The sequence below is a fragment of the Phalangium opilio genome, unplaced genomic scaffold (assembly GCF_054372755.1).
Source record: "Phalangium opilio isolate 3A_F unplaced genomic scaffold, DU_Popi_V2 ptg000060l_1, whole genome shotgun sequence".
NCBI lineage: Eukaryota > Metazoa > Arthropoda > Arachnida > Opiliones > Phalangiidae > Phalangium > Phalangium opilio.
In genome coordinates this window covers 6,302,720-6,374,808 of record NW_028324177.1, presented here as the reverse complement: position 1 = coordinate 6,374,808, position 72,089 = coordinate 6,302,720, and the positions used below count along the sequence as shown (strand labels likewise).

The following is a 72,089-nucleotide window of genomic DNA, read 5'->3' as shown; positions in this document are numbered from 1 at the left end:
AATTATGTTGTTTGACAAAATCTAGGAGAGCGGTCGCTCTCTTAGATAAGACTTGATACTGTCTCTAATGCTAAAGGAGGGTTCTTTGATTGGCCGTGACTTTTTTCGTATTGTGTTTGCTGCTTTGACATTTTGCCAGTGAACTACAATTTGGGCCCTAATTTTGTGGTTAAAATTTCAAAGAGATCTAACTAATAGTTAATTCTATAAAAAATAAAGTTGTTAAGGGTTGTTTTAGAATCCATAAAATGAATCAGATATTTGGTGAAAAATACTATATTCTTCCATAGAGATAACATGGGATTTTTTTGAAATACGACCTTAATTGGGATAGTGTATAAAGAAAACTATTCATTCGTTACGTTTGGGAACCATCTTAAATGAAAGATAGCAGTTCAGTGATGTGCTTTCCTATAGTTTCATTATGAAAAATTAAGTTTAAGTATTGATTTTTATCATTAAAAACACTTACTGTGACTTACGTTGTTTTGGGTATTGAAGTTACGGCGTTTTAGCACTGTTAGAGACACGCATTTTAGCCCTAATTTTTTATATTGGACTTACGACGTTTTTGTCGTGATTCACGCCGTTAGAGGGACTTTAGCTAGATAAACATGGCGTTTGAGCTGTCGGTTGAAACCAAAATTTTGGAATTGGAATTAAAGTGGTGGGTAATTAGGTATGATTTTTATTGTTTTCACAACAAAAAACGTCAATGAAATTAACTAAAATTAATTTTAAATTTAAAAGCCAACAGAATATTTTATTTTTAACCAATTTCGCTAAGCCTCAGTCAAGGTAGCGTTATGACTACGTCTTTTTCTAGTCAACATAAACTTCGGTTATTAGGGATAAAAGAATACGGTCGGTAGGTTCAAATAAATTATAAACAAATTAATTATTAATCTTACTAATAGGTAAATCAATTACTACATTTGTGTTAATAAGCTTTTCTACACTAGTGATAAACTTTACACCTTAATGATGAAAGCCCCACTGAGGTAAGCGATAACTTTTCAAGGTAAATAATGACGAACAGAATTGAATAGATTCTTTCTTTTAATAACGTTTAAAATTGTATTACTTAAATTCTACAATAAAGGTGAAAACACTTGTGATTAATTTTACATCTTAATGATGAAATCACCGCTAAGGTAAGCTATAACTTTACAAGGTAAATAATGACGAACAAAATTGAATAGATTCATTCTTTTAATAACGTTTTAAATTGCATTATTTAAATTCAAATTCTACATTAAAGGTGAAAACTATTGCTGATCATTGGATCTCTAACTTGTTTCTTAATTTACGGTATACCAACGTAGCTCATAGCATGATGGTTAATTAAATTATATATTAATTTTGGTTTATGTTAAATATGTAACACACTGTTCAGTGGTTCTGCTTCTAATCCTTCTCAAAGAAGTCACAGTTTCTGTTGGGAATAAATGTTTCTTAGACCCAAGTCTACGTTACCAAAAATTGTTTCAAACTTACGATTATGGGTCATGGTTTTGGTTTTTAGAGGATCCCATTTATAACGCTTTATTTGTTTAATTAATATCAATTCTGGTTATTGGTTTAATTGATATCAATTTTGGTTTAATAAGTAACACACTTTTTTTTATTAAATTTCTGAAGTTAACGTAGCTAAGGGCAATTTTGAAGAATAGCACCTGCTCTTCCAAACATAATAAACCATATACCAAAAGAAAGCTTACGCCTACCTCTACTCATTGCACACCATTATAATAAGCGCAAACCATAATTAACTTAGAAAAACTAATTAAATGTATAGCAGTGCCAAAGGCTTTGCCGAGACTCACTGTGATAATATCGGCGAGATAGAGCTAACTATCGAAGAGATTTGTCAAATTGGGTATGTTTTTACCTCAAAGTAAGATGTTTCATCATAGCCAACACGAGCAAAATAAAAGACTTAAAATGTACAGTTAAAAAATACGATGCCCAATAGAACTTCCCGAACTATCATTATGGAAAAAAAACCCAACAAGACCTACGACAGAGACGACATATCAAGAAATATCCATATTATATATCTCTACTAATATTCAGACGCTTTGGATTGGCAAGTTCAAAGAGTGAAAGTGACTTTGGATTAAGAACAACAAAGATGTACAAAGAAACAACCTTTGTGTTGGCTTCAACTATACCAATTCCAAAAAATACATCTCAATTCTTCAACTTCGCTACTTAACTCCTTTACGACTTGACAAGCGGTCCACAAACAAAATAGAAGCTCGTAAAAGGATTCGCAAAATAACTTCTTCAAACAAAGGTTGCCTAATATCGGCTGTATGTACTGTCGGAAGTTTGGCTCACTTCAGTAAGCCTAGCTTCTGGGCTTGAGGGAATAAGGGACTTGCATTATATTTAGAACACACGGTGTTGAAAACTTCCCGAGGTCGTTTTTATTATCATCTTGTTGCATAGTCGTCAAATATTGGCGTTTCCAAGGCAGCACGAATGTATTGAAAGCGCTAGCACTTTTTAGGTCGCTTAATTCGACAAATAGCGTCGTTTGAATTGTAAATACCAAACCCGCGGTTGGGCTAAGTTCATTAGAAACTTTGGCGGGATTCGGTCTAATGGAATTCTGCGCAATGGGAATATACCTATTTAAACAAATCTAGACGACCCGTTGGAAATGTTGTTCTAGTATTAAAGCCAAGAAAGCTTATTTATTCTTCATGTCGAACCATCACTTTAAACATATATTTTGCTCAAAATTTGAGTAAAGGAAGTCCTTTTCTCAATATAAAATGAGTCATTGTGACTTACATTATTAATATAGCCACAAGATGTTAGATTATTCATCTTGTGGTAAAATATACCTCCACGTTTTAGTTGTTTTTCTAAAATATAATAATTCTTCTTAAAATAAAGATTTAAAAAAATTTAAGCTATATACCAGCGTTTTAAAATCATGTTACGTTAAATAACACTTGGTAAGCGTTGATGTTTAGCTTAGTATGAAGATTATTCTGTGTTTACCTCTTAAACGTGATAAAATAAGAAGTGTTCCTATTTGGAACACATTTTAAGGATCCTTAGAGTAACAGAGATGTAATTAGACATCAACATTGAAGAAATAAACATTACCTCACACCAGTGTTTAACTTTATAACATGTTCAGATGTTGCAAACCTAAACACTCTTTTTTCTGTGTAGGACATTTCGACTCCAAAAAGAGTGGTAGACCGACACTGTTGGCCAACTTATGCCCAACGGTTGCCCGCCCAACACTTATTTGCTACTAGGGTAGCATTGAACTTGTAATTGGAAAACATGCTTACAACAGCCGAGCCAATCAGTTGATTTGGCATGAGATAGTATCCTAGATACTTTGCTGTAAAATATTTGACCAGTCGTTTTGCTGTAAAATATTTGACCAGTCGTTTAAAATCGAACTCCATAATTCGTAGAAGGTCCGAGGTCTTATAAAAATATTTAATGGTTAACTGTAAAAAAATATTTTTTATTAACTGCCCTGAAAGAAATTCCTTTCCAGGATAAATACAATTAAATTTTGCATCCCCACCTAGAAAACCAAGAAATTTAATTACACCTTTAATATTAACATTGACGGTTAGCGCAGACACAATTGAGAAACACTTTTACTTACTTCTTAAGTCAAGGAACCACTTTTTAAAGTGTTCAAACCCATCTTCAATGTTCTACATAACTAAGTCAATTGGCGAGTGGACTTTTAATTTTGATTGCATGCCATTCTCAAATATCCAGCGGCCGTATTCTGCTGAAAATTATTCTCCTCCTACTTTTCTTAAGCTCGCTCATTGGTCAATCCAGATCAAACTTAAGGATTTTCATTGGCAGTGGCGGTTATGACCACATTGAACTTAAGGGTTGTGATTGGATGTAGATAAGAGTTGATAGGAGGAAGAAAACGCATTCTAGTTAAGTTCAGTTTATTTTTTCGTGAACAGTGAACTGTGGGTGTAAGGTCAGTGCAATAACCTTTACACTTAATGTTTAAGTGCTTTACGCCATCTAGTTTATGAACCTTAACTTCACCATACATGTTTTCCCATGGGTTTGGGGACCTTGTGTACTGTGTTTAATCGGACAAACATGACATTGGAAAAGCTATATATAAGGGTATTGAAATGTAAATTCCTGTATTTTTGGTAGGTGTAATGCAATTAAATTTTATTATAAATAACGTGCTTGACATGAACCCGAATGGGAACTATTTTTGACCTCTATAGTAGGAATTTATCTTCATTTTCTTCTGTTACTAACAGGTTTATTTTAGCAAATTGAATTTAGCAATACATGGACAGTGTACTTTAATAACTTTAATGACTGTCAAAACACCACATAGCAGAAGAAGGAAACTCGATAAAACATCAGGGATCGCAGATAGGTTAAATGATGTCAATGAGCAAGATTGATGGTTGGAAGAGATCAAGAAGATATTAAGCGTCTTGAAAGGCGATATATGAAAGAAGAAAACTGGAGGATAAATGGAGGTGGAATCACTTACGTCCATGAACTCCTGAAATGTACATTTATTCCCAGGTTTGAAGTTGACATTTGTCAGTATGCCGTAAATTGTTATCTAGATCTTTATATTATACTCGATTTCAGATATTCTCCAGTAATGTATGTAAATATGTAGTTGGTAAATGCCCAACTTTTATGGAACTCTTGGAGAAATAATAATTAAACACTAGAATATGTTGGCTCCCTATTTCCTGTCCATTCAAATGTTTAAGCTTCATTGTCTTAATTCATTTTTGCGTGGCATCTTCCCTTAAGTACACTGGGGCGCACGAAACTTTAAAGACGGATCCCTTAGATCAAAAAAGTAGCCAATGTGAGATGAAAATATAACCATAGAATCATCAATAGGCTTACAGGTTCCTAGAGTGGCACATTTTTTAATTGACTTTTCAGTTTAGAATTGAAACTTGGCTGAGGAAGGACCGCGGTCCAAAACCTCCCATAGTAATAATTTTTAATTGTAAATAAACGTAAAACCTTTAAAATTCCATGAAGTAGCAGCACTTATTAAAAACAACAAAATTAGAAATATAAAACACCATGGATTTAAAACTTAATATCTACGATGACTCTTCGTTAAATGAGGCGAAGGAATAACACTTTTTACTTAGTTTAATTGTGATTTAACAATAAAGGGGTAGTAACCAATAAATCAATAATTAAAGTTTAAATTTAAACAAGATTTTAGAATAGAACATGGAAAATGAAAGTCATATTAAATATTTTCGAATTCGGTAATGCTTCGTGACTTGTTGAAATGTGCAATTGGATATATGGAGAATCTTCATACAAAACTGCAACAAAGATGATCAATAAAAGCCTTTTTTAATACATAGGATTTTAAGTTGAATACATAATTTCAATAGGTCCTTTTTGAAATGAATATTAATACATTCTTATAATGATAATTTATAAACAAAAATTCTCAAGAACATATCCACATGAATGCCAGTCCTGCTTCAGCCTAATACCATTCCAACAGACACATCAGATAATAATACCATATGCATTTAATGGTGGTCAAATACAATGGTCTTATAGATATTGAAAATAAGAACCTAATTTACATCGAGAATCCTACGTGATAAAGTTAAAATAAACTCAGTTTTATTTAAATAATTTTACTAAACTGTTTTTGAGTAACAGCTCATTGTTCAGTCTCGACATTGGTTCCTCTCCGCTACTTATTTTCCATAATATTAATTAGTAAAGTTTGATTAGTTTATCTTATACATACCTTTAAGGAACTCACCTCATATTTGTATCGGCTCAAACCACATACTCGTTGGTAGTTTATGGTTGCAACAACAACGACAGCCTTTTGTATTAAAGGGATACCTTAGAGTAAAGCATGCTCGACTAATAAAAGTGTTAATACCTTAATATATAAGTTTATTATAACATTTCAAAGTTGGCAGATATCCTTAGAGGAATTGCCCTAGATAATTCTCCATTGTTAGTGTCAATAATAGAAGTGTCATTACCACAAATCTATAATAAAATAAAAGCATATGAATATTTATATTTGTTAGACATGTCTGCAACTTTATTTACCAGTTGAACATTTAAGCAATAGTTGCTTTATAAAAGGTAGAAGAATTTGTTTCGCTGTTGATGCTTTGATTTTAAAATAGGTATAGTTCATGGTGCCAAGCGCAAGGGAAGATGGCTGTGACAGTCTTGCAATATATATATATATACGAACGAATCAGGATTTCATGACCCATAGCAAGTAGGCAGTCATATTTGTATAAAAACATAATTATCTTGGTCATGGCCTATGAGTGACCAAATATCTTCGCTATGGGATGGTGCCTCATTTCATGTTCCTATCATTAACTAACGTGCCTCTGTTGCTTGAAACTTATCTAACAGAACCAAAATCTAAGTCAATAACAGAAACAAAAAAACCTTTCTTTAATACTTAATACAGAGGACTTTCGTCGTCATAAGCCTCGGTCGAAATCCTTTTCGAGCTCAGGCAGAGTTCGACTTCAATTTCCCACAAAACAAAGGCATACTTTTTAAATTATAACAACGCAAACCCTAATATTTTGTAAACTAACAGTATTTAAAACAATAATTTAGTTTTTTTTCTTTCTAAAGTCAACAAGACCAAGAAAAATATGGTACATAACCGCCATTAGCAACGACGAAGTGTAGTCTGCTAAGTTCCGCTGGAAAAAGAAAGCAAAAAAAAAACCCGGTCAATTAACCGATTCATGATGTTGAACGGTTTGCCGAGTTCTAAAATTATTACTTTGAATTTGGTGTATGTTTTGACACGTGTCAATGGCGTCTGCAGGAAAATTTGAACCTCTCACAAGCCTTTAGTGAGTTTTGCCCCAAAACCACCACCGGCAATGAAAAGCCCTAAGTTCGATCCTGACCGACCAATCAGCGAGCTTAAGTCTGGAGGAGGAGCATACTTTTTCTGCAGAATACGGCCCCTGCAGAATATGGGCCCAGTTTTTGGCCTATGACGCTATTAGGCCTATTTTTCTTTGTCCCCTGCCGGCCGATTCCTACACCCCCTTACAAATACGTTTTTGAAATTTAGTCTCTCTCGTGTCAGCTGTTGGTAAGTGTAAGCTTTCGTTCTTCCAATATTTCATAATCGTAATTTGGGTAGTTTTAGTACGTAATTAGTATTTAAACCATGATTTGAGTGAACTTGATTGGTTTATTAGTTGATAAAATACGGAATTCCAATGGTATTATCTGTACTTTTTATGGGAAGGGTACTTCCATCGTGGTTATACGAATGGCTCAAGTTTGATTTGGATTGACAAATGAGAGAGCATAGGAAAGGTAGGAAGAGAGTAATTTTTCAGCAGAATACGGCTACAAAATTCAAAAAATTCCTAATGATTTTGAAAGATTTGAAAAATTTCAGAGATTTCAAAATTTCCATAGAAGTTTTATGATTTTAACAGATTTCAAAATATTTCTACCAAGATTTTATAAAATTTCCGAATTTCGACTAAAATCCTCGATGATTTTAAGTCACATTTCCAAAAATTTTAAATCAAGTTTCTAAAGATTCCAAAGATTTCAAGATTTTAAGTCACATTTCCAAAGATTTTAAGTCACATTTCCAAAGATTTTAAGTCACATTTCAACTAAGATTTTCAATAATTTCTAGATTTCAAAATATTGAAAATCTGTTTTCGTGGGCGTTTGTACACTCGATTTCGCAAGTGATCAGCCCCTCGTTCAAAACGAAGATAATCCCAGTACCCAAAAACATCAGTATTCAAAAGGCAGATGTTCCCAGTAAAACCAAAAAAAAATCAGGTTTCAAAATGCAGATATTCCCAGTACCCTAAAAAAAGCATGTTTCAAACCGTGATATAAACCGTACCCAAAAGAATAAGTTTTCAAAACGCAGATATTCACAGTACCCCTCCCCCCAAATTGGCATGTGAACTTCCTTTAGACCAAGGCTTATCTCTAAACGGCTCATTTCTACCCCTTAAAAACAACTCCAACTTTGAATGTAGATTATTTGTCAAATAACGGAAGGAAAATAAATAAAATATAAATTAGACCTTACTTGACTTCTCATTTAAAATTTAGCCACAAAGAAAATCAGTACATATATTAAAAACCTCCAAAACAGAGTCCACTTCGGATTCTTTTTCCCCATAGAAAAAACATTACGAGGAAAACTGGGTTGCTAGCGCACCTAACGGCGAAAGTTGGAACTAGAGGTGCTTTTGCTAGTCGTTTTTGGATCTTTCCTATTTACGAGGCCGCCTTCGATAGTGGAATTTTTTTTATTAGAATAGTAGTAAAAATAGTATTTTTCCTAGATCAAAAAGCTTGAAGGATGACGGAAAAAATGCTATGGACAGCTACATTTTGAATACTCATTAGGCATATTCAGAAGCAACGTAATCACGTTTTCGTATGATTTTACTGTTTTAACAATTTTTGATTATTCATTATTACTAGCTAATACTGCTATATTCACAGCTAGGTTCCACCTTGAGGAAACTATATCCCCGAATGCAAGGGCAGTTCTTTCATGCGAACCATACCCCTTTATTCGAGGATAGTTTTCGCATGCAATGTGAAACTGCATTTAAAGTCGGTCATTTAATCGAATAAAAACGCTGTGTGGAACTGCATTTATTGTCAGTCATTTGAAAATGTAAAATTGTATGAGGGTACTAAAAGGGTTTTGGGGGGCAATAATATTCAAGCAGTAGATAGAGACTTGTTAAATTTAATAATTGCTATTCACTAAGTGGGGTTTCGATCAGAAAAACCACATTCAATCCAATGTTTTCAACAATATTGCCAAAAAATTCAATTTGGACTATTAATGCGCTAAAAATAACGAAACATATGTCTCCAAAGGGATTTCCGCACATCTTGGCCTCTCAACCAGGTGTCTATAGTCGCCCTATTGTGGAGCCACTCCTAGTCTCGTCTGTCTCTACACGTAAATCAGTAAACCACAACAATATCATTCTAGCCTTAGATACTGACCTTGTCACTAATTATTGAAACGTAAGCTCTGCCAGGATTTGAAATATAATGGAAGTTCAATGATCACGATAGCCGTAAGCTTATTTTATGCTGAAACGATAAGACTTATAAGGTATTCATTCTATAATCTGTACAGTACTGGCCTAGGCGACTATAGACGCCTAATTAAGAGGCCGTATGGCATTATCATGATTAGACTAAAAGATGATTTGATCAAGAAGACAAAAATTACGTTTTTACGCACATTAATGATATATTTATTATTTGATTATTACGAAAATAGCGTTAATATGAATCAGAAAGCGATTCTACTTTACTAGGATTATATAAATTTACAATATGCGTAAGAATTTCACCAAAATATATTTCTTTATCCCTTTTAGCTTTCTAATTTAACATATTCAAGGCTAAATAGCCTTGAACATACCTTTTCTTAAAACCAAATCTTGGCAGATATTTCTTAGCAGCATTCCATTTGCCTTCTAATTTGTCCGTATGTACACCCGTTTCTTAATCCTTAAAAGCAATAGAGTGATTCACCTTCATATGCACAAACTCCGGCACTTTGTCTAACGAGTCATATGCTTTAGAGCAATCACTATACATCGTTTGATTATTGGAAATAAGGTGGCAGCGCTTTGGTCTTCCACAGGGACCATGAAAAAGGCTCCCTAGTCGCGCTGCACACCACCGAACACCCAGGTACCTTGCACCCTGTGGCCCCGAACTTGCTTTCATCGATCTCAACGACTTTGCCCTCCCCTCCAATAGGTTCACTGGTCGTAATGGCAGCATGCTCCGCAACATCCAGTAGCATGGTAACCCAAAAGTATGAACAATTATTAGAAAAGTATGAACAATAATTGGAAAGGTATGAACAATAATTGGAAAAGTATGAACAATAATTGGCAAATTATGAACAATGATAGGAAAAGTATGAATAATAATTGGAAAGGTATGAGCAATAATAGGAATAGTAAGAACAATAATAGGAATAGTATGAACAATAATAGGAATAGTATGAACAATAATAGGAATAGTATGAACAATAATAGGAATAGTATGAACAATAATAGGAATAGTATGAACAATAATAGGAAAGTCTGAACAATAATAGGAAAAGTATGAACAATAATAGGAAAAGTATGAACAATAATAGGAAAAGTATGAACAATAATAGGAAAAGTATGAACAATAATAGGAAAAGTATGAACAATAATAGGGAAAGTATGAACAATGATAGGAAAATTATGAACAATGATGGGAAAATTATGAACAATTATTGGAAAAGTATGAAAAATAATAGGGAAGGTTTGAACAATAATAGGAAAGTTTGCTCTAATGATGTTGACTTTAGAAATGAATTAAACGCATGGACTAAAGCGTGGGTAGTTCGAAAAACGACCCGCCATATTTCTAAAATTCGTTCACTTCTGTACTTATCAATTTAACCTTTGCTTGCTCACGCTCGGAGGAAATTTACCGATGATTAGGAAATGAATTTTACCCTTTTATCATTGTTTAATATGGTTTGAATTTGATTTTGTTTAGAAAATACAATTGCCATCTTTTCTATTTACTTTTAGGAAGATCAAATATTTGTTCATTTCCTTGACATGTATGTGAAAGAATGGATAAATCGAGGGATATGCTTTTATCATTTCAAAATCATTATTGGTTCTCTTATCAGATCGAAAGTTCACTTTACTGTTGGCAATGTGAGACAGAGTTTTGGACATAGAGTTTATTTCCCTTATCAGTTCAAATAATAATATATTATGATAAGAGAAATCTTATGTTTTTAATAATAAAAATTAGTAAAATTAATATTTTATGGGTGTTATAAGATTTAAGATAAGCCAACCAAAAAATGAGAAACACATTAAGTCAATTCAATTATTTGTATTAATCACATTTCATAGATGCTTTTTTTCATTCAAAATATTTAACGTAAGCATCTGCCTTCAGAACGCAGAATTTAAAAATGTTTATTATTAAACGAGTTAAACTTCTTCACGTATTTACCCAGCCACGCCATGGTATTTCTCCTACAAATTTCTAAGCCATTAACAAAGTCAACATGGTGTCAAGGGGTTAAAGCTTTCCCCGGGTTTTTCCACGCCGAAAAATCTGGCGTGAGGATGCCATCTTGGTATCAGGCGCCAACTGGGTGTCGGGCGTCAAGCGGGTGTCGGGCGTCAAGTGGGTGTCGGGCGTCAACTGGATGTCGGGCGTCAACTGGATGTCAGGCGTCAACTGGGCGCCATAAGAAGATTGTCCAAAAAAATGTGGTGGACGCCATGTCTGATTCATTGACGCCATATTTGCTGGTGCCATCTGACACGATGCTAGCACTGACTGACGCCATGGTCCAAAGGCAACACTTTCCTACTACTTAAATCAGTATTAGTATCAATGGTCACAAAATTAGAGAGAAATCAGTCATACCCGACAGTAGCTGCCGTAATTAACCCCGCATGCAGCATGGGAAGTCCCTCCGTCTTTGCGTCAGTGCCGGATGCTCCCTGCCAATCTTCCAAGCGTCCAGTCAGCATAGAAGTATATTTATGTAAATAAGTGTACTTCAATGGATGCAACAGTTTCAGCACTTCCAGTTATGACCAACTAATTGTGTTTCTACATACAAAATTTAAAGGGATAAGACGGCAAGCTGACCCCACTTTGTAGGGCCAAAAGATTTCTAGAGGGATCTAGGCGCGTCTGGACGGGGCCGGGAGAGTCAAGATAGGCCAGTTGTTCTTGAATGGTCAGAGGACGTTTGTAAATACTTGGTTATGCTTCGAAAGACCAGCCAGGATTGGCGTAGAGAATAAAAAGGTTTTCCTGAATGGCCTGTTTGAAAATATTCTTTAAGTCTTCCCTAATCGGAAACTTCGCTCGTGAGGTTGGTGGAACGAGATCATTCAAAATGCATCTAAATTTCTTGTACCGATTATTTTCATCTGATTGAAAATTAAAACCTTATTCTATATATCAAGTGAGAAATAATCAAGCCGTATAATGAAGTAGCTAATCGTTTAATTCGCGTGTGTAAGAATTTATTTAATTCTAAATACCTTTGGCTGTACTTGAGGAATTTATGTTTGAAATATCGGTTGGTATTATATCTGAATAGAATTCGGGTTCTCGTTCCGGCGAATGGTTTGGCTTAGAAGAGATGGAGGGAGTGCTTGTTCTGGTACTGGTGCTAACATTGCAATCAGATTCTGTAAAAATATCAGAAGTGAGTATATTTAAATATATATGAAATAAGTATAATAATTGACAATACCTTTCTGTACACTGCGCAATTTGTTTACTCTGTCCGAAATGTGTTTTGTGGTCAATACGCGATATTGCTTCGCCGCGGTCGACTCGGAATGCGCCATCGCTCCAAACACCATCTACCGCTCCAAAACGTCTTTATTGGTCATGGCAGTTTAGATGGCTTATCGGGATTGCGTTGCTGTGGTTTTCGGTATATTGGCTTGTTCTTCAAATCTATAGTATAGTAATTAGTTTTTAGTATGCTTAAAATAAAATAAGAGATACATTAACAATATAAAAAGGTCTTCCAAATATTTTTGATTGCTAAAATCTAATTTCTTAAGACAAAAATATTTTTATTATTACCTTGTTATTTCGTTAGCCTTTGATGTTAATAAATAAAATTGTAGAATTCGGACAGAATGGAATTTATTCTCTAAACTTGAGGTATATATAAGTTAAATTGTATTATAATCTCAACAAAGAATCGTTATAGTCGTTAAAATATAAATTTGATTAACAACAAAATATCTTACCAGTCAAAAAAGGTTTCATAACCTTATATATCGCCAGGTTTCCTAATGTTGTTTTGCACGTTTTGTGCTTCTGTACCATAACTATGAAAATATTTTCGGCTTCGTCTCACTCTCCTTTTTGGAATTCGTTGGTGGTTAAATTGTCTGGAATGGCGACTCGTTGAGCGTTTGATAGTGCTGAGTAAGCTACTAGATATCTATATCTATATCTATATAAATCAAAATCCTGACTGACTATCTGACAGACTGACTGATAACCAACGCCCAGCCCAAACCGCTTGCCCTAGAAGGCTGAAAATTTGCAGGAGCGTTACCCATACGTAGTAGGCGCGTACTATAAAAGATTTTTCCAATCCGCCACCATCTTAAAAAATGGCGCCCAGAAATGTAAAAAAAATCTCTACGCAACAAAGCCCGCGCGTTTCAACCGATTTCATAAATATTTAGTACACTGGTTTCCTTTAACCTATAGACGGGCTCAATGGTCCTTCGGGCTCGATTTTTGCCATCTTTTTAAATGGCGGCCAAAACCTAAAAACCCTTCTTTATGGAATAATGTCCGCGTGAAAAGTAATAAAAAATGTCCCGACGGGCTGACGGGTAACGCCGAGTGCCTTCGCTCCTAGGGTGCTACAAAAATATTAGTCATCAGTAAAATCTACCCTTTCTTTATAACTTTTTGATGGAAGTTCTTATTACACGCGAGCGACCCCGCGGGTAACAGCTAGTTATCTAAATAAATAAAATCCTTCCTTCTCCTTTTTCGTGATTTTTAGATTTTTTTGGCCGCGTTTTACAAAATCTTTTAATTGGCTCACGCTTTTGAGAATTTTTACGTGGGACCACAAACATGTTTGCTAAATAGTGTTTTTTCATTGACGTTGATATCTTCATTAATTATTTAATTAATATTACCCTTTACAGGCGCGTTTAAGCGTATTAAAGCTCATTGTCTCACCAAAAACCATAAGAGCTAGCTTACAAATAGAGGACTGTACATGGGCGAATTCTCTCGAGCGGTATTTGTAAGAATAGTAGATAATTTTGTGAACAGACGATAACTCTATAGCTATTACTTTTTGGCTTTACCCGAGTCGAGTGTTGTCTATTTCCGCGGACTTCTTTTCTCTAAAATGGCACTATTTGTCTAAAGCCTGATTCCCACTTGGCGAATTTTTGTGAATGTTATTTTCGCCGTGAATAATTTCAGTCACTTTTTCGCCAAGTGGGATCTAGGCTAAATGTGAAAAGAGAGAGGTATAGTCTGCTTCTCTGGCGTTGCGCAATGGGACAAGGTTGCACTGCCTATTTCGCCAAGCTGGATACTTCCCCTCCGTAATAGGGTTTATCATTAATCTCTAATCTCATTGATAAATACAGAAATAGGGGTTCAGAAAAATAAATAAACATGTACAGAAAGAATTCAGTATTTATTTTTAAAATTACGTGAGTGGATACACTAATGAATTGATGAGTGGATACGCTAATGAATTGATGAGTTTATACGCTAAAGAATTGATGAGTTTATACGCTAAAGAATTGATGAGTTTATACACTAAAGAATTGATGAGTTTATACACTAAAGAATTGATGAGTTTATACACTAAAGAATTGATGAGTTTATACACTTAAGAATTGATGAGTTTATACACTAATGACCTGATGAGTTTATACACTAATGACCTGATGAGTTGATACTTAAATTTATTGAAGACGGGTTTTCATCAAGCAAAGTGCAAATTTTCGTCATCATTGCGACCCTAAGTTTGTGCTCAATATCGAAAGCAGCAGCTTTTTTTTAAAAAAATCTATTTTTAATTGTGCGTGCTCCGTTAATTCTTGGGCCGCTAAAAACTTGGGGTGATGTTCTTCCTCTCTTCGATTGGTAGGTCTTGACGGAGGTGCCATCCCACGGCGTCTTCCACTCCACGCTTGTCGAAATCCAATTTTTCCAGTAAATACACTGGCTCCTACATCAGTTGATTTACCAGGTGCTGAATCATTTGATGCACCAGCCACTACATTGTTTGATGCCCCAGCCACTACATTATTTGATACACCAGCCACTGCATTATTTGATACACCAGCCACTGCATTATTTGATACACCAGCCACTGCATTATTTGATACACCAGCTACTGCATTATTTGATACACCAGCCACTGCATTCGTTGATACACCAACCACTACACTAGTTGATACACCAGCCACTGCATACGTTGATACACCAACCACTACACTAGTTGATACACCGACCACTACACTAGTTGATACACCGACCACTACACTAGTTGATACACCAACCACTACACTAGTTGATACACCGACCACTACACTAGTTGATACACCGACCACTACACTAGTTGATACACCGACCACTACACTAGTTGATACACCAACCACTACACTAGTTGATACACCAACCACTACACTAGTTGATACACCAACCACTACACTAGTTGATACACCAACCACTACACTGGTTGATACACCAACCACTACACTAGTTGATACACCAACCACTACTCTGGTTGATACACCAACCACTACACTAGTTGATACACCAACCACTACACTAGTTGATACACCAACCACTACACTAGTTGATACACCAACCACTACACTAGTTGATTTACCAGGAGCTACATCAGTTGATTCATCGGGCACTGCATAAGCTAATGTTCCAGCTATTGAATCTGTTGATGTACTAGCCACTGCGTCAATTGATTCGCTAGCCGCTGAAATCTCAACGTCGGTTTTTCTTTTCTTTTTTGGTGTTTCAGTTACCTTTATAAATTATTGTTCAATTATAGAAATGCACATCAGATTTCCAATATCAACTCTTCAAAACTTAAGGTTGTTTCTTCTTCCTCACGTGTATTTTCATTACATAAATTTTAAATGTCAACTGCAACAGTAATAAAATTCGTTACATTCGCCTAATAAAAGTTAAAATACACATTTAACTCACAATGATATCCAGAATCTGAATAAGTGGCATTAGCCAAAAGGTTTAGCTGTAAAACCTAGCTCTAGAATCTTTTCTCCAATGGCATCTAGTTGTTTTGGAGATTATGGACTTCCTCCAGTTTTAAATCTTTCAATTTTGTCTTTACTTCTAGCCTGTGCCGCTCTTTTTTTTAAGTTCCGATACAATTCCGTTAATTGTTTAGATGTTCTATTTCTTTCAGCTCCAGCTACTGCATTGAACCTTGATGCTATTTGAACCCAAGCCTGGGCTTTTTGTTGGGAACAAACAGCATTTGTTTTTCTGTTTTCAATAACAGACTTAAAATATTCAACAAATGGAATAACAAGTTCTTTTTAAAACGATGTGAACGTTTTACTAGTTGATGAATTACCACTCAGTTTTAATATCAATAACCGGTCGAGAAAATTCAAAGCTATAAACTAGAACAAACGTACATTCAAAATGCCAAATTAAGAAATGAAATGGGAGCAGACGATAAACTAGCAACCAATGAAACAGTACCTTATAGACAGTCTCGATCGCAACCTGGGTTTGAAAAGTACCCACCAGAGGTCGACAAACCCCTAATCTTATATTGACGGTTACTACGAAATTCAAAAGAGGTTGACCCAAACCAAACCAAACCTGCGGTCATGGGTTAGCGAACCTTAGGTTGAACTCTGGGTTGAATATTTTTGGTTACTACGGACGTTAGAGAACTTTGGCGACTAGAAAATACAAAGGCAAAGGGATCAGGCATACCATTCGATGGTAAACAGGAATCTGAACCGCAAAAACTATTAGAGTTAATTTGGGACCCAAGGGCAGACACATTCTCTTTAGAAGTCACAAAAATCATTGAGACCTTATCCAACATTAGGCAAACAAAAAAAGGTGTGCTTAGTATTGTGGCACAAGTTTTCGACCCCATGGGGATTTTAGCGCCCTATACATTTAGAGCAAAAATGTTACTACAGACACTTTGAATTGAGAAAGTAAGTTGGGATGAAGAGCTATCTGAAAAACGGCCAAATGGTAGTATAGGGCCTCCACGGATTTTGCAAAAGCTTATAGTCGTTTCCTATAGTAAACGAGGTGGAGAACACGATGCCGTCAAAATTTTTCACCGCAAATGATTTTTTTTAAAGGTAGCACATATTACTTATGGTTGTTTTTATATTTGATATTTGGGACGCATACACTTGTTTAGATTATGTTTGGGATATTTTAGGTTCAGGTTAGGTTAGGTTAGTTTTAGGTTAGGTTAGGTTAGGTTAGTTTTAGGTTAGGTTCAGTTTCTATTAGATTTGTCCTTTTCCAAAATATTGCAATTTTCATAAAACAAAATTCAAAATCATTTGCGGTGGAAATTTTTAACGGCATCGCGCGTGTTCCTCACCTCATTTACTATCAGAAATAAGAACACACTTTTAAAAATCCGTGGAGGCCTTATACTACTATTTTACCAACTTTCACATACATACTGCGGACGGTTTTATTGTTAAGCCCTTCAACACAAAGACGTGGTTACTAACGTCAGCGATTAGAGTTGGGTCTGTTGTTTGTAATGGCGTTGATACCATAGCTGCCGGTACTCGCTCAACCGTTCAACTTATGTGTGTGAATTAAGTTGGTTCAGAACGCATTTGGAATCGCGGTAGTCTTTCGTTCCATCATAGTAGTTTTCGTACGTTTTGCTTAGGCTATGTTGAACCACTGGTACTTGTAAAGAGGGAGGAAAATTTGTTCTTGTACTTGTAGAAAATATATCATTGCTTGAACGGTTTGGAAATGCAAACATGGGGTTTAGTTTAGTCGGGACCAGAGTCTCGATAAGGTAAGGTGAGGCTTCTTTTTGGGTTGCAGTTTCCAAGGGCCGGAAAAGTAATTGAGTGGGTTAATTAGCTACCATTATGAGTGTACCGCAACATACTGTTCGTTAGATAAAAGAGAAGGATCTTCCTCAAGCGTTGGCCATTTGAGAAGAAACTGGGATGTACCAGGGTAGTGATAGTCTTTGGTTTCAAATTGATCCGAACGGAATGTGCGTAGCCGCTACTGACGATGGTAATTGTAAGACAATTCTCGCTTGCATGTTGTTCAGAGATAAATATTGACAAGTTCCTACTTTGAATGTTGTCTCGTAACGTTGGATGTACCAGCTGTATATGCAATCGGACCAACTCGGCTACGTGCTTTGACGCAGGTCAAATACTTGGTACTTGCGCCGCCGTTTTTTCTCGCGAAGAACTGGCCTTCTTGAGTCTATACGTCGTTTGACCCGAGTACCGTGGACGAGGTGTTGGTGGAGGGATCATGAAGGCCGCCCTGGACTACGTCGGTGACCGTAATTGCGCCCTCAATACCAGCGAGAGTCATTTGGCGACGTACCGGGATCGCGCTGGGTTGGGTTTGTTTACCGAATGGATTTTCATCGCCTACGAGAAAGATAGGGCCGATGTCGATTGCATGAGGGAACGAGTACCCGGAGTTAATGTTGTCGATTTCAACAAAAGCCCTCTTTTCGAAGTTCATTCGGACCTTCCCAGCGGCCAGAAACTTCGGGGTTATATCAGGAGCTAATAATAACCCCCCTTCGGGTGGGGGAAGTACGAAACTTGCCATAAGCTAATGGTAATAATCGCGAACAACAAGATTTTGTCGTTGCGCATATAAAGGACTATCCTGTTAATGGACATACAACTTTACAGTAGATTGTAGTAGTATCTATACTCCTTGGTTTTCGTTCCAAAACTTCCGTTAGCTGGGATCTCCGGCGTTAAGAAAAATGGCGAGTATGTGGAGGTAGAAACACGATGGAATTCTTATATTAAAGATACTGCGATTAAAATGTCCAAACCGTTTTAATTTACCCACGGAATTCTCACTCACACATATCACAACAAAATATTAATGACGATAGTTTAAATGTTTTGTAGAAAGCTAGGAACCATCGCAAAGCCAACTTCTTAGCCAAGGCTTAATGTACACCGTGCAGACAGACGCGACTCACGAGCCATTTTAGGTCCCAAAAATCACAAGACAAAAATAGTACTAAACCGGAAAATGGGAAATGAATGCGCGTGGGGGCTAAAAATTGGGGTAACTATTTCTTTGGGAGTTAAGCGGTGTATAAATCCGTTGAGCTTTACGGCGAAACTTTGTTGTTACGGGCATTTTAACCAGTTTCGTACTTCGGTTATTATGAACTCCTGGTTTTATATATTCCGTTGAAGAACAACGCCGAGAGCTTAACATTTATGTCTTGGACGTGGTTTCGCGTCTCTTATGGAAGGAATCGGTCCCTCTGGCCGAACCCAATAAAATATGGTCTCAACACGACCTCAACTTCTGCAACTTTTAACTAAGGATAAGTATTGAAATTATACCAACATCTGTATTTTCCTCTAACTGTATTGTAAGTAACTATGAGATGTACCGTTTTGTTGACAGTCTCAATGGACAAAGAGCGTTCAATATTTATAAGTTTAGGGAACTCGTTGTAGTGTGTTATTCATGTTGTGGTTAATAAAGTAACATAACATAAAAATGAAACCAAAACCAAATTTCTAAAAATTGCTCGCTGTGACGAAATTCTTTATCACCTTCTCGGACAATCAGACAACGTTCCGTCGCATTCCTGTCGCCAATAACTTCCTTGAGTTAAAATTAGGTAATAATATAATGAAAAAGTTAAGTTTATAAAATTAAATTGAAGTGAAAGCACGTAGTTTCGAGAGAAGTGCGGACTTCTATGAGAAGCCTCAATGCGGTCTCGGAACGTAAGTACAGCTTTATTAATTGAAATACAGAAGCCTTTGTTAGTCTAATAAAATTGTTGGAATCTTCAATAATTGAAAAATATGAGTGATTTACTAACTTCTGTAGAAGGAATAGGAGGCTGTGAAACTAGGCGTGTTTTCGTGAGAACTTAGCACATTAATATTTATTTTTATATATTTGTTGGTGCAGATCTGAAAGCCCATATGGCCTATAGAGTAATATCAGTGACGTTTTTCGTCTGCTTATACATTTATTCCTTTGACATGTTAACTCAAACATTATGTGGTGCTTGGGAATTTTCAAAGTAAATGTTTTTGATCCGCCATTTTGAAGGCAAAGTTGCCTGTAAGTTCAAGTTAATTATGGAGGGAGCTAGGAGAGGGCGAGTATCATCTCCACTACTTGAAGACTCCGGATCTTCTGTAAGCGGGTTAGCGGGATGTTGGTGTACTCCTTCTGGACTCGTTGATAAGGTATGGACCTTCGGGGTCTTGTGGACGAATTTCCCGTTTCTGGCGCTTGGACGCGCTTTCTGTTTCGTTTGATATTTACAACCTGGGCAGCGTTTTCGGAGGAGGACGAACTCAATTCGTCCCGCACTTGAGATCTTGGCCGGACTACTCGCCGACTAGATTAAATCCTGGTGGACTTCTACTAGATACTTTTCTCAATTGTTTCTTCTTTTGTCTAATGACAGAAGATGTGGTTGTCGGGATACTTCTCTTACGGAGATCGTGGACCTCGGGTTTGTCACTAGAGAGACTGCTGCTTGACAATTTTCGTACGGGTTTTCGTTTTGGTCCAGGAGCGGCTGAAGAAGTAGTCGGATGACCTCTCTTTTACTGTTCCGGTTCGGATAGAATATCGTCCTCCGTGGAGGTGCTCAATTTGCGAAGATTCTTTTTCCAGGGTTTTATTCCTTCCGTTGTCGTCGTAGTAGGGTGATTTCTCTTTTCCCTTCCAGGCGTGGGCTGTGAGATAGGAATCTCTTGAGTCGTCACAGCAGGAAGTTGAGGTCCTTGAGACAAGGGCTCGTCGGCCGGAAAAGTTACTTCCTGATGGACTATGTTTTCCTGTCCTTCCTTCTCCGGCTGGATTTCTTCTGGTTGATTTTGTTCTCGTTCTTGAGTTTTCCTTTTCGGTACTCTGTTAACAAATCGGAATGGCCCGAACATTTCTTCTACTTCCTAGAACGACTCGGAGGGTCGTTAAGGTCTTTCTTGTGATACGTTGGGGGAAGGCGTTCCTTCGGGAGGTGGTGTAATTGTTGACCTTACTGGAGCGACAGGTGTTTTCGGTATGGTGTTTTCCATTTCCTGAACTCTTCCCTCAGGGATGACTTCCTCTGGTTCCTCGGGTTCTTCTCTTGGAGATGGCGCCTCTTCATTTTCTTCCAATGTGGCTTCTGGAGTTTGGTACAATTTCAATTGGGAGATGTTAATAGGACCTGTCTTTTGTCCAGAGATTATGTCTTCAAGGACGTATACCAGAGGATTACGTTTCTCGATAATCTTAAACGGGCCGGTCCATTTCGGGCAGAGTTTGGCCATTTGGCCAAGATTGGCATTGGATAAAGGGTGAGTAAATTTCCAGACTTTAGTCCCGACATCAAATTCAATATCTTCCCTACTGAGATCGTAGTATTTCTTTTGCTTGGCTTGTGCCAGTTTTGAAAAGTTCTTGGTTAATTTTCATTGATCTTTTAAGATTTTCAATGTCTCTGAACGATCTTCAAATTCTTCGAGAGGCATGCCAACGTCTATATCCCATGGGAGTCTTGGTTCTCTTCCCATGTTAGAGTAGAATGGAGATCGTTTTGTTGTCTCGTGGGGAGCGGAATTGATCGCAAAGGCGAGAGCGTTCAACGTTTCATCCCACGTTCGATGATAATTTCTACATATTTGGAAATCGTTTCTCCAAGGACGCGATTGTTGAGGAAGTTAATTTTAAATTAAGCAATTTAGGTAATTAAACAGTTCAAGTTAAAGATTAATTTCAGTATGAACGTTTTTCTTTTGTCAAGTGTCAAATATTTGTGTTTCAATGTAATTTAAGATTTTATATCAAGGTCAAAAAGGATAGTCTAGGGCTCGGAGTTTTTATAATATAAGCCATTTGAATAATGATGACTATCATGTCATTATACATAATACGATATGCATTAATGGATTGTAACTGAAGTAGACGATGAATTTGTTCATATACAAATATCTATAAACAAACGAAAGAAGTATATATTTATTCAATTTACTGTTATAAACAGTGATAATCGAAATACTTTAACAGTTTAATTATCGTAACTTTAGACTTGATAACAACCAACAAAATATAAACAAGGCGTATCAACAAATAAATGTCGGCGTTCATTCGTATATAGCGTTTTTTATAGATGAAAGAAAATAATTTCGTCATATACTTTATAATCCATTAAAAAAATTGCAACTTATTACACATCTTTTTAATACTCATAAGAATTTTTTCAACTAATAGAAATTATAAATCAACAATATGTTATATTTTGAAAAAATATCTGCAGACCTCATTGACAGTTTAAAATCTTCATGTTTTTAGATCCTTCGTTTTGGCTACTCGTTTATGGTTTCATAACTTAGTTGCGATCCATTTTCGATTCATTATACATTGCCATCATGTTGGAGATTCCGCATACCCGCATCAGTGTTTGGCATCATTTTGATATATTATGTGAAGCATTCGGTAATAAAATAAAACGTGTTGCGAAATGAGTATATTGTTTCCGAGTAGTAAGTGTTAAATTATTTTTGTTGACCTTTACTTTAACTAAAGAAATTACTAAATAACTAAACTGATTTTGATTATTAACCCTATTTTGTTTTGTGAACTGTAAATGTGTGTCATAACTCTGTACAAAAATTTAATTAGAAATGTTTTGTTTCATATTGAAATACTAACCCTTCAAATAAAAAGTTTTATCAATAGTCTTTTTGGGTTTCTCTTGCCCATAGTTCTATTTCACTTTCGCGTGAGTCACGCTTATGGTTTAAAGTAATAATTTTGTTTGTTAAAATCAGTTCATTATTCCACCGAATTACTTCTGATAGACGTTAGTTCGACCAACCCTTTAATTTTATTCAAAGGAATAAAGTTGACTTTTAAGTTCTTTTTCAGTCTCAAATTTTAAAGTAAACTTAGCTCTCCCACTCTTGGGCAACCCTTCGGCCAAAATCCCATTGCACTACGTGGGACAGCTATAAACTTGAATTAAATACAAGCGGGATTAGGTGTCCCTGCCCAAGCGTTCTCGGTTTAGTGGCTTAGGTCAAAATGTTTCAAAGTTTCCCAGAATTCAGTCAAATACATGTGTCTAGTCCAAGCTTACTTGGTTTAGTTTCTTGTAGAGAGCTGCATTTCAGTTTCAAACGTTACCATTTTTTCCATACCAATTTTGTTTACTAATTCCACCCATATTTCTCATCAACCTCCCCATCCGTTGCCGATCCGTGGTTTCCAAATACCAACCATTCCCATTCCCAATTAAGAAACGTTATTGCAGTTCCAACCATTAACGAAATAAACAATAGCAGAAAAGCATTTCCCTACCAAAGAGTTCGAAAGATTATAACCTTTGAGCGTCTTGGTTTGGCCCAAAATTACCACTGCAATACGGGTTCTTCATCAAGAATTTTAGTAAAAATAAGGAGGATGAACAACTGTAGAAAAATTTAACTTGGCTGAGGGACTCCTGTTCGCCTGTCGCCAAGTAGCATGAGTCACTTCCTCAAAATATCTATTCCGAGAATGAGATGACTAGTAGTGGCACCTATGTTATATTGCCTTATATCGTCTAATACTGTCAAAGGCAGATATCTGCCCTTACTCAGTGGCAAAACCGTTTTTATATATTTTAAAATTTTAGGATCTTCCATAGAAAATAGATTCTATCTATTTATTAACCATTTCCAACTAAAATGTGTATCAATTTAACCACTTTCATTCCATATTGGTTTTTTCCGTCCATTCCCGATCCGTAAAACCATCCATTCCCACGGTTTTCAATGGTTACCGCGATAAATGGAAATAAACCGTTTCCATGCAGCTCTCTAGTTTCTTGGGTTGAAGTGTTTTTTTAGGTTGAAAAATACAGCCAAATATAAGCGTGAGTAGGTGTCTTTGTCAAACCATTGAGGCTTTGATTGAGAAGTATTTCATGTTTATCAGAATACAGTTAGATACAAATGTACTCCGTCTAGTGCAGCGCCCGGAACCTTTTCGCACTTTAGTTTCGTTAAGTTTACAGTTCCAAAGAACTTGAAGTAGTTACTCCTAATGTGACAATTTTGAAATGAAAATGGAAATGCACTCGTCATTTTTCTCGCACCAAACTTGAAAGATCTTAAGAAAGGTTTTCATTCGCGTTTTCAGTCAATACTTTCTGTACCGGAAAATAAATACCTCGTTAATGAAATTGCGGTTGGTTCTTCATGTATTATAACAGATGTATATAATACTTCTCTTCGAGAGAGGTGTACCACAATGCGGGGTAATTGTAACATGATTCTCTCTCAACATCAGAATAACGGTAATAGTTAGTGTAGGGCGCTGTAGGTTAGCTGTGGCATAGGGGCTAGCCACCGCCCCTCTATGCATTGTAAAGGGACCCACTTGTAAATAAGTCGCGAGTTGACTTAGTGTGGATATCCCTTCCTAGACCAAGCTTAGATTATTATATTTGGAGCAAGGTTACTAAACCTAATCACATACGCGATGTATTGTTCATTCATCATATTACTTTCTTACGGCTTAACTATTTCAAAAGCCCCGCTTGTGGATTTATGTCCCGCGTCAGGACGAGGTTTCTGAGGTGATTGCTGAGGACTTAGTGTAGGCTTATGGAATTCACTAGATTTATTATTAATAAGTCAAACCTCATTTAAAACATTTAAAATTATTTAAAAACATATTTACAAAAAGGTGCACAATTTTATGTCCCGCGTCAGGACGTGGTTTTTGAGGTGATTGCTGTGGACTTATTGTACGCTTATGGAATGCACTAGATCCATTATTAATAAGTCAAACCTCATTTAAACATTTAAAAGTATTTAAAAATATATTTACAAAAAGGTGCATAAATTTTAAAAGCATATTTCAGCTGACATCGCGTACTGCATGAAGCTATTTTACTTTAACCGAACTGACCTGGGAATTACTTAACGCTAGTGAATTTAACTAAAAGGACTCTTATGTAAACCAGATGCATTGCTGATAAGAATATCCACGTAACTAAAGCTTTATTATTATTGTTGTGGCACCGATATTTACAAGTAAACCTCAGCGTGTATAAATACTTGTCACTTTCTCAAAGTAGAGCTACCCACCGTGTTTGTAACGTTCGTCCTACGCATAGACATCCGTTGATACTCTTGTGTTAATCAAGTTCTAAGACTGAAGAGAGGATATCTCGTTGAAATCATTTTTGATACCAAACACACACGTTATTTCATTAACGTCTTGGTGTCATTTATCATTAAAACACCAGGGAATCAAGCTAAGAGTAATGAAAGTCATAAAATGATAACCCTTTCGTAGTGAAACACGAGTTTCATCGCAAACAGCTGTAACGACTGATGTCATCTTGAAGCATATTTTTAAATATTAAACAAAGCCGGAATTAAATTTAAACCTCTCATAGATATACGTTAGTAACGGTAACGTTGCTATACAATGTCTGTGAGAGACCACTATCAGAAAGAAAGCTTGTATGAATGGTTACGGAAAAGAGCCAATATAAACAAATATGTTACCTTTTTCAGTTGCCAATATTATTCGCAAATATAAATACCTAGCGCTAATATTGTATACTAACAATTTCAATTGAATAAAAAAGGTCTTCTATATACTTATGTTATTGTTTGTAAGTAACTTAGTCATTATTATTATTTGTTCTGATATATATATTAATAATATATACATCTCAATATCTATAATTTCAGATAATGTATAAGTGAGTCCAAGCCCTACAAGTTCTGATTGAACAGAACTAGCCACGTTTTGCTGTAGGTTCTGATTGGAATTACTTCCTGAAGTAGTAGCCGTTGCCATGTTACCTCCCGCTGTGGTTCCCGTTCCACTAACTTTATCCATTGTTTAGTTTAATTAGTTTAATTCACTAATTCCGTGGGATTTTATCCCAAAGTTTATTTTCACAAGTGAATTTGTTCCTTCCGAATCGCGTTTCAGATTGCAAGTGCTGGTTATTCGAGGGTCCCTCGAAAACCGTTCTATTGCCCCCTATTGGGCTAACATTTATTGAGTTTGTAGGCCTAACTGGCAGGTATAAAGGAATGGAAACGAGCTGGGTTTATCCAAATGCTGGTCATCAGCTCGCTCCACTCCCCTGCCCCTAACTAATCCATTGATAACACGTGGATGATGGAGAGATATGAACGAGTCAAGGGAACTTTACACAACCCTTGACCTCGTACCACCCCAAGCATCTCCACGTGCATCTTTCTTTAGAAATATATATAAGTAAAGAAGTAGGTTTTTAAAATCAGAAGTATATAACATAAGTAAAGTATGTTTCCAGAACTATTTTTAACAAGCTGCGGAACGAAAAATATCTTGCCGTGTTTTACCCGTTTTTCGCTGACCGTTAAAAAGTATGTTGTTTTATTCGGATAACCCCAAAGTAGCCGTATCATTAGCGAAGGAATTCAAACGTTTGTTCCCTAATTTTAATGAAAATTCAACGAAATCGGAAGAAGTTAAGGGATTTCGCACCGTTTCCAACAGGACAAAAATGGAAAAAGGTTTAATTGAATTAAGTTGCGACGAATTTGGTGACGAGCCCTGCAGTGTTTGCAGCTGGACAAAATTGGAAAAGGATTTAATCGAAGTATTTTCCGACGAGCCCAGTGTTTCCAACTGGAAAAAAATTGGAAAAACATTTAATCGAATTATGTTCCGACGAATCCAGCAGTGTGTCCAGCTTTGAAAATTCTTCGGGTTCCAGCTGTAAATCATGTAAGTATAACGAAGAAATGCCTACATTCAAAAATCAGGGTAACTGCATGAATGGTTTAGTCAGGGAATTCTAAAATAAAAGGTCTAAAATATGAAGTAAAAGTCGGGAAATTTTAAAATTGCTTAGTCTCGGGGAATTCTACAGGGCCGGTAGGCCCTTGTAGATATGACTTGATACTCTTTTGTAACGTTAAAGCAAAATTCACATGCTTTTACCAATTTTCCTATGGAGATTAACATGGGGTTTTTCGTGATATTTAACCACCTCTAACTGAAAAACTAGAGCGAAGTTACTTTTCGGAATACTCTTAATTTAACAATTAAGTATTCAGGGTGTGCGATCGGCTAGTCTAATCAGAAACAATTAAGTCAAAGTATGTTAATTTTAGTTAATTACAGAAGTACTTGTTTCGACCATCGTGATTGGACATAATAATAATGCTAGAGCTCTTCGAAAACTCAAAATAACCAAGTATCTATGGTGTAGTGGTTATCACGTCCGCTTTACACTCGGAAGGTCCCAGGTTCGAGCCCTGGTAGATACATGACTTGACTATCGTTATTGGACACAATAATAAGCTAGATCTCTTCGAAAACTCAGAATAACCAAGTATTCATTGTGTAGTGGTTATCACGTCCGCTTTACATGCGGAAGGTCCCGGGTTCGAGCCCTGGTAGATACATGTTTTGACCATCGTGATTGGACATAATAATAAGCTAGATCTCTTAGGAATCTCAGTATTACCAGGTATGTGTAGTGTAGTGGTTATCTCGTCCGCCTAACACGCGGAAGGTGCAACGTTCGGGCCCTGCTAGATGCATGTTTTGACCATCGTAATTGGACATAATAATAAGCGGTGAAGAAAACATAATTACTCAAAATTTAATTACATTAAGACTGAAGCGACAGATATTATATATAAACGTCTTGGTTTGGACCAAGGCCGAAAAAACAAACGATATGTGTGAGGTTTATCAATTGACTGAAGTATCAGATATTGAAATTTTTTCTACTTATTTTTATACACTCAATCCTTAATCAATATTTAATTCAATCAACTGATTTTACTGTTAATCGACCTAGTCCCTCTAAATTAATTGAAAAAATTACATATCTACGCTTTTTCAAGAACAATTACATTTTCCGAAAACATTTTATCATGAAATTAATTATTTTGAAGGGACTTCGTGTCGATGCTCACTAACTTGTGAGCATCTTGACCGACATAGTTTTAATTGTTGCTGGCTTGACAAATTTTCAAGTTTGCACCAAAAGAAGTTTAAATCTGTTTTAAGTTGTTGATAAGACTGTCGTTTAGAGTGAATGTCGTCTACTTAAGACAAAGCAACAAAGTTTTATCCTGTGTGGTAAAGGGTAAAGATCACATAAACAGAAATACTTCTCAGACTTGTTATATTCATTTCCCGCGGAAATAATATGGTTAAACACATCATTCATTACTAGTTATGCCAAGAAGGTCACATTTAACTCCGACACCCCCTCCCTTCCTCTATTTTCAAAATATATGGCATTTTATAATCACCAGTGGTTTCAGTGTATGGGTCATCTGAGCCGTCGCAACACACTCAGCCAATATTACCATAGACTGAGTTATGACCAAGAAATTCTTAAGTACGGAAAAGGAAGTTCCAGTGCAACTTTACCATCAAAGAGGCGACAATAGAAATGTAGCATTTCGATATACGAAATTAAATGTATAAATTCGCGCAACACCCTTGTTTGGCATCCACGATCAAATATTTACATTTTCCATTCGAGTTATGCCAAAGTTCGCTTGCTTTTTTTAGACATCCAGTAGAACATTTCAAATATTCAATACTGTATCCTCAACATGATAAATTAATTTCACGATAAAATGTTTTCGGAAAATGTAATTGTTCTTGAAAAAGCGTAGATATGTAATTTTTTCAATTAATTTAGAGGGACTAGGTCGATTAACAGTAAAATCAGTTGAGTGAATTAAATATTGATTAAGGATTGAGTGTATAAAAATAAGTAGAAAAAATTTCAATATCTGATACTTCAGTCAATTGATAAACCTCACACATATCGTTTGTTTTTTCGGCCTTGGTCCAAACCAAGACGTTTATATATAATTTCGTTTTGGTTCGGTAATTTTCCCTATTGTAATACAGTTAGTATTTATAAGAGCATGTTAATAGTCATTTGTAAAGGCAATATTCTAATTTTTCTACAAACAAAAGTTTATTTAAAATTGTCAGGGAATTTCGAAATGAGATAATAGATAGTTTACACACAAGGAGGATTCATGCCATTTATACCAGGAGGACGTAAACTCGTCTGCTTTTGTCCTCCAGGTAGCCCAGCATCCTGGTGTAAATGGTATGAATCCTCCTGGTGTAAAAGATAGGTGTAAACTATCTATTGACTTTCAAATTAATAAAAATGAGAATAGTATCCGTGATTTCGTTCAATTTTCAGCTATTTTGGGTTATTGTCGCTATGAGACACTTTTAATTTCTTTGCAACTAAAGCCGAATCCAATCCTGAATCCAGTCCAGTTGGATCCCCTATTAAAGTCGAAACAAAGATTAAGGGTAAAGCGATTACAAAAACGCCGAGTGACCACCTGCAGATGACATACAAGGTTAGGCCTTCTACTTCAAAACTTGTGAGTACCCTACACATTAGTAATTAGGCCTAGTAGACGTATTATTATCACTATCACAAAGGTCCACAGTCTTAAAACATGTCTTTACTGTTTATAATCACGCATCTGTTGAAAATAGCTCTCGAGCGTCCACCGTTGACCGGTGATTGCCACTTTTATATGTTTATATGTTACTTTACTTATAAATAGCATAAACCTTGCTTTATATGTTACAAAAAGATGCAAAGGACGCCAAGACTTAAATTTTTTGGTTTAAATCAAGTTTTTTATCTGTTTTAAGGCATAATGAACCAAAAAATTGAGACCAGAGGTGAAAAAAATATGGGTTTTGATTTTTGTGTCTCTTATGAAGAGACTTTAACCGTTCAGAGTGAGCCGAAAGTTCAATACACATTTAAGTCATCAGGGTTAGATTTTTACAATAGAAGTAAACCTCGTGACGGCAATTTATAGCTAACTAAATAACTGGGTTTTTTGCGCATAACTTTGTTTGTAATTACACAACCACAGCGAGTAGAAACTAACGTTTGGTAATGTCGATTTTGAAGTAAAGGGTTAAAGATGTTTTTAGAAGAAAGGGACTTTCACGAACCCCCAGAGGGAATTGTAAGATGTGTAGGAGGATATAGGGGCCATTGGTATTCTAATTGCCAAGGAACTTCCCCATCGGATCGAGGTACTCAACTTGCGCTCACCCGAAGTCAAGGCTAATTATTGAAAATTTAATGGTAATATTACAAATTTTGAAGGAAAAATTACGTTTTCGAATTTTCATCAAATTTACCGTTACAAACTTTACCATTAGATATTTCATTGCGTTTTAAAACTCCTCGGCTTTTCCTTTTTAAAGAGCTATTGATAGAGTTTCAACGAATGACAATTTTAATAACGAGGTTTATAGAACCAAAAATTTAAAAGGTGCAGTTCATAATGCGAAAACTAAAAGCAAATCATCCATTTCACTTATGCAAGTTCGTAAATGTCATCAAAGAAACGTGAACCTGAACATTGAATTCCATCATGCTGAGCATCGTTGCTTTGAAATTGCTCTTTTAAAAATGCACATTTGAGAACCCCTATTTAAAAGTAATTATTTTCAGTGGTAAAGTAAATTGTCAGAAAATGTGCGAAACACTTCCGGCCAACAATACCTACCTGAATTTTGGCATATACTGGGTAAATAAGAGCACTTTATTGTGGAAATGCGAGTCTGTAAAACAAATGCTATTTCGCAGGTTAAAAACTTTACTGTACCGGAAAATAAAGCCTTTAATCCATACGACCAAATTATTATTTTCATATTATTTTATTATTCTAGGAAAGCGGTAGTCATCCTTCGTCTGACATTATGAATTTACCTACCATAACACCTGTTCAGCCAAAGCAATCTTTTTAATGCGTTGCTCATCAAGCTTGCTCTTTACCAACTAGTTTCCAGCACCGCTCTACGTTCCATTGCTAGTTCATCCAATCCGTCCGTTGATTACTCCCTTCGGCCACGTACGACATTTTCAATAAAAAACTAGACGTTCTTGAAGCTCCAATACCTGTTCCTTCACAGTCAACTGAGTTTTCTTGGTCAGTCTCTTCTACAACTGTCAACCACTCTAATGCCTTGCTTCCGAATAACAATAACTCAACCAATACCACAAACAATCTTCGGGGATCTTCTATCATCGTTTATACAAATATAAGAAGTGTACGTGGGCAATATGCGTTCGCTGAATTGTCCTCTCTGATTTGCTTCCACAAGGCAAATATAGTAGCCATAGTTGAAACGTGGATGAAGCCGGACATTTTGGATAGTGACAGATCTATTCCCAAATTTCACTAGTTTCGACGGGATCGCGTTGCCTCGGCCAATGGTCGCGGTGTTAGCTCTTTTTATACACAAAGACTATCTTTCCGAAGCCATTTATATTGTTCAATCGAATCAGAAAGATTTATGGTCTTCAACAATTGGTCCTGACTTTTTAACAGTGCTTTGCACTAATGACAAGGACAGTATATTATTATTATTGGTTTTATATCGCTCGCTTTCCTTTGACAACCACGAGCAAGTCCGCCTTGTCCTAACCATAGCCAACGACTACTGTTTGATGAAGAAATGCAAACTTTTGTTTTTGGGTGATTTCAATTATCCAAACATTGAGTGGTCGGACTTTACTTCGCTCTGTGGAGCAACTTTGGCAATAAAAGCATTTTTATAACGGGTTCAGGATCTAAATCATCATTGTCGTTGAAACCACAAGTGCGAGAAAAGCCAGTACCACACCTAGAATCTTGGATCTTTTACTAGTGTCGGATCACTTATTGGTTCACAATTTATCTCAACAGTCGCCCATCGCGTCCAGCGACCATGTTTTAACATTTAATTGCGCATTTTCGTCCAGTCCCATCACTAGACCTACACGTGACTATTTCAAGGGCGACTATGAAAACTTTCGGGTTTTTTTTATCAAATCAAGACAAGTTAGTGGCTTTGAAAAATCAAACTCTTGATGCATTCTGGTCGAGGTTTTGTTCAACTCTACAGCGAGAAATTTCGCATTATATTCCTTACCACAAAACATCATCGGCTCGGCCACCTTTTAATGTACGTTCCACAAAATCATATGACTATAAGAAACAAACTTGGGCACGCTATTCAAGACTAAAGAAGCGGAAAGCCGACAATACTCTCGTTGAACAAGCATATGACTGCTACAAAAAGGCCCGAAATGGTTAAAGAAAAGCTGCCAGGAAAGCTCAGCGAAAAACGGATGAGCGGTTAACTTCCATGATAAAATCCAACCATAAAGCTTTCTGCACTTATGTTAACAATGAATCAATGCAATATCGATAAACTTAATCATTGAAAGGGCTGGTCCGAGATGCAATTGGCGGAAATACTAAACTTGATTCGTGAATTACTAATTTTTTCAACTGAGGAACATGTAACTATTTTATTTGCAAACATTAAATATATTGTAGGAACAAACCTGCGTCTGGTTCATCATTTAAAAAACTATAATCCTTTGAACTATCAACAGAGAGACTAGTTGAAGCTATCACATTAGGCTTATTTAATTTTGTAACCTTCTTCTTTGAAGAATTCTCTTTTCCGCCATTACGAGTTCTTGATTTCTGGCCCTCAGTTTTATTCTTTTCTTGAAGGGCTTTCCTGAGAGATAATTTTCTCTTTATTGACTCCTTGTTTTCGTATTGGTATTCTTCTTTGCAATCTTTGACAAGTACTTTACCCCTTGTATTCAAAAAAATGTCTATGACTTTGCCAAACCATATAATGTCTCCGTTTGTTAGTTTTTCCAGTCATCTGTGAGTTCTTCCAAAATTGCCTTAGATGCCAGATCTTTAATTTTTGCCCCTCTTAACTGAGAAACATTGTACTTGTTAAAGTTATCACAAACCTCTTTCATTTTTTGAAACAAATCAAAACATTCATCTGTTACGAGCATTAACTTTCCTCTATCGAGAGCACGTGTCCAGGCTTCATAATCACCACTAGCATTTACTTTATCACATTCAGAAGCAGAAGTTTTATTTTTTAATAAAGCATTAACAATAATTGCAGGACATTTCTTCTGATTTAGCCTTCGCATAATAAATCCTGCAATGTAATTTAATGTATCCAGACGTTTCTTCGGCTGCAGATTCTCATTACAAAATAGTTGGTTCAACGGCAAATTGAGTTCTTTTCTTAGTTTTAATTCCTTTTCTTTCTTTTTAAATTATTTTAAAACAGACTCTTCGACACCAATTCTTAGTACCAACATTAACTTTTGGAAAAAGTCTTGGAAAAACAAGCAAATTGAAAACTTCTGTAACGTGCAAGGCAGCTGCTTGAACGAATCAAATGATTCAAATATTCCTTTAAACCTTTCGTTGACCAATAAATCTTAGCATATTAATCAAAACGTCTTGGATTTAACCAAGACCTAAAAAGTATCGATAAGAAGAGAGTTAAGCTAGTGACTGAAGGCCCAGATATTAAAAGTTTTTTTTTAAATTAAGACTTACACGCTTAAGATGCTGTTCGGACAGTGGGACAAAGGACGATCTTCCTCGTAGAGCTTAACATGGCTAGGGCTCAGGGTTTTTTGAACGATTTTTTCCGAAAAATACGATTAACTACAAATAATCGAAAATGATTCAGAAGTTTATTCGTTTAAACATAACCACTTTTTTAGACGATATTGTTTGAGACTGAATAATGTTAGTAGGATTTTCCGAAAACAATTATATTGAAAAAAAGGTTCTACTCTATGTTCGGTTAAATTCAACATATTTTCTATTGCAAAATCCACTTGCTTCAATGTCTAACTTTTAGCGTAATATTTTGTGATTTAAGATTTCTAAAAAATAACCTATTAATTTTTTTCTTGTATACATTTATCTAGAATATTATCACTAGTATTGTTTTGTGGAATTTAATATGTATATGGTTTTCTACGTATCAGATATTTATGGAAGACTTTTCATTACATCACATCGCCGAGCTCACTTATTGTCACCATCTTTTCGATTAAATCCGAAAAATCATAGTTATTACGTTGTAGGTGGACTATGCTGCAAAATCCTATCTTCCAAGCACTAAAAAATATATCTGTGATATTTTCGCCTTATGGATCATTCTATACCACCTTATAACCATCAAATACCATGTTAATAATAGCAAAATTCCACAGGTTTTAGTGTGCAAAGTGAAATGAGTGTGTGTGAACTTAACGTCTTTGATTACCGGGCTTGAAAACTACTTTTGCGTTGTGGAAGTATTTTCGAAGTAAATTATCGATAAACGGACACATGAAACCTTTAATAGTCTTTATTTACATTCATCTATTTTAATATTGAGTCTTTCCAACTATTTGTTCCACCACATTTTTAAACACATCATCTTAGAGATTGTTTCTGGATTAAGGCTTCCTCTCTTACACGTGACAAGATTCAACCCTTTGGAAAAAACTTCTTCCGAAGGCACCGAAGTTGCAGGAATGGCAAGGAAATCCCTTGCCATGTTGGCAACTCCCGGATACGTATCTTCATTAGCCTAGTAAGTAAAAGGTTATGCTGAACTTGCAGGACATAAAGCCAAAAAGGTTAGTTTTAGACAGGTGACCCGGTTTGATACATATCCATATAGTTCAAATTAACATATGTATTTGCAACAAAATTAACGTGTAATATCAGAAGCTCATTATAGCCGAAGGATGACACAATGTACCATATTATACTTTAGTTCGGTAACATATTATTCTTCAAAGGTTCACACTTAATGTTTACTTTCATGCTAATCGAAATTCGGTTGGAGTGAATTCCAGATCTATTCGATACAAAAGCCTAAGCAATCAACCCACCGCCTCTTGACATGGGCCAAAACTCACAAGCGTGCCTTGGAAAATAGTCAAGCGCTAATAGGGTAATGACGAGGGTACTATTTACCGCGTATTTGATTCCGTTTAGTAACCTTGGTCCTTATGTTCTCGAAGATAATTATTGTATACTTCTGATAATATTGAAAATCACAATGTTATTTTTTATAGTTCATACCAACTCGAATAGCCGTGTCTTTAAAAAAGTCAAGTGACATTTGATCTATCATTCTAATATTAATAAAAAGAGTTCTGTGCATAGTGGAGCATCCAGGAAACATCTAAGAATGGTTTTAAAAATTAATTTCGATTCAAATTTCATGCATAATTTGAAAGTAGCGCCTCCAACTAATCGTGTAACACCTTGCCTTGTTCCGTGGCACGCTCTATATATCGTTGAACATTTAGCACGAGATGCAAAAAATAACACTCGTGTTATATGAAAATTTTGGCATACAGCGCGTGCCACGGAAAGTTTGTTCATTGGATAGCAGCGCGTTACGCGTTTTGTCGGAGGTGCTACCTTTACGTTATGAATGGGATTTGAATCGATGTCGGTTTTTAAAACCATTCCGAGATATTTGATGGATGTTACACTATACTGGATTTACAAGGCTTCCGTCCCCTTCTATAGGAGAGATGGCTACGGAGAGCGTTCACCAACGGGAAAGTTCAGCCACAAATAAATTAAGGCACACACCGTTCACCGAAAGGTCATGATCGCGCCCATAAAATGCCTAGCTTAAATCCCGTATACATAGATCTCGTAATACGAGAAGAGTCCATAAAACAAATCATTTGATTTTCCTTATCTATATATAGGTTCACCTTCCACCACTGAAGAACGTTTGTTTTTGGAGGTTGAAGATCGTCTTTCAGATACCTTAGTAGTTCTGAACCCTTCGTTAATCTCAGTGGTCGTTTAGGGTAGTAAGACAAAATGCCCACAGACTCCTCTGTGGACCCACTAATGCTTGTTGACGGAGAACTACTTTCGTAGTACGCGTGAAACACAGCTAAGACCTGCGCTTTTATTGTTTTCGCCATAGCCTTTGGGTAGTTCGCTTGGATGAAATCCATCTTCAAGGTCGGCTCAACAACTAAGAGAAGTTCATATATTCCATGTCATCTTCAAACTAACAGTTTTTGGCTTAAAATCTAATTACATACAGTGTGTTTCTGGCAAGTTTGCATAAACTTAACTAGCGCGTTTTCGAGTCAAAGACGTCTGAAAAGATACGAAATTTTCGGCTAAAGTGCTCCGTCTCGGAGTTATGGGCTCTCAAAAGATAGGCCGAAAGATAGTAAATTGTTCAGTATTGCGACAGTTAGATTGAAGACCATAAGGACGTTATCGAAAAAAGTTCAAACCTAGAAAAGCGTGAATGTGTTTAAAAGTCCGCGAACGTTAATACGTTTCTTATTATTAATGGTTTTAAATAATTCCAATTTAATATCTAAGATTCTAAGTAGCTCAGACGTTGGTAATTTGTTGAGATTTACTAACAACTTAATGGAGTGTTACTCTTCATTTCTATTACAAAAAACGGAAGACACTTTAATTATATTTACAGGGTTATTAAAACTGGGCACCAATGTTTAAGCCGACTTGCGCGCGTCTTTCGAATGATTTGTTAACATGTTCAAACATTCCTGACGCGATGCCAATTTTAGAACATCCATTAAATATTCTTTGTCTTGTACAACGCGAACTTCACTCAAAGATTAAAAAGGATTGGTGCGCCATCATGTATGATCGGTTAAGACAAATGATGTAGTTTATTCATGATGGACCATCACCACATTTTACCCTTCTTTAAGTTTAACTTAATGTCGCGTTCCTTCTGAGGTGGGTAGGTCGAGGTTAGACAGTTGCGTGGTCAGCAAGATTTACAAATCTAAACCAGTGCACATTGCTTCTTTGGTGCTATCTCAAGGACTTGGTATGCCGGAGTGAAGTTCGCGATATCCAAGAAAGACTTACAACAAAGTATACTTCATGGATATGATGACATTTGTAACACCTCTGAAATCTTCGAACGTGTTCACCAATAATTCGAAATAAACGTGGTTGTTTGCTTAAACGCTGATGATGCCCATGTTTGAACATTTTTGTAATCGTAAACATGGTCTTCCGAATATTTTCAACCGAAATTAAGAAAACAATTATGTACCAGTAAAGCTGAAGAAACAATTAACAGACGTCTGAGCTACGTTGTTTAACATGTAATTAATTTAAACCATTACTAAAAACAACGGTTGAACGTTAGTGGACCTTTCGAAACTATCATGGTCTACTAGGTTTGAACTTTGTTTGATAATTTCCTCATGGTCAATAATGTAGAATAATTGGACCAAAGCCATAATACGAATTTTTTCTTTTAATATTAGAGTTTTACTTTTTCCTGCCTATTTTTGAGAGCCCACAACCTCGAAACGGAGCGCTTTAGCCCAAAGAGTTATAAAACTTTTCAGACACTTTATACCCCGTGAAAAGTGTGTTAATTTTTGACATATTAGAAACATTATCAAAACATTTTGCAACTGTGGAAAATCGCTTGATTTTCCTTTTCACCCTCCCTTTAAGGACAAGTTCCTAGAACTTCACCTCAAATATCGTCAGATATATGCCTTGCGTGCTATTTTTGGACATAATCTGCATCCCGTTGTGTAAATGTAATTTTGTATGGAAACCTTCTTACCCATAGCCACCCAAAACGCTTCTGTGCGAGACATTTCAATGTAGTTAGCTAATTTTTCTTTAGCTACCATACACGCACCATTGATCACTGGATCATTATGATCCTTTGCTAACTTATCGACCAACCAGAAATAGGCAGGCATAACAGCAGATATTGTAGGATATTGACTGGACGAATTGGTTTTTGTTGCAAGGTCGAAATCCTATAAAAAGACATTTGTGCTTGTTAGCATGACACAAAAAAACCGCGTTTATCAACGGTTTTACCCAAAGATAATTGCAAATACAGTATTTTAATAATGTATTTGCGTCACAATAACAATTTAAATTAAAAATACAGGTGGAATTTGGTGAACAGTAAACGTACATAATAAAGTTATGTGACCAGTTTGTTAGTGACGTCCAGTATGTCATAATGTTATTACCTTGAGTAGCACGAGAAGGGTGTCTATATTTTCCCATTCAGGATCACTTAGTGAGAATTTTCGTAAATCGGCATCAGATTTAATAAGGGCTTCGATTGACTGAACAAAATAAACATAAGATGTCGTACTTAGTGTGCCTTACATATGGACACAAAATATTGGTAGATTGAGATTTACAACCCTAACATAGAGTTGATCAATTCAACCTCAAAATGGCAATATTAAATACTCTACTATGTGGAGAAACCATTGGTTGCTAGTAATTCAAAGCGAGTTTTGATGTTTTCACACTCCTTTTGTTGTAACACGGTTACCTGTTTTAGATATGTTGCACGAGCCAACATCGCATATGTTGAATTCCATCGCGTAGATACATCGAGAATGACCTTAAGATCATTTAATCCAAATGATACGTTTAAATCGGAAAGGTGTATTTCTTTATGATTCGACAGTCTTATTTTCAAAACTATAGCCCTTATCTAATATATAAATGAATTTTACGTTCATTAACGTGACGTTCAGAAAGTGTGTGATGTAATCCAGTACCTTAGTTACTGAATGCCCGATGGATATTTGCGGTGGGGTGGCGTAGTGGTTAGAGCGGTGGGGTGGCGTAGTGGTTAGAGCGGTGGGGTGGCGTAGTGGTTAGCGCTTTCGCCTCGCAGCAAGAGGATCCCGGGTTCGATCCCGGACTGTGGCACCGGGTGAAAAATCTGGGAACAAATCCTTCTGCGTAGAGTTTGCAAGTTCTCTCCCCGCTTGTTAAAGGAGTTTTCCTCCGCGGTCTAACCCGGTTTCTCCTTTCCATCAAAAACTTGCAGAGGTTAACGGTAATAGTTAGTATAGGGCGCTGTCGGTTAGCTGTGGCATAGGGGCTAGCCACCACCCCTCTATGCATTGTAAAGGCGTTAGATAAGTGGCAATAAGTCGCAAGATGACTTGGTCCAAGTAGCTAGCTAGCTGAACTTTATGTCGTCCGCTGTATCCTCGTAGTCGGCTTCATTTTCGTATTGCGCTTGCGATTTCTGAACTGCTAGGTTAAGGATGTGTGCAAAGCAGCGCACACGTGTTTCATCACTAAATCTGATGCCGAGCTGTGCACTTTTGGATTGTAATTCCTTAGCAAATGCATCATTATTACTGGCATTATCCATCGTAATACCCAGAACCTACGGTTTATAAATATTGAAACGTTCGTTAACATCTTACATTTCACTTGTAAGATTAGACTGAGTTTATATAGAGTTCGAGCGATAAAATTACAGCGTCACTAATTCTTCATAAAATTCAATTGAAATTTGGGTAGCATTTTCGAAAAGAGCGTGAAAAAGCGATTCTATAAATGTTCATATATGATATAAAGCATTGCTCGAACAATTAAAAATACTGTGAGATCGGCTTTTTCAACCGGTCAACGGTAGTGTTTGCATTAAATTATTTTGATTTTGGACTTCATCACGAATTCCCGTGTATTTAAACTCTAGCTAGTGAAATACTATCTCTAATGAACTAGTTTGGTATCACTCGCTTTCAGCTGCACATAAAATTAGTACTTCACCTTTGAAGTTGTAGCCTGTACGATGGTCACGAAGGCAGTGCAAATATTTTAACCAGTGTGGCGTTGAGAAAATGGTACGAAGCCTATCAGGGTGTTCTTAAGTTCCCAGTTTATATCGATCCAATGGCACGTAACTCCAAGAAATGGGAGCCGGTTATTTGAAGTCCAACCATCCAGGGTGTAAGAAATCTGACTGGGAATCGCCTATAATATCCATAAGAATGGTACTTATTTCATCAATAAAATCGACTTCACGAAATTAGGTAAAAGTACATTTCGATGGTTCACGGACGTACCTTGCATAATTCTACCACTTTTTGGAATTCGTTTTCATACGACGCAAATACACTGTAAAAAAGTGAGGTTCATCTTTGAATGCTTAGGCGTGCATAGCCCCGACACTGTGGTTGTATGCTTTAACGTTCAAATTTGAATAATTTCTTTGCGTTAAAATTTGAACAGAGCACTATTGTTTAAAATTAAACGCTCACTCACTCATATTTGAACGGCGCATAAGAGGTTAGTATATCGTGTAAATTTAAGCAGAAAACCGCTCAAATTTAATTGGAAAATTAAACGTTTAATAGTGAATTTTTATGCATTCATTTTTGAGCAACATCGGAGAGTTTGATCAAGCGTTCATATTCAAGTGCTTACGTTCAAAATTGAGCAATTCACCATTTAATAATACATGGTGGACAAGCGTTTGATGAAGTATTGAAATTTGACAGTTATAGCGTTGAATTTTGAATAGAGAAATTTGATTTCAAATTTCATCGCTGAATGCGTTATGGTAAGGCATACTATATTAAATATACGCACTGATAAGGAAGATATCTAATGTGCTTTAAGCTTGTACATCTTCTGAGGGCAGGTAAATTTGAAACACATAAACCATAACCGTTGTGTTAAATAATAATTCAGTTATATGAAGAAAGTCTGAACTTAAGAAAAGTGTTCATTATCAAGATCATTCCGATTATAACATTGTAGCTATAAATTACATTATCAAACCATTTGAAGGCCTTTGTAAATATTAGGGAAAGGTGAAATACGCAATAATCCGTAACATTTCCTTTGATATTATAGTATAATTATGATTATACAGACAAATTTATATTAAATTCACAGTAAATAAGCAAGTTATAGTAAATTGTTGAGAAGTTATTGTATTTTTAATGAAAGGTTTGTTTGTAGTACAAATTTACAGCAGCGAAATCAACTAATTTTAGGGCAGAATTAATTTTATTTTGCACACCTTTTGCGATTGAACAATATCGTTCATATTTGAATACCCATTAAACCCTTTTTTCTTTTGAACGCCCATATCGCTGTCGTTTGAAGGCCCATATCGCACTCGTTTGAATGCCCATATCACGTTCTTTTCAATGCCCATATCACATTCGTTTGAACGCCCATAATGCACTAGATTGAAAGTCAAATAGTTCTTTTTTTGAACGCCTAAAACGCTCTTGTTTTAATACTAATACTAATACAATTCTATTAGAACGCCAAAACTACCATATCTGAACACTTCATTAGCGCAAGGCGGTTATTCAAAATTGAATGGGATAAGGATTCATTTTTGAATGGTAATATATAAGCTGTTAAAAATGAATGCTAGAGTTAAGTTTTGATTCAAAAATGAATGCTCATGGTTGGGTTTGAACGCCTAAAACACTCCTTGTTCAAAATTTAATGCCTCTGGTTAAATGTGAACGCTTCAATACAGACTTGTTCAAAATTGAACGGTCCCTATCATTTTTGAATGCCAAAAGCACGCTTATTTTTTACAGTGTATATTTTGCAGATAGGTGTTTTCGAAATATTGTGAGTGTTGTCTCCTAACGGTTCTCCTAGCATACTCTGTCATAAGCTCGAATTCATCAAGTCTTCAAATCTGCCTTGTAGCGTTGTCCCTCTGCATTTCGGCTTCTCTATAGTTAGGATCTTGACGCCTCTCAATTCTTGACAAATTATCTCTCCATTTTTCGGCTTCACAGTACACAGAATTTTCACGCCTAATTTGCCTTGTAGAATTATCTCTCAGGATTTCCGCCTTAGCATAATCCATATTTCCTCTTCTTTTCTTCCTGGAAAGTTTATCCGTTTCTAACTCCGATTGAGCATAATTTGAATCTGTGCGCTTTTGTCTCCGTTTTAAAAGATAATTTTGCATGTTATTAGTTTTCTGATCCACAACTGAAGCTAAAGGATGCTGACCAGCTGATATGTCCTGACAAGTAAAGCCCACACTAGTTGATGGGTCCGGCAGAGTTGAAGAACTCTGACTAGTCGATGGGTCCGGCAGAGTTGAAGAACTCTGACTAGTCGATGGGTCCGGCAGAGTTGAAGAACTCTGACTAGTCGATGGGTCCGGCAGAGTTGAAGAACTCTGACTAGTCGATGGGTCCGGCAGAGTTGAAGAACTCTGACTAGTCGATGGGTCCGGCAGAGTTGAAGAACTCTGACTAGTCGATGGGTCCGGCAGAGTTGAAGAACTCTGACTAGTCGATGGGTCTGGCAGAGTTGAAGAACTCTGACTAGTCGATGGGTCCGGCAGAGTTGAAGAACTCTGACTAGTCGATGGGTCCGGCAGAGTTGAAGAACTCTGACTAGTCGATGGGTCCGGCAGAGTTGAAGAACTCTGACTAGTCGATGGGTCCGGCAGAGTTGAAGAACTCTGACTAGTCGATGGGTCCGGCAGAGTTGAAGAACTCTGACTAGTCGATAAGTCCGGCAGAATTGAAGACCTCTGACTAGTCGATGGGTCCGGCAGAGTTGAAGAACTCTGACTAGTCGATGGGTCCGGCAGAGTTGAAGAACTATGACTAGTCGATGGGTCCGGCAGAGTTGAAGAACTCGGATTAGTCGATGGGTCCGGCAGAGTTGAAGAACTCTGACTAGTCGATGGGTTCTGAAGAGTTAAAGAACTCTGACTAGTCGATGGGTCCGGCAGAGTTGAAGAACTCTGACTATTCGATGGGTCCGGCAGAGTTGAAGAACTCTGACTAGTCGATGGGTCCGGCAGAGTTGAAGAACTCTGACTAGTCGATGGGTCCGGCAGAGTTGAAGAACTCTGACTAGTCGATGGGTCCGGCAGAGTTGAAGAACTCTGACTAGTCGATGGGTCCGGCAGAGTTGAAGAACTCTGACTAGTCGATAAGTCCGGCAGAATTGAAGACCTCTGACTAGTCGATGGGTCCGGCAGAGTTGAAGAACTCTGACTAGTCGATGGGTCCGGCAGAGTTGAAGAACTATGACTAGTCGATGGGTCCGGCAGAGTTGAAGAACTCGGATTAGTCGATGGGTCCGGCAGAGTTGAAGAACTCTGACTAGTCGATGGGTTCTGAAGAGTTAAAGAACTCTGACTAGTCGATGGGTCCGGCAGAGTTGAAGAACTCTGACTATTCGATGGGTCCGGCAGAGTTGAAGAACTCTGACTAGTCGATGGGTCCGGCAGAGTTGAAGAACTCTGACTAGTCGATGGGTCCGGCAGAGTTGAAGAACTCTGACTAGTCGATGGGTCCGGCAGAGTTGAAGAACTCTGACTAGTTGATGGGTCCGGCAGAGTTGAAGAACTCTGACTAGTCGATGGGTCTGGCAGAGTTGAAGAACTCTGACTAGTCGATGGGTCCGGCAGAGTTGAAGAACTCTGACTAGTCGATGGGTCCGGCAGAGTTGAAGAACTCTGACTAGTCGATGGGTCCGGCAGAGTTGAAGAACTCTGACTAGTCGATGGGTCCGGCAGAGTTGAAGAACTCTGACTAGTCGATGGGTCCGGCAGAGTTGAAGAACTCTGACTAGTCGATAAGTCCGGCAGAATTGAAGACCTCTGACTAGTCGATGGGTCCGGCAGAGTTGAAGAACTCTGACTAGTCGATGGGTCCGGCAGAATTGAAGACCTCTGACTAGTCGATGGGTCCGGCAGAGTTGAAGAACTCTGACTAGTCGATGGGTCCGGCAGAGTTGAAGAACTCTGACTATTCGATGGGTCCGGCAGAGTTGAAGAACTCTGACTAGTCGATGGGTCCGGCAGAGTTGAAGAACTCTGACTAGTCGATGGGTCCGGCAGAGTTGAAGAACTCTGACTAGTCGATGGGTCCGGCAGAGTTGAAGAACTCTGACTAGTCGATGGGTCCGGCAGAGTTGAAGAACTCTGACTAGTCGATGGGTCCGGCAGAGTTGAAGAACTCTGACTAGTCGATGGGTCCGGCAGAGTTGAAGAACTCTGACTAGTCGATGGGTCCGGCAGAGTTGAAGAACTCTGACTAGTCGATGGGTCCGGCAGAGTTGAAGAACTCTGACTATTCGATGGGTCCGGCAGAGTTGAAGAACTCTGACTAGTCGATGGGTCCGGCAGAGTTGAAGAACTCTGACTAGTCGATGGGTCCGGCAGAGTTGAAGAACTCTGACTAGTCGATGGGTCCGGCAGAGTTGAAGAACTCTGACTAGTCGATGGGTCCGGCAGTGTTGAAGAGCTCTGACTAGTCGATGGGTCCGGCAGAGTTGAAGAACTCTGACTAGTCGATGGGTCCGGCAGAGTTGAAGAACTCTGACTAGTCGATGGGTCCGGCAGAGTTGAAGAACTCTGACTAGTCGATGGGTCCGGCAGAGTTGAAGAACTCTGACTAGTCGATGGGTCCGGCAGAGTTGAAGAACTCTGACTAGTCGATGGGTCCGGCAGAGTTGAAGAACTCTGACTAGTCGATGGGTCCGGCAGAGTTGAAGAACTCTGACTAGTCGATGGGTCCGGCAGAGTTGAAGAACTCTGACTAGTCGATGGGTCTGGCAGAGTTGAAGAACTCTGACTAGTCGATGGGTCCGGCAGAGTTGAAGAACTCTGACTAGTCGATGGGTCCGGCAGAGTTGAAGAACTCTGACTAGTCGATGGGTCCGGCAGAGTTGAAGAACTCTGACTAGTCGATGGGTCCGGCAGAGTTGAAGAACTCTGACTAGTCGATGGGTCCGGCAGAGTTGAAGAACTCTGACTAGTCGATAAGTCCGGCAGAATTGAAGACCTCTGACTAGTCGATGGGTCCGGCAGAGTTGAAGAACTCTGACTAGTCGATGGGTCCGGCAGAGTTGAAGAACTCTGACTAGTCGATGGGTCCGGCAGAATTGAAGACCTCTGACTAGTCGATGGGTCCGGCAGAGTTGAAGAACTCTGACTAGTCGATGGGTCCGGCAGAGTTGAAGAACTCTGACTATTCGATGGGTCCGGCAGAGTTGAAGAACTCTGACTAGTCGATGGGTCCGGCAGAGTTGAAGAACTCTGACTAGTCGATGGGTCCGGCAGAGTTGAAGAACTCTGACTAGTCGATGGGTCCGGCAGAGTTGAAGAACTCTGACTAGTCGATGGGTCCGGCAGAGTTGAAGAACTCTGACTAGTCGATGGGTCCGGCAGAGTTGAAGAACTCTGACTAGTCGATGGGTCCGGCAGAGTTGAAGAACTCTGACTAGTCGATGGGTCCGGCAGAGTTGAAGAACTCTAACTATTCGATGGGTCCGGCAGAGTTGAAGAACTCTGACTAGTCGATGGGTCCGGCAGAGTTGAAGAACTCTGACTAGTCGATGGGTCCGGCAGAGTTGAAGAACTCTGACTAGTCGATGGGTCCGGCAGAGTTGAAGAACTCTGACTAGTCGATGGGTCCGGCAGAGTTGAAGAACTCTGACTATTCGATGGGTCCGGCAGAGTTGAAGAACTCTGACTAGTCGATGGGTCCGGCAGAGTTGAAGAACTCTGACTAGTCGATGGGTCCGGCAGAGTTGAAGAACTCTGACTAGTCGATGGGTCCGGCAGAGTTGAAGAACTCTGACTAGTCGATGGGTCCGGCAGAGTTGAAGAACTCTGACTAGTCGATGGGTCCGGCAGAGTTGAAGAACTCTGACTAGTCGATGGGTCCGGCAGAGTTGAAGAACTCTGACTAGTCGATGGGTCCGGCAGAGTTGAAGAACTCTGACTAGTCGATGGGTCCGGCAGAGTTGAAGAACTCTGACTAGTCGATGGGTCCGGCAGAGTTGAAGAACTCTGACTAGTCGATGGGTCCGGCAGAGTTGAAGAACTCTGACTAGTCGATGGGTCCGGCAGTGTTGAAGAACTCTGACTAGTCGATGGGTCCGGCAGTGTTGAAGAGCTCTGACTAGTCGATGGGTCCGGCAGAGTTGAAGAACTCTGACTAGTCGATGGGTCCGGCAGAGTTGAAGAACTCTGACTAGTCGATGGGTCCGGCAGAGTTGAAGAACTCTGACTAGTCGATGGGTCCGGCAGAGTTGAAGAACTCTGACTAGTCGATGGGTCCGGCAGAGTTGAAGAACTCTGACTAGTCGATGGGTCCGGCAGAGTTGAAGAACTCTGACTAGTCGATGGGTCCGGCAGAGTTGAAGAACTCTGACTAGTCGATGGGTCCGGCAGAGTTGAAGAACTCTGACTAGTCGATGGGTCTGGCAGAGTTGAAGAACTCTGACTAGTCGATGGGTCCGGCAGAGTTGAAGAACTCTGACTAGTCGATGGGTCCGGCAGAGTTGAAGAACTCTGACTAGTCGATGGGTCCGGCAGAGTTGAAGAACTCTGACTAGTCGATGGGTCCGGCAGAGTTGAAGAACTCTGACTAGTCGATAAGTCCGGCAGAATTGAAGAACTCTGACTAGTCGATAAGTCCGGCAGAGTTGAAGAACTCTGACTAGTCGATGGGTCCGGCAGAGTTGAAGAACTCTGACTAGTCGATGGGTCCGGCAGAGTTGAAGAACTCTGACTAGTCGATGGGTCCGGCAGAATTGAAGACCTCTGACTAGTCGATGGGTCCGGCAGAGTTGAAGAACTCTGACTAGTCGATGGGTCCGGCAGAGTTGAAGAACTCTGACTATTCGATGGGTCCGGCAGAGTTGAAGAACTCTGACTAGTCGATGGGTCCGGCAGAGTTGAAGAACTCTGACTAGTCGATGGGTCCGGCAGAGTTGAAGAACTCTGACTAGTCGATGGGTCCGGCAGAGTTGAAGAACTCTGACTAGTCGATGGGTCCGGCAGAGTTGAAGAACTCTGACTAGTCGATGGGTCCGGCAGAGTTGAAGAACTCTGACTAGTCGATGGGTCCGGCAGAGTTGAAGAACTCTGACTAGTCGATGGGTCCGGCAGAGTTGAAGAACTCTAACTATTCGATGGGTCCGGCAGAGTTGAAGAACTCTGACTAGTCGATGGGTCCGGCAGAGTTGAAGAACTCTGACTAGTCGATGGGTCCGGCAGAGTTGAAGAACTCTGACTAGTCGATGGGTCCGGCAGAGTTGAAGAACTCTGACTAGTCGATGGGTCCGGCAGTGTTGAAGAGCTCTGACTAGTCGATGGGTCCGGCAGAGTTGAAGAACTCTGACTAGTCGATGGGTCCGGCAGAGTTGAAGACCTCTGACTAGTCGATGGGTCCGGCAGAGTTGAAGACCTCTGACTAGTCGATGGGTCCGGCAGAGTTGAAGAACTCTGACTAGTCGATGGGTCCTGCAGTGTTGAAGAACTCTGACTAGTCGATGGGTCCGGCAGAGTTGAAGAACTATGACTAGTCGATGGGTCCGGCAGAGTTGAAGAACTCGGATTAGTCGATGGGTCCGGCAGAGTTGAAGAACTCTGACTAGTCGATGGGTTCTGAAGAGTTAAAGAACTCTGACTAGTCGATGGGTCCGGCAGAGTTGAAGAACTCTGACTAGTCGATGGGTCCGGCAGAGTTGAAGAACTCTGACTAGTCGATGGGTCCGGCAGTGATGAAGAACTCTGACTAGTCGATGGGTCCGGCAGTGATGAAGAACTCTGACTAGTCGATGGGTCCGGCAGTGATGAAGAACTCTGACTAGTCGATGGGTCCGGCAGAGTTGAAGAACTCTGACTAGTCGATGGGTCCGGCAGTGATGAAGAACTCTGACTAGTCGATGGGTCCGGCAGTGATGAAGAACTCTGACTAGTCGATGGGTTCTGAAGAGTTAAAGAACTCTGACTAGTTGATGGGTTCTGAAGAGTTAAAGAACTTTGATGGGTTCTGAAGAGTTAAAGAACACTGACTTGTTGATGGGTTCTGAAGAGTTAAAGAACACTGACTAGTTGATGGGTTCTGAAGACTTAAAGAACTCTGACTAGTTGATGGGTTCTGAAGAGTTAAAGAACTTTGATGGGTTCTGAACAGTTAAAGAACTTTGACTGGTAGAAGGGCTCTGAATAGGAGGAGATTCTAACACCAACTGCCTCTCTCGCTTCTTTTTGGCCGCATATCTCTCTAGTCTTTGAGCTTTTTCTCTTTCTCTGTATTCTGGATTCAAACGTAGCCTTCTCATCTTTTCCGCTGATGTTTGTTTCACATTAGATGCCATTTCTGAAGCTGATGGGTCCTGCAGAGTGAAAGAACTTTGACTGGTAGATGGGCCCTGACTAGTAGGAGATCCGAACACCAACTGCCTCTCTAGCTTCATTCTTGCCGCATATCTCTCTAGTCTTTGTGCTTTTTCTCTTTCTCTGTATTCTGGATTCAAATGTAGCCTTCTCATCTTTTCGGCTGATGTTATAGCAAATCCTTATAATTTTGGTTGGGATTTCTAGGGTATTCTTTTTGCTCTTGGGAGAGACTTAATTATTTAAAAAACGTACCGGGTGAAAAATACGTTTAATTTTTTTTTTGTTTAATTATTTGAATTTTTTTTCTTAGTATTTTTTCTTCATTTGGGAGAGGGTTGAGGAAACTCGAGAGCGACTGACCTTGTTGACTCGTGTAAGCATTCTAGTTTATTTTTCAAAGGCATTTTACAATCTCTCGGTCCTGGGACCGTACAAAGGGTTTTTTATAGCTAGAGAGCGTGGCCCAGGGGTTTACCAAGCGACCACCCATTTTTTCCATGACGTCAAAGATGTTTATCTCACACGTGCATCACTGGTAAATCCCTGGACCCCAACTCTCTTGCTTCACAAAGGTATTTTTAGGTTTTACAAAAAATAGGATTAGATACAGTATAAAAAAGAGTTTGGTAGTTTATTTATACAGGTGTTCTTTAAGATTTTGAATTTAGAGTTTGATAGTTAAGAAAAAAAATAAAAAAATAAAAAAATACAAAGAAATATTTGAATATTTCACACTCCCGCGAGTAATACATAGTATTACTAGGATTTTTTTTGCTTATTAATTTTACAATTTTAAACAATTTATACATTTGATACATTTTCATTTTGATCAAGCTCTAGCGCGTACAATAATTGGATTGGTCGCTTAATTTCACTACCATTTCCCATTTTAACTAAACATGATCTTATTTTTGAATCTCTTCCACTATTACTTCTTTTATTACCCCTAGCTTCCACATGAGTTTAGGTACGTGGTCCTCATGGACAATCATGACGTCACCCACTTTAACTTGAGTATGGGTTTTAGCTAATTTAACGTGGTGGATACTTTTTAATTCTAAGAGGTACTCTTGCCTCCAACGTTTCCAGAGTCTTTCTTGGAGAGCTCACCTATATCTTAGCCTTTTGGCAAATTCGGTTTGGGTGCTAGGGTTTTTTAGAGGTTTTGAATTTTGGGGTGGCAAACATGTTAATCGTTTTCCATTTATCAAATGCGCTGCCGATAAGGGTTCGGGTTCGTTAGCGTTGTTGAAACGTATGTTATCGGTCGCGAGTTCACGACCGCCTCTGTTTCGTGTAGTATTGTCTCGACTTCCTGGTAGGTCAAAGACGCCTTTCCTAAAGTTTTTCTAAGGATAACCTTTGTTGACTTTATTAGCCTTTCATAGTGTCCCCCCCACCAGGGTGCGCGTTCAACGATAAACTTCCAGTGGATTCCTTTTTTTCCAAAGAATTGTTTAACCGCGTCGCTTTTTAAATTTTCCCACATAGATTTTAAATCACTTTCGGCCTTTTTAAATGTTTTCGCGTTGTCTGAATAAATGGTCGTTGGGATACCGCGACGGGAAATCATTCTTCTCAGAGCCATGAGAAACTCGTAAGTACTTTGTGACGGTACGAGCTCAAGGTGTACTGCGCGCGTTACACTGCACGTAAATAAACAGATGTACGATTTTTCTATTTTTCCCTCGAGTTTAACCATCAAGGGCCCGCCAAAGTCAATGCCAATTACCGAAAAGGGGGGGTGCTTCCGTTATCTATCCTTAGATATCAATCCCATATCCGTGTCGCAAGGCTTAGCGTTGAACTTTTTACATTTGTAACAGCTTGTTACTACATGTTTTGCTAATTGCCAGCAATTATCCAATATTTTTCACGTGATTGCGTCACAGTGGCTTGGATGCCTTCGTGATTTACTTGCTCATGGCTTCGTAACATGAGCAGGTGGGCCAATCTTTCTTTTTTGTGGAGAATAACCGGATGTTTTATGGCATAGCTGAATTCAGCCTCTTCTATTCTCCCTCCGAGACATAATAACCCTTGGTCGTTTAATCTTGGATTAAGTGGCAAGATATTTGAAGTTTTGGGTAGCGGTTTCTTTTCTTGAAGCGCTTTTATTTCTTCTTCATAAGATGACATTTGGACATCCTTGATTAATTTTATTTCAGCTCTTGAAATTTCATCCGCTGTTATTGGGCCGGCGTTTTTCTTTCCTTCTTTGAATTGGTACAGATAGGCTAAAATTCTGATAATTTTGTCTAAGGAATTATGCCTGTATAAGCCAAGAGGGTCCGTGCCACCAAAGGGTATTTTCTTTTAAATCCTTTCCTTTGATACCACGAGTTGGCAAATCGGCCGGATTTTGTTTTCGAGGGCAGTGGGACCAATTTTGTGGATCCACTAACCCTTGTATCTCGGCTGCCCTGTTTTGAATGAAAGGTTTCCAGTTCTTGGCTGGCCTTCTTATCCAAGCCAAGCAAGATTTTGAATCCGACCACATTTTTATGGGAATTTCCTGGTTTTTAAATATCTTTGCCACGTTTCTGGCTAAACGTGCTTCAAGCAGGCAGTCCATGAGCTCCAATTTTGGTATTTCGAGCCTTTCGTCCTTTAGAGGAGTTACTCTACTCTTTGCCGTGACGAAACTGACGTGAGTTTGATTGTCTGACGTCACGAACCTCAGATAAACGATGGCCGCGTATGCCTTTTTGTTGGAGTCCGTAAAACAATGAATTTCTTGTTTTATGGTTTCATTTTCCGGTTGGAAGTAGCATCGAGGGATCTTGACTTCCATCAAATATTTAATTACCTCGTGCCAGTTCATGAAATTTTCTCTTAGGTTTTCCGGGAGCTCTTCGCCCCATTTTAATTTTAATTCCCATAGACTTTGAAAGATTATTTTTGCCCGTATGGTATATGGCGCGTGAATCTCGTTGGGATCGAAAATCTGAGCGACGGTGCTGAGGACAGTTCTTTTTGTAATTTTGTTTTCCGGCGACATCTTGACTAATTTTTCGAGGTCAACTGATACCGCATCGGACTTTGGGTCCCAGACATAGCCCAGTATTTTTGGAACCTTTGGTTCCGATTCTCCGCTGAATTTAATATTCGTGTTTGGATCCTCAGTTTCATTCTTCCATATTTCTCTTAAACTGTCGGAATTCGTTTGCCACTTCCGCAAGTCCATTTTTGCGCCCGCCATAATTTTTGACGCAGATTTTGATATTTCATACGCGCTTTGGACGTCGTCCTCTCCTCCCGCGAGGTCATCGACGTACAAGCTTTCATTCAGAATTTCGAAGGCTTTTGGTTCCGTTTCCTGGTATTTTTTAATGTGGGTTTTCACGGTGGCTGCCAAAAGGTACGGGCTTGACGTGACGCCGAATGGTACCCTTGCCATGCGCATAACTTGAAATTCCTTTAGATTTAATTTTCCATCTTCTTCTCTAATCCACAAGAAACGGACCGAGTCTCTATCATCCGAGTCCAATGAAACTTGCAAGAACGCTTTGGTGATATCGGCAACTATGGCAATTTTCTTCACTCTGAATTTTAAGACTAACTGCAGCATATCGGGGTTTAAGTTTGGACCGCTGCTGAGACAGTCGTTGAGTGAGGGTGCTCCATGGTCGTGGCTCGATGCGTCGAAAACGACTCTTAATTTTGTAGTCAAACTTTCCAAGCGTACGACCGGCTGGTGGGGTACATAATACGTTCCAGGCTTCTTGTTTTCAGGGTCCAAAACTACTTCCGCGACACCTTGTGTGATTTGGTCGTCGATTATAGCTTTATAATCCGCGTAAAGTTCGGGTTCTTTTTCGAATTTTCGCGCCAATCCCTCCATTCTTTTGGTAGCTATAGCTTAGTTGTCGGGAAGGGCTTCTTTTTTTCTTATCCACGGAAATTTAACCACGTAACGTCCGTTTTCCTGCTTGATATCTTCCTGGAAGGCTTCTAATATTTCCATGTTGGTAGGATCACTTGGTTTTTCTCTGATTCCCATTCCTTCAAGATTCCAGAAGAACTCAACGACTTTGGAGATGTCTTTTTCAGTTAAACTGACTTTTAGGACGCTGACCGCGTAACTTCCGACGGCGATGTTGCCCAACTTTACGGGACCTTGAATAGCCCAACCGAGGGTCGTTTCCACGGCGACTAATCTTTGGGTAAAACGCTCAATTTTTCATGTAGCGAATTCCCAATATACGTCTCCGCCAATTTGGATTCCAATTTTTATCATTTCTGGCGTTTGGCCACTGATTTCGTCTGCAAATTGATAACCATCTTTAATTGGCATTCTATTTTCTGGACCGTGCCCGAATTTTCTGTGGCTTCACCTTCGCAGATATACGGTACGTCGACAGCATCGATCTCGATTTTTTCTCCTCCAAGCTTCGCGTTTTTAAGAGTAAGCTTCACGATATTTCTAACCGCTTCCGTTGGATTTTCATTACCGAGGTTTCTTCTTTTAAATTCGCATTTTCCGACTACGGATAGGTTTAACATTTTTGATATTTCTTCACGAAGCTACCTTGGCTTCCATTGTCAAGGAGACAGCGAACTCGCGTTTCCCGGTGGGTTGACGGATTTCCAGCCACCGCTTGGGCTGTTTGAAGTAAAACCGATCTTTCACACTTGACCGAATTGATGTTCACAGCTTGTTTTTCTACGTCTTGCTTGCTATTATTTTTCTTATTCGCGTTGTTTTTCTCGCACAATGCCGCGTTATGATTCGAATTGTTACAGATTTTGCACGTTTTGTAGGGCGAAGTGCAATCTTTTGTTGGGTGCCCGAATCTTAAACAAATTTCACATCGCTCGTTATTTTTAATGAGCTTTATTTTTTCCTCCAACCCGAAGTTGGTGCAGTTTGACGTGTGATGCGTTTGCTCTTTGCAAAATATGCAATACGGGCCTCTGTTTCTTGAGGCGTTACCTGAGGAATTACATTTAATTTGTGACGTACGCGCTAGCCCTATTTGGCTTATTTTCGTATTTTTGTTTTGGTTTTGCATTTTCATGCACAGTTGGCTTCAGAGTCGCCATACATACTACCCAATAAGCGACATGTTTGCCTAGATTCAACCTCTGACCCCAAAAATTCAAGGATCGCTTTCGCGTCCCATTCGGCCGCGACACCCTTTTCTTTTTTAAATTCTAACCTCATATCTTTGGGTATACAACTTAATAATTTTGGACATAAGTATAACCCGTTTTCAGATTTATGAATTCCTACAGATTTCAAACTTCTAACATGCGTGTCCGCGATATTATATAAATTTTCTAAAGCGACCAAATCCTTAGAGCTTTCTACAGGTTTTAAAGAGAATAAAACCTTCATGTGGACGCGAGACCAGTTCGTCTCTACCCAATTGATTTTTACCTCTCCGAGTGACGTATGTCACGGAGAGGTTCTGTAACAATCGTGTGTGTCTGTTTGTGTGTGTGTCTGTTGTTACACCCACGTGACCGCGTTCGCAGTTTCCAAATCGGAGCAAACGTGTTCGCCATTTCCGAACTGCTTTCACAATCACGGAAATGGCTCCTCTACTTGAGTTTTCACACCACCATCTTCTGGTCTTTGTCCATCCTACGCGGACACCAGTCTGTACTTACTGGCTTCTAATCACCACCATCTTTTTGTCTTCGTCCATCCCACATGGACACCAGTCTGTATATACTGGCTTCTAATCACCACCATCTTCTGGTCTTGGTCCATCCCACTTGGACACCAGTCTGTACATACTGGGTTCTAAACACCACCATCTACTGGTCTTCCGTCTATTCCACATAGACACCAATCTGTCTCATTGGCTTCTAACTCCATCGTCATCGTTTGGTTAAGACATTCGCGGCGATCAGCTAGGGTTACGAGAAACGTCTAGCCTCCCTAGGGTGGGTTGTCCACCAAAGGTTTTCGCAATTGCGGTTGTTCTTGCTTTTAGCTGTAGTTCGACACCCTTATATACTACCTATTTGAGTAAGGCGAAGCAACCGGCGTATGCCTCATTTCAAACGCCAATATTAGTCAAATCTCTCAAGAATGTTTAATTGTTCTTTATCAAAACGATGTAACGCTCAATAAGGCAAACATCTGACGAAGAAAATATTTAATATTAATTATATTTATTTTAATATTTAAGATAATCTTGTTTCTCAACTCAAAATTAATACGGAAAGAGTTAAAAAGCAGTCTATGTTTTTGTCTGTGTGTGTCCGTCCATTGTTACACTAGTGCGTCGCGTTAGCAGTTAGCCTTGTGTTGATGTGTTAAGAAATCATACAGAACCTTAATATTCTCTTTTTCCATAATATAAAGTGAATATGTGGAAGCATTTTTCGTAATTATGATGCATTTAGTACTTTTGTAGCTTTAAAGCTCTGTTTCATTTTGATATTCCAAAGATTTTTTTTAATATTGTTATTTGAAATGGCTGTTTATACACTGCTTAAGCTATACTACATCTGTATATAGAATAATCCTTGGTTTAGTGATTTCATGAAGAAAACTAATACCTAGACTCCGGCGGGTATAACAAGTATTATGCGCAATAGGCTTAGTGAAACAAAGAGTAAATAATTGAGGCCTGGGGTGAATTAAACTTTTGGCTTTGATTTTCGTGTCTGAAATGAAGAGACATCAACGGTTCAGAGTGAGCCGAAAGTTAAATACACTCTTGAATAATCAGGTTAAGATTTTATAATGGAAGAAAAGATCATGTTGGCAATTAGATTAGTGAAGGGGCTAATGGTAAACGGGTAGTAGCTACAGACAGACTTATTATTCTCTTTATGGTGCGCATTGACTATTAGTGCGTCTAGCTACAATTTAGCTTTGGTGTTATTTAACGTTAACATTCATGTTGGCAAACTAAGAATATTGTTGAGGTGAGACGAGACGATAGAGTTTACACTGCAAACCAGTTGTGAATGTAGATATCAGAATATAGGGTAATCAGCTGAAGCGTAGACTTAATTTCCTGTTCTTTTCCCCATTGACTGATTTCCATGTGTCCAAGATTTATCCTTATTGGATGTAAAATGTCGTCTGCTTTACTGTACATTCGCTATGTTTGGAATACTGCTTCAATATTTCGTAAATTTTTACTTCTAGGTAAATAAGTTTGTAGTAGTACACCTCTTGACTCGGAGAGGTAATATTTTGGTTTTCCCAACTTGTTTAATATTCTTACGGCTTCATCATAGCTTTGATCTGAAGGTTTCATTCCCGATATTTTTCTTAATGCTTTGCCTCCAAGATAGGACTTTAAGTAGCTGAATTTCTGTACCTTTTTCAAGTTGGTCTTGGAGTCGACGACGCTTTCGAAGTTGCTCCAAAATTTTGTCCAATCCGAGGGGTCCCCGTAGAACTTTTCGACAGTCAAGGGTACCAGCCTGGCTTCTTGAGTCGCTTGTAGTAAGGTGATTAAATCCTGTTGAGTGGCTGAGGACGCTGGATTGGCAGCCGTTGACGATGATGCAATGGATAGTTGGTCGTCGAGAACAATTCCCGCCTTTTTTATGGCCCTCGTCACTTGGTTTTTGATGAGTTTGATTTCAGTTCTGTATTTTTCGACTGAGTCAAATTCACTGGCGAGTTCCGTTTCATCACAACCGTCCGCGAGCGAATAAATAACGGCGTTTAAATGTTCCAGAGCCGATTCTTTTAATTCCAGGATAGCTAATTGATCCTCAATATCGTCAGAATTAATTACCGTGGCTTTAATTAATTTTTGAAGCTGATTTATAGCCGTTGTAGTGTTAGGTTGAACAGTCTTTCGCGATGCTCTTTGATTCTTTAATTCCGTCGCGTCAGCTAAGGCTTTCGCGATTTCTTCTGGCGTTTGATTTACGGCCATAATTGTTTATTGTTTAATTTTTAAATTTGTAACTTTACCGTTTTGGGTCCATTTGGGTCCGTAAACGAGTTCACTTGCACTTTTGTTTCACGCGTTTAAATTAATCCTTTTGGGTACGCGCTCGCGTTTCAATCCTTTTGGGCTTGTTAACGCGTTTTTGGATTTTGCCTAATTTTAGTCCTTTGTTTTTTAAATACCGAGTGTTTTTCCCGGGTTTGCAGTGCACCATATTGAAAATCCTTATACTTTTGGTTGGGATTTCTAGGGTATTCTTTTTTGCTCTTGGCAGAGACTTAATTATTTAATAAACGTACCGACTAAAAATACGTTTAATTTTTCTTTGTTTAATTATTTGAATTTTTTATCTAAGTGTTTTTTCTCCATTTGGGAGAGGGTTGAGAAAACTCGAGAGCGACTATCCTTGTTGACTCGTGTAAGCATTCTGGTTTATTTTTCAAAGGCATTTTACAATCTCTCGGTCCTGGGACCGTACAAAGGGTTTTTTTATAGCTAGAGAGCGTGGCCCAGGGGTTTACCAAGTGACACCCATTTTTTCCATGACGTCAAAGATGTTTATCTCACATGTGCATCACTGGTAAATCCCTGGACCCCAACTCTCTTGCTTCACAAAGATATTTTTAGGTTTTACAAAAAATAGGATAATATACAGTATAAAAAAAGAGTTTGGTAGTTTATTTATACAGGTGTTCTTTAAGATTTTGAATTTAGAGTTTGATAGTTAAGAAAGAAATAAAAAAATAAAAAATTACAAAGAAATATTTGAATATTTCACAAGGAGCCGATAATAGATTTATCTATCTTTATTCAGTGCTACAGTGAGAGTGAGTGACTGTAGGCCCAATAGGTCAGCCTAGATTACAGCCTGGGTGACGCCCTATTGTGAGGTTGAGTACTGAGATAACGGTTAGATCATAGATTAGATTACAGCGAATAGTCGAGGCTAATACTCGCAAATAGTCGTGGCCAATACTCGCGAATAGTTGAGGCTAATACTCGCGAATAGTTGAGGCTAATACTCGCGAATAGTCGAGACTAATACTTGCGAATAGTCGAGACTAATACTCGCGATATTTTAAATGGACACTCGCGATATTTCAAATGGACACTCGCGATATTTTAAGTGGACACTCGCGATATTTTAAGTGGACACTCGCGATATTTTAAGTCGACACTCGCGATATTTTAAGTGGACACTCGCGATATTTTAAGTGGACACTCATAGTTTACAGGCATGAGACACAAGGAGACCATTCAGATAAAGCGACTTAGAGCGTAAAATCGTCCGCTATTTTACGCTCTAAGTTGCCTGGTCTCCTTGTGCAAATGGTATGAATCCTCCTTGCGTGTAAACTATGTATAGTTAGAATATTTTTTCAAACTTCGTATTTATAAAAACTTTGTAAGGATTCAGTGTATATTGGTCGAGGGGTCGGACGTTTTGGAAAAAGTGTACGGGATTTCGAAATCCGATTTGATTTCTTCGCATTTCGTTGGATTTCCCTTGATTTCGTTGGATTTTGAGGTTTATCCCGTGATTTCCTCGAATTTTGTGATTTCTTTTGATTTTGGATTTCCTGAATTTTGTAATGTATTTCGCGATTTCTTTACTGATTTCGTTGCTCATTTCGGAATGTTTATGAGATTTCCAGATCAGCATTGATTTCGGATTTTTAAAGTTGAATTTCGCGGGTAGCGTACGGGATTTCATGAATGGCCGACCCCTCGGTTTTGGTCCTGACTTTCACTAGTCTTACAACTTCAGAACTAGTTTTCCTACCTATATATGTATATAGACAAGACTTTAGCAACCAGGGTTTTCTATACAATGTTGTCATTCCTTCTCGTATAACCGTGGCTAATCATATAGCTGTTAAACTGCCAGCTTCAAGATAGAAAGGGTGTAGCGCTTCAAACTATTGTAGCTTTCAATCGCGACATGTTTGGGAGAGAATAGGTGGGCTAAAGACATTTTCTACGATTTAGGAAAGGAGAAAAAACGTATGCTAAACTAGAAATAGCACTTTAAAGTGTCATGGCCACTGTATCCCGCGAGTATTGAATGGGGCAGGCATTCCTCAAGTTTACGTGGCACTCTTTGTAAACTTTATAGCGTATTGACAAACTGTATAGCCTTAAATAATGTTTGGGTACTGTACAACCTTAGCACATTGAAAACCACATGGAGTATTGCAAAACAAATTTGGTCTTTGTTAGCAACATAAATGATAGATAATACCAGGTGAGAATTAGCCAGGGGGATGTATGTATTCGTCCTTATTGGCATTATAGTGGGTAGAGGTTGTGGACTGGTTGCTTCGCTATTTTAGTGGGGTAAGGGTGTGATGGCGTTGGACTTCCTCGTGTTGGAAAATGTTTACGACAGCTCGCTAAAACAAGGAGGATGTGTAAGAGAAAAGACTCGTTTTGGAAATGATCAGGTTAAAAAAACATGCATCGGCGCGTAAGCTGTTTGTAAAGGCGCGCGTCACGTGATCGTTCTTTCAAAAGAGGAATATTCAAAATTACAAAAAAGCACATGAGGCTAGAGGAAGGGGGCTTGAACGCATGAGCGAGAACGTACGCTCTCTTGCCGTGAGTGGGTAGTGGTAATCATGGCAACAGGGAAATACCACAGTGTTATTTTATGAGCTGCGGACTACGTGCATATTATCTGGCTCTGAACCTCCTCTCTTATAAATCCTCCTGGCTACGAGAAAGCTACGGCATCTACCGTATAGACCATTTAGGAAATTACATACATAAACACCTACGCAAAGTGGCGAGGCCGCCATTGCGGTATCCTCCTTGGCACCAAGAAACCCCGCTAGATTCAGGGCGAGTGCGCCTCCCGCAAGCAGTGAACTTGGGCTCACTCTGGCGACTGGCGTCTCTTCTGGCGCCTCGCCCTTGTGGGTTGGTTACTCAGTATGTATTTTCCAAAATTTTCAATAGTTAGTAGGTAAAAAGGGTCTGTAAACCAGAAATGTGATTTTATTTTTGTTTGGGCTCTAAGAATTCCCTCCAGATCCATGAATGTACACCCTTTCTCATTCTCGGTGGATGGTGTTAATTCCGGGAAGGTAATTAGGCTTTTCTACCCCTTTCGTAGCATCAACTCTGCTTTGAAGTGGAATTCCGGGTGGGTAGTACTTCCGAACATACCCAAAATATCGGCCGGTCCTGCCATTTCTACCTTGAATACAAATTCATTCGTTCATTATTTTCAAAGGAGATAAAATAAATTTTTAGGTGCATTCGAATGTGGTAACCGAAGAAATGGAGATAAAATTCAGTTTCGTCGAGGGGCTACACACTATTACGGTTACTGCAATGATTATAACATCATTATTTAATCGCCGCCTTTCATAATAAAGTGTACTCAGAACAACTCGCCAATTACACATGGCAAAGGTAATTGTAAAGCTATTAACGAGTCATTTCATTTCAAAATAAAAGTATGTTCGAAATACACGCTATAAGGAATTAGATCGCGATAACCTAATCATGTCATATCAGGCGTTCACAGGATATAATGATGGAGAGAAAAATAGAAGATAATCCACAGGTAATGTTAAGCCTTTATCATAATAAACCAAACGAGCCTTCTATATTCTGTTGCTAAGTTGTTAACTTTGTTAAAAGTGCATGCTTGTTAAAAGCTTATAATATTCACCATTTCTCATCAAATGAAATTAATTATTTACACATTAGATTGAAGTCTTCGATGAATTGAAATCGTGGTTTCATAATAAAGGTACCAAAAAAAACAAATTCTCTATTAATTCAGGAAAATACTCATCTGCGGAATTCAGAGGTAACCATTTTACTTTCATTATTTATTGATCTTGCAAATACCCTAATATTGTTCCTAATTTATAGAAGATTTTAAGTATCTAGAGATGATATTTTATCATGCCACAATGGGGAATAAAGGTTCTAATTGACGATAATGGGGAAGTGTCAGTATGCATTTTTTTAAGGTTGGGTAAAAAAGTCAAAGATCTTTGAATCTGAAAAAACCGTGCGAATATTGCACGAGTTATGCTGAATATTATTTGATGTCAAAACGATTAAATGGAAGTGTAGTGGAAAGCTTGTTATCTTAGAAAAAGTGTAAGGCAAAGGGCAAAATAACCAGCATCAATTTTGCGTATCATTCCGGAAAAGGATATCGTGTATGTGAAGCAAAATTTTCAAAATATTCTGTAAGCAGTTTGAGGGGGAGAGAATAGGTTTCCTTTTCACTGGCCCTTCAATACGCCAATGTGAAATAGAAACAAGCTATAACTTAAATGTCAGAACTCCATTTTTCATTGTACGTTTAATAATATGAGATCTTAAAAGGAACATTAAAAATTCTAAATACTGTCAACGACTCAACGTGTCTGATTTATGTTTTGAAGTCGTTTAAGTATTTTGGCTTGGACGAAACCCTCTTGGAAGAACGTTTCTGAATCTCTAATTCAACATGTGGCTTTTTTTTCTTAAAATTCTTTTTTGCTTTGGTTTCAGTAGGCTTTTCTCCCGTTTGATTTGGTTTTGCTTCGGTTTGACTTGTTTTACCATTGGCTTCACTAGGTTTTATTATCTCTCTAAGAGCTGTCGTCTATGGTAAATACTCTTTCTGTGTCTTGTTGTTTTTCATTGTAATTTTGAAAGCTTTTGCCTCTTTTTCCTTAGCTTTTCCCTTGACTTTTGTTGTTTTCAGTTTGATATTCAATGTTTTATCTTTATTTTTATCACCCTTTGAGTTCTGTGACACCACAAACAATTTGCCTCTAAAGCCTGCGAAATATTTCAATGCATAATTCTCACGTAGCTTTGTAATAATATTTTTCAGGGCTAAGTGTTCTCTTTCAACAACGTCAACAGAGTTTTTAAAACATGCTTCATGTAGGTTTAATTGAGTTAAATTACCGAGATTTGTTTTAAAGGTATCTAGTTTCATGTGCTCTTCTATTGCTTCGATAACCTTACTTAAATCCATATTATACCTTCAAATGCCTTTTAAAACATTACCAGCTACTCTGTCCTGGCTACAAACACAAATCGAGGAAGTTCTAGTATACACAATAGCAGACGAAGGTAACCGCGTAACCGCAAATAAAAACAAGACCTATTTTAAGGGAGTAAATAGGCCCAATATAGCTACGCCAATAAAAGGGCCAACTACGTCGAAACTCTGATGCCTCGCGACTTTTGGCCATTTTCATATTTTTCCCCTCATCAACTTTTGGCCCTATGGTTAATAATTTGCCTGTGTCGTGCCATAAGGACGAAACGAATTGGGTTCCTGGATCGCTCAGGATCTTTCTTGGCGCTCCCCATCGGTAAACAAAGTTCTTGAGGGGTTGCGCTGGCATCTGCAGTTATTCTTTTCAGAGGTATTAACTCGACGAATTTCGTCGACGAAATGTAGTCTGTGAATCACCAGGACCCTTATGGGTACCACCTTGACGTTGTGGCGTGGCTTGCGTGCACCTGTGAAGCAATGAGCGTCGCCGGTAGAGTTACTCATGCCGGTTGGTCATCGTGGACGTGCCAAACTAAGCGTTGGCAATGGTCCTTGTAAAACTTCCCTCCTTTGCTTAGGTTGCGGTTCTCGACAATGGCTCGCGTAAAACCTGTCCCACCTGTTTGCCGTGGGTGGCGTCCCGTAAGGATGGGGGATGGAGTCCAGAGGGCTGAGGTTGATGTTTCCCGCAGACTTGACAATATATTTCCCCACATGTATGCTCAGTATTACGTCTCTCAAAATCTATTATTTTATAGCAGTTTTTGCAATGGTATAGCCGTTCACAGAGATGTTTTTTGTTATGTAAGGGTATTAAATGTGTTCCCGAATAAATAACAATGGGGAAATTATATAACTAAGGCTTTTAATAAACAAGGTTAACTAACGTATTTACATAATAAATTAAATTAAAGGCGAGGGTGAGAAGGGTACATGAACCGTCCGTCATGATACCCAAAACTAGACTGACTGACTGACAATGTGCATTGAGAAAGCTGACTCATGAATAGGCTAAAGTTACTAGGGCGCCACTAGTGGTGAATTTAAACATTAGGGCAAAGTTCATAATCTCACAGTCGCCCTCTTTGACATAATACAAAATTCTATACTTTGATTAATAAATACTTTCAACAATTACACATTAGCTATTCAATATTTAACATCTTAATTCCGTTAACAAAATTCATTTTCCCAAACAATTTAGTAAAAATATCAGCTAGGTTCTTTTTGGTTTCTACAAACTTTAACTTAAACACATTTTTAGCTAATATATCCCGTACAAAATGGTATCTAATGTCAATGTGCTTAGATCGATGGTTCTCTACACAGTTTTCGGAAAAGAAGATGGCAGATTGATTATCACAGTAAATCGTGGGATGTCTGATATATACACCAAATTGCTCTAGTTCTTGGATTATCGGTATAAGCCAGAGTAATTCTTTAGTGGCCTCGGATACTGCAACATACTCCGCCTCCATTGTCGAGAGGGATACGGACTTCTGTCGTAGAGACCTCCAGAATTCGGTAGATGTTCCCAGTTGTACTGCGTAACCGCTAGTGGATTTCCTTGTATCTCGATCAGAACCCCAGTCGCTGTCGCTATATATAGAAAGTTCCGGATTCTGCTGGCATTCATAGATGAGACCATGCTTTGCTGTGGACACCACGTATCTCGTCAGTTGACAAAGGTGACACCAATGTGAGAATCCTGGATTACTGCTATACTGGGATAGGGCGATTACAGAGAACAAAATGTCCGGACGGGTTCTCTGTGCAATAAACAATAAACTTCCGATTAATGACCGATACGGGAACTGCTTCATGCGTTCTTGTTCCATTTCGTTGGTAGGACAGTCTTTCCGTGTTAGAATGACACCTGAAGCCACCGGAAGGCTCACAGGTATTTCTACGTTGATACCATAACTTCGTTTAATATTGTCTATATACGACGCTTGGTGTATTTTTAATGATCCGTCTTCTCTGAACTCAAAATCGACTCCGAGTAATTTCTGTATTGGACCGAGATCCTTGATTACGAAACGCTGAGAAATAACTGTGAAAATTTCTTGCTGGATATCGTCATTCTTTGCAAGTACTACCAAGTCATCGAAGTATGCGAGGATTACCGCGCAATGCGGCAAATAATAAATACAGTTCGTTCCAGTTAGTTTCTTGAATCCAATGTCTTGGAAACTCCGGTCAAGTTCTATGAACCATTGCCTACCGCTTTGGGGAAGTCCATATAACGCCTTTTGAAGCCGCAGACAATAATTGGAGGTATTCGCAACGTGAAATCCTGGTATTTGCTTCATGAATATGTTCTGGTCGAGATTTCCATACAAATAGGCATTTTTCACGTCTAAATGCTTATGGGTCCAGCCAAGACTAACGACGAATAGTACGATAAACAGTCGGATTAACCCAAAGTGTATCACCGGAGAAAAGGTGGTGTCGTAATCTTCACCTTCCTTCTGATTGAATCCTTGGGCCACCAGTCTAGCCCTATAGCGAGATATTTTCCCTTCGCTATCGCGCTTCAACGTATAGATCCAGCGACATCCAATAATCTTTCCCGTCTCTGGTTTTTCCACAAGTTCTGTAACTTCGCGCTCTTTTAGCGTATCTACTTCTTCTTGCATAGCCTGTTGCCACTTTTCGACTTGTTCAGACTTCATCGCTTCCTGGTATGTAGTTGGTATGATTATATCGGTACAGTATGCGGCAATGCTTCAGGAACATCGTCATTCTCTTTACTTCCGGTTTTGCTACCTTGAAGGAAACCCTTGACTGCTTTCTTAGCAGCTTGTCGTGAAAATGCGAAGGGTGCCAGATCGTGTGTGAGCCCATTTCGTTCCATATATCGCTTAACTTCCGGCTTGGAACGAAATTTAACGCCATCTGGACGGTAGTAAGAAGTGTCAGCACCCCCTTTCGTTGCTCCAGATTGCCATATTGACACTTTCCTCGTCCAGCCTTCTGGTAAGTCTTTTTCTGTTTTCGGCATTACCACTTCATCAGCTGGTAAAACCGGCTCTTCATCAGCTGGTATAACCGGCTCTTCATCAGCTTTCGCATCTGCGAACGTTTCATTATCATCTTCTATATCGTCAACGTGTGGTCCAATTATATCGTTAGGCTTATCTATGACTGGTTCTTCCCATATCCAGTAAGATAGTCCATTATCTGTGGCAGACGCTCCAGGATCAATATGTTGAAGTCCAATTTTCTCTTCGTCAATTTGTAGATGTTTCGTTTCTATTATCGTATCCTCTGTTGGATACCATACCCTATATCCCGCAGTATTAATAGCGTATCCGACTACGATACCAAGCTTGGCTCTCGATTGTAACTTATCTTGTCTACGTTGACTTGGAATATGGACATATGCAATACTTCCGATTCGTCTGAAATGGTTGGCACTCGGTTTTGACCCCATCCAGACTTCTAATGGTACCCGGTTATCAAGTTTCACATGTCGTGAGTGGTTCTTGATATATGCTGCAGTACGCACCAGTTCACCCCAGAACGTATTTGGTAATCTGGCTTCTTCTTTGATTGCTCGCATTATATTGAGTAATGTTCGATTTATCCTTTCGGCCACTCCATTCATCTGTGGTGAATAGGTATTAGTTTTTTCGTGTCTTATTCCTTCTTTGTTACAGAATTCCACAAATTGTCGAGAGCAAAATTCCATCCCGTTGTCGGTACGGAGCGCCTTCAGTTTCTTGCCGGTTTGTGTTTCGACGAAAGATTTATATTTGAGAAAACATCCAAATGCCTCGCTTTTCGTCGCCATGAGGTATACGGTAAGATAACGGCTCTTATCATCGACAAACGTTATAAAATACTTCGCTCCACTGATTGAGCCATCCGGTCCAGGTCCCCATACGTCGCCATGAACCAAGTCTAGTAAATCTTTGCTTTTAATCTCGTCAATTCGCCTGTGAGGTTGTTTTGTGGATTTAGCCAGATGACAAGTAGAACAACTTGGTAGAGATCCTTTCAGAGTATGCAAGCCCTTCAGCATACACTTGCAAGCCATGTGTTTCAAATCTTGTTCATTTATGTGCCCAAAACGTTGATGCCAACGCTGTAGTACTTGTATATCTTTTCCGTCAGTCACATACGCCGTTGCGACATCGTCCGAATCCTTTCCCGGTGGTCCATGTATTAAAACGGTGGCATTGACTGTGTAAAAATTATCTTCTGACAGTGGTGCGACGAACGCTATCCTTCCATCGGGGAAATAGGCAGTATATGTTAATGCCTCCCTGTGCCCACTATATCCAGTTTGATCAATTAGACGTTCAGATATCAAATTACGTCCCATCTTGGGCGCGTAAATGACATCCTGCACCTTGAATCTATGTTTGACTCCGTCATTGATCTGGATCCATATGTCACCTCTTCCTTCCACCGGGGAACATCCTTCACCAATTCTTGCCTGCCCTTGATAGGGAGTAAACGAGTAAAACCAGCCCTTTTGATTACAAAAATGTTTCGTAGCGCCAGAATCTACGATCCATTCCCTGGTGTCAACGGTACTACAGAGCGCTGTAGCAAGAAATGCCCCTTCCACTGGTTTCGTTTTCTCGTCCCTTGATTTCTGTTCTTGTCGCTTGGGTCGACGACAATTGGCTGCTTGATGACCCCTGAGGTTACAATTGTAACACCTTCCATTGAATTTCGTTGACTTGCTACCGGCTTTAGGCTTCACTCGTCTCCCATTCGCGTCTGGATGTTGAGCGGTAAAAGCCTTGTGCGTGAGGTTTTGATCTGTATCACGTTGACATAGTCTTCCATGTTCAGCAAGTAACTTGTCTGCCACTGCTTCAGGTTTAAAATCTTTGTCATCGAATTGATATATCTGCGCTGTTAGCGAATCATAAGATGAGGGCAACGTTCCAATCATTTTATACGTGATATGTTTATCGTCGATCTTCTCCCCGGCTTCTGCCAACTCGTCAGTCATGACAAATATTCTATCCAGAAATTCAGGTATGTCTCCACCCTCTTGATAAACGATAGCATGGAATTTGGCTAACAAGTGTCCTATTCTTGCTCGTGATTTAGGCTCATAAGTGTCACAAATATCCGTCCATAACTTGTGTGGAACCCGTGTCCTCATAAACTTCGTTCGAATAGTAGAACTAATCCCCAAGGCTATTGTAGAGAATGCGTCTTATTCCCGTAATTGAAACTTGAGTTTAGTTTCTGTGGTGTCCGTTTCCGCTGGACCCATTTCTATTCCTGATACTATTTCCCATAAGCCTTTCTGCCTCAGTATTAATTCCATTTCCAATCTCCATGATCGATAGTTAGTTGAAGTTAATTGAGTTGTTTGACTCACTGCCATAAACCTCCCGTTATATGACGCCATCCTTCGTCGTGGGCCAAGGCCCAATGATGCGGTGTGCCGGTGTTACGGGTTAACTTCAAATGTTAAGCCTTAGCTGTGGATTCCGTCAACCACGCTCTGCTACCATGTTCCCGGATAAATAACACTGGAGAAATTATATAACTAAGGCTTTTAATAAACAAGGTTAACTAACATATTTACATAATAAATTAAATTAAAGGCGAGGGTGAGAAGGGTATATGAACCGTCCGTCATGATACCCAAAACTAGACTGACTGACTGACAATGTGCATTGAGAAAGCTGACTCATGAATAGGCTAAAGTTACTAGGGCGCCACTAGTGGTGAATTTAAACATTAGGGCAAAGTTCATAATCTCACAGGGTCCATATGGAGAGGGTGCTTATAACCTTATTTCTCATATTTCTCCAACCCAAATCCAAGTCGACATTTGAATCTCACGCCAAACATTTACCCATCCCAATTGCACGTCACTTCCTTTTTCATTCAGTAATTGTAATTCTGCATAAATTACACTACGGCAATAAAATAATTATCTACGATAAATAACTTTATAAATTTAACAATAGAATTTTACTAATTTCAAAAGTAAGCTTTCTCTAAAGGTATGGAACCGTTTAATTGAAATTATTTGAACTATTAGTGCTGATCAATTGGTCAATATTTTAAATTAACCGATGTCAATAACAATTTATTTAAAATCAATGAAACTAGTATATCAATATCAAACAACTATCTAATGGAAAAGATATAAAGCTATTCTTTAATTTAAATTTCTCATCTTAAGTTTCAAAAGAAGATGAATTTTATTATTTCTGACACAAAAACTGGCAGCTTCTTTGCTTAGTTCCCAAAGTTTTTTCCACTCCAAAATAGAAATTTTAACGTTTTGTGATATTAAAGGAGAAACATAAATATAATTTTTTGTTTCTTTTGAACTAGTTGCTATATAGGAACTTCAATCAAATGGCCATTTGTATGAGCACATTTACCGATATTTGATTTTTTTAATCGAGACGATTACTGAGTCTCTGTATCAATATTTTATAAATACTCCCTGAATATTTATTAAATATTAAAGATTATATTGTTATTTCAGATTCATTGAGTTAAAAAAATTGGTATCGTTATTCTATTTAAGCCTTTATATTGACATCGGTTAATTAACGATATCGGCTAACGATGCTAGTTTGTTTATAACATTAAATCGGAATCTCAAGTGTGACTAGGCAGTTTATAACTTCAAAATCGAGAGATTAAAACAATCTCAACAGGATATCTGAGGTTTAAGTTATCAATAAATGTGATAATGTAAGATAATGTGACGAACCATGAGTGGTTAAGAACACACGCATTGAAAGTCTGGTGATCAACGACATTGGCATCAAATAAAGGTATTGCGAAAACTCATTTTATTTCTTTACCTGTGCTTGTAAATCAAAAGCATTACAACAATCTTTTTATAACATCAACGTGTTAGGTGATGTACATGCTATTATCGGCGCCATTGTTACATATATATATTTTTTAACCATAAAAAATATCATACTTATATATTTTATTTTTTATATTTTATATTTTTTATATTATATTTGATACATCTTAGAAATAATTCGATATATGGTGTATAAATTACTATATCCACGCGTAAGAGTAAGGGACCGTCCATAAACTACGTCACACTCTTGTGGGGGGAGGGGTTTTGTAAGTTTGTGACGGTCCGTGACGAGGGGGGAGGGAGGGATCCTTCGATGTGTGACGTCACATTTGAAATTAATTTTATTACGAAGTCAGTAAGAGGTCGATTGACCCTTTTGTTATAGAAGGAAAAAACACAACGTTTCAAATAATTTTAGCAAACAATAATAAAAGCACATAGTTCTAAATCTCAATCAGTGGCAAACGATATTCATAAAAGCTAAAAACGGAAATGAACTTTGACTTTCAAGTCGAGCAAAAAATTTCTAAGTGGAAAAGAAGAAAGAATCTCTTTTTAAACTAATCAAATTAAATTGGTAAATTAAGAGTCCGTTGGGGATGGTGTTAAAGAAATGTGACATGGTTTTCAGAAGAGGGGTCTTAGAAAACGTGACCAGGAGTGATCAGAGAGGACGGGGGGATCAGAAAATGCTATTTTTTGAGTGACGCAGTTTATGGACGGTCCCTAAATCAAGGGCTAGACATTCGCCAAAATTTGGTGCACCTGATTTCTGAATTTTTATATGAATTCCCTTGATTACGGAATGAATTCCTTTTATTTCCGTGATTACGATTATTTTAGGTGATTTCCATAATATTTACACTGATCTCCCGTTATTGCCGGAGATTATTTGTGATTTCTGTTTAAATTCCGGTGATTTTTTGGTGAATGCCGTGATTACCACTTGATTCTTCGTGAATTACGATGTATTCAAAGACCATATTGGGTTTATTTCTATTTCAGCTGATTACGATATTTATTTTGGTTTTTCGAGTTCCTCGATTGATTATGTGTAATTTCCGAGGTAATTACAAACGATTACTAGTAAATCATGTGATTATTTTTGATTTTCTCAAATTTTCATGTAATTTCCACTGATTATCGGAGATTTCTAATTACGGTTGATTACCCACAAAAATGATTGTGATTACTGACGATTTTCTATAACTTCTAGAAATCGATTTATGCGGTTTTGTACACCTGATTATTCAAGTGAGTAACCAATCTGAGTAAATTTACTATTTACTCTTTTTCTAACAGAAAGTACATAAATGGTGCATCAAACATACCTATACAGTACATTACATAATAATTTTCACACACATCTTGAACTTTAGATTTTACTGGTTCATGTGACGTAATTATTTTAGAGTGATTATTCATCATATATTTTGAGCATTAAAAATTATAATTAAAGACTTTTAAAATACTGAAAAATGGCTAAAACAGAGAAATGAGCAAATGCATGTCCATTGCTTCACTTACACCGTATTTCTTTTACGAGCCTAGTAAACAAAGGGATTACACACTATGATTTGGGTCAAACCATAGATTTAGGTCGAAAATCAATCATCAGTCGGTCTTCTCGTTAAGTTCATTTCCCTGTTCAGACGTGAGAGCAGATCAATTAAATCGAGACACAAATATGTTGATTTTTGAGTTTAAACATATGAATAATAAAACAGCTGAATCCAAAATGTCAAATACCGCCAAGAATTCCTAAACTTTTCATATCTCATCTGAAAATGCATATTACACTCGTGCGTGTGTCAACAAGGCACGATCAAGTGAGCTAAGTCTCAATGAAAGGAGCCATCTCGACACTGCCCGAAAAAAGTGAAAGTTTTCAAACTAAATCCGTGAATCTTTTATACGCAGTCATTGACACATGTGAACAGTCAAGTTAAACGAGGATAGCAACTTCACCGATGTGAACGTAAGTTTTATTCAAGTTGCTTAATTTGATTAGGTAGTCACATGAAGTAAACCTTAACATATTTTGTTTCTGAAAATTGAAGTAAAGAGGAAAAAATGGGAATATAGTCACACACTCATTTACATTTTAAGTAAATATTATGAGTATAATTTCTTTGCCATTATTGAAATCGTGATAGAAAACCTTTTCAGAGCATAATAGGATTAAATATTCACGGATTTGTTGATGCAAAATCCACTTATTTTTGGGTTTAGTGCTATTTGTTTAAATTATTTGAGATGCTAAATTAGCAAATTTCGTGTGGTCAATTCAAATCAATAGTTAAAGCCTTCAAAACTCATAAAGTTAAAGATGTCTCCATCAATGTTTTACTGTATTTTTAGCTTTAATCTGGGCTGATCACAAACGAGAAGCTTATATATATATATATAGAGCTGTCCACTGATTATAATTGAAACTTAATATATTACATTAATATTAATCATAATTACTTATCGTTCAAAGATAGTTTTTATTTGAATAGGACTCTTGATATAAGAATAAAACAATATGAACACTCGAAGTGTTCGTTTCATCCCCAAATATTTATCAAACTTCGCTCACTAAGCGAACTGCATTTCCATTTGTTACATACATAAATATTTCTAAACTGTTTGAATAGCTGGAAACTTAGAAATAGTATTTTAAGTTTTTTAAACACTGGTAAACGTTACCTTATATTTATGACGTCTTTCACAAACATTGATGCGTTAATTGCCATTATAAAACCACTAAACATTGGTGAAAAAGGGTCTTTTCCGTAATGCAATGCCTTTTTCGAAGAGTAGCCAACACGACAAAAATATTCCAAATGAGTGAGGTGGCCGAAATAGACCGCGTTACCTTCGTTGAAAACGTCATCTCTCTCATACCCCTCTTTTAGCTGAAACAATTTCAGTCTTCTCTCGTTCTCTTTGAAGAGATCTGGACGTGTGTCCTGTTGAAAGAGACAATAATATGAGATCAAGTCAAATCAATGGGTTGACATGGAGGATTTTTATCGATTCCGTCTTTTCTTCCTCCTGAACATCAACTTACAAGTATTTCTAAATCTCTGGAGCCTTATACTGTTATAATGTTGTCACGTGACCTAGACGAGGCAAGTATATTCATGTGATCTAGACTGGCCAATAAGAAACTCACACGATAATCAAAGCTATAATCAGGCTAGGTAGATCGGCGAGACGACAGTCTGTACCAGATACCCAAGTGATGTAGTTATTCTTAATGTTAACCTAACGAACTTATATCATGAAATAAAAATACTCATTTTATGCTCGACTATTTATTATAACATATGTAACAATAACGTGCTACGCAGATAGTCTTTCTTTTGAGTTTTCGATTTTGATAAGACGCGGCAAGGAAATTAAGATTAGAACGTAGGAGTGATCTTAAAGATAGTTTTTACCTTAATAAAGTTCTGCATTTCTTGGTTATGCATGAAAAGAATGCGCAAGTTAGGGTACTTGAAGATATCATCGAAATGATTAATGTTGCGATCAATGTCTACCGTCAGTTTGGTCGATAAGTTGGCTTTGAAGATTTCTACCAATAAGAAACCACCGATGAAATAGTTGGACAATAAAACATTCTTGGCAGTTTCGAATTTGTATGCCAAAATATCGTAAAGACCAATAGAAACCAGGCGAAGTCGCGGCACGAATCGACTTGCCGTCGCGAAAAAAGGCTTCAAATTGAAGAAGATTCGGAACAGAATTACAAAAATCCAAACCTAAAAAGTCAAAATATGCATTTAAATTATAGAAATGATTAGCTTAATATAGTTAAAATATGAATTTCTGAAAAATGAAGTTAAATTATATTCATTCGCTTGATGACAGTTAAATAAAAAATAGGAGAAGAGACGTGCCTTAGGACGAAAGACTTCAAGGACACCGGTGAACGATATTTGGTACTCGGCTTCGCGGAAATAAGAGAGCATGTTGTATTCGTCAAACCAATATGGGTGACTACAGGTTCGGTTGTAATTCGTAATATTTCGCCAGTTCTCAGAAGTAATAAATTTTTTAGTTATGGCTACATCGCCGTGCTAAAACAAATTATACACCGTTATATTTTTCCATAAGTGTATCATACAGAAAGAAATACTTGCCTTGGAGTAAACGTTGTCGACAGGAATGTACGTAACATTAACACTGAAAAACCAACAAATTTAATTTTATCTCATATAGTAAAATGGTTTTTGAAAACGCAGGAAACATTTACCGGCCAAAGGGATACAAGAGAAATTCAAGGTAAAGTTGAACCCCAGGAAGTAACTTTCGAATATTAAATTTTCCTGTAGAAAAGCCATCCTTCTGTATAGGGAAATGAAAATGTTATAAACCAGACGACACGTATTAATATGATTTAGCTACAGCTTGGTCATTCGTGGTAGAAAATTGTCGCGTGTAAAATCTAATGGGGCCGTAATGAACTTGAGACTAATTGAGCATTATTTAATCTAGTGGAGAAATAGAAAATTGTCTATTTATTATCTAAAATTCCAAATTTTACTAATTATCAATAAAATTGTAATAAAATAAAGCGCAACGCTTTTGCGATGGACAAACTATACAACTTAGTAGCACTCACCGCTAGAAATAAGACTGTCATTACAAGTCTAGCATCCATGATGTACACTGATATAAGTTAATATGTCTCAAAGACGTC

General features: G+C 38.2%; 2 protein-coding genes and 1 non-coding gene across 3 annotated transcripts; 1 reads left to right on the top strand and 2 right to left on the bottom strand.

Moving 5' to 3' along the window:
- The first annotated feature begins 27,076 nt into the window (after positions 1-27,076).
- On the top strand, positions 27,077-27,149 carry TRNAV-UAC (transfer RNA valine (anticodon UAC)). The gene has a single exon. It is a non-coding gene; the product is annotated as a tRNA-Val (tRNA).
- Positions 27,150-49,530: 22,381 nt separating this feature from the next.
- LOC149666842 (uncharacterized) lies at positions 49,531-51,529 on the bottom strand. Its single transcript, XM_089841646.1, has 2 exons — positions 50,023-51,529; positions 49,531-49,922 (listed from the first exon to the last, which is right to left on the bottom strand). The coding sequence occupies exons 1-2, from the start codon at positions 51,527-51,529 to the stop codon at positions 49,531-49,533; spliced, it is 1,899 nt and encodes a 632-aa protein (XP_089697772.1).
- An 18-nt stretch (positions 51,530-51,547) lies between these two features.
- LOC149666841 (uncharacterized) lies at positions 51,548-55,544 on the bottom strand. The gene is made up of 5 exons (XM_089841645.1): positions 54,879-55,544; positions 52,738-53,020; positions 52,217-52,621; positions 51,956-52,172; positions 51,548-51,845 (listed from the first exon to the last, which is right to left on the bottom strand). The coding sequence occupies exons 1-5, from the start codon at positions 55,542-55,544 to the stop codon at positions 51,548-51,550; spliced, it is 1,869 nt and encodes a 622-aa protein (XP_089697771.1).
- Positions 55,545-72,089: the final 16,545 nt, after the last annotated feature.

Coding starts and splice junctions, on each gene's coding strand:
- LOC149666842 (XM_089841646.1), bottom strand. CDS start 51,529: ATGGAGGGATTGGCGCGAAAATTCGAAAAAGAACCCGAACTTTACGCG. Junction 49,923..50,022: donor GGCCGATTTGCCAACTCGTG/GTATCAAAGGAA, acceptor TCAGAATTTTAG/CCTATCTGTACCAATTCAAA.
- LOC149666841 (XM_089841645.1), bottom strand. CDS start 55,544: ATGGCCGTAAATCAAACGCCAGAAGAAATCGCGAAAGCCTTAGCTGAC. Junction 53,021..54,878: donor ATCAAAGCTATGATGAAGCC/GTAAGAATATTA, acceptor GTCCACATGAAG/GTTTTATTCTCTTTAAAACC. Junction 51,846..51,955: donor TTAAAGATGGTTATCAATTT/GCAGACGAAATC, acceptor TTTTACCCAAAG/ATTAGTCGCCGTGGAAACGA.